The sequence below is a fragment of the Salvelinus namaycush genome, chromosome 27 (genome assembly GCF_016432855.1).
Source record: "Salvelinus namaycush isolate Seneca chromosome 27, SaNama_1.0, whole genome shotgun sequence".
NCBI lineage: Eukaryota > Metazoa > Chordata > Actinopteri > Salmoniformes > Salmonidae > Salvelinus > Salvelinus namaycush.
Window position 1 is genome coordinate 18,200,565 of NC_052333.1, and position 72,089 is coordinate 18,272,653.

General features: G+C 43.7%; 1 protein-coding gene across 1 annotated transcript; it reads left to right on the forward strand.

Moving 5' to 3' along the window:
- Positions 1–4,544: 4,544 nt before the first annotated feature.
- LOC120022127 (neurexophilin-1-like) lies at positions 4,545–44,576 on the forward strand. The gene is made up of 2 exons (XM_038965973.1): positions 4,545–4,598; positions 43,821–44,576. Exons 1-2 carry the CDS (start codon positions 4,545–4,547, stop codon positions 44,574–44,576), a joined length of 810 nt encoding a protein of 269 aa, XP_038821901.1.
- The last annotated feature ends 27,513 nt before the right edge of the window (positions 44,577–72,089 follow it).

Consider the following 72,089-nt stretch of genomic DNA (forward strand, 5'->3'; position numbering starts at 1 on the left):
ACTGAGGGGTAGCTCCGGACTGAGGGGCAGCTCCGGACTGAGGGGCAGCTCCGGACTGAGGGGCAGCTCAGGACTGAGGGGCAGCTCAGGACTGAGGGGTAGCTCCGGACTGAAGGGCAGCTCCGGACTGAAAGGTAGCTCAGGACTGAGGGGTAGCTCAGGACTGAGGGGTAGCTCAGGACTGAAGGGAAGCTCCAGACTGAAGGGCAGCTCCGGACTGAAGGGCAGCTCCGGACTGAAGGGCAGCTCCGGACTGAAGAGCAGCTCCGGACTGAAGGGCAACTCCGTACTGAAGGGCAGCTCCGGACTGAAGAGCAGCTCCAGACTGGCGGACGGCTCTGGCGGCTCCTGACTGGCGGGCGGCTCTGGCGGCTCCTGACTGGCGGGCGGCTCTGGCGGCTCCTGACTGGCGGGCGGCTCAGGCGGCGCTGGACAGATGGGCAACAGCTCAGGCGGCGCTGGACAGACGGGCAGCAGCTCAGGCGGCGCTGGACAGACGGGCAGCAGCTCATGCGGCGCTGGACAGACGGGCAGCTCAGGCGGCGCTGGACAGACGGGCAGCTCAGGCGGCGCTGGACAGACGGGAGACTCAGGCCTGCTGAGGCGCACAGTAGGCCTGGTGCGTGGTGCCGGAACTGGTGGTACCGGGCTGGGGACACGCACCACTGGGCGAGTGCGAGGAGCAGGAACAGGGCATACTGGACCCTGGAGGCGCACAGTAGCCCTGGTGTGTGGTGCCGGAACTGGTGGTACCGGGCTGGGAACACGCACCTCAGGGCGAGTGCGGGGTGCTGGAACTGGAGGCCTGGTACGTGGCACCGCCACCGGAGGGCTGGTGCGTGGGGCTGCCACAGGAGGGCTGGTTCTTGGAGAAGGCACCGGATAGACCGGACCGTGGAGGCGCACTACAGGTCTCGAGCACCGAGCCTGCACAACCCTACCTGGCTGAATACTCCCCGTAGCCATGCCAGTGCGGCGAGGTGGAATAAGCCGCACTGGGCTATGTACACGTACAGGAGACACCATGCGTAGGGCTGGTGCCATGTACCCGGCCCGAGGAGACGCACTGTAGACCAGATGCGTAGAGCCGGTTTAATGGAACCTGGCTCGATGCCCAATCTAGCCCGGCCGATACGAGGTGCTGCTATGTACCGCACCGGGCTATGCACACGTACTGGAGACACCGTGCGCTCTTCCGCATAACACGGTGTCTGCCCGTACGCTCGCTCTCCACGGTAAGCACGGGGAGTTGGCTCAGGTCTCCTACCTGGCTTAGCCACACTCCCCGTGTCCCTCCCCCCAAGACATTTTTGGGGCTGTCTCTCTGACCTCCTTAATCGCCGTGCCAACTCCATTCGCCGGTATCCCTCCTCGCACTGCTCCAGAGAATCCCAGGCGGGCTCCGGCACTCTCCTTGGGTTGATCGACCACCTCTCTATCTCGTCCCATGTTGTATAGTCCAGATTTTCCTCCCAGGTCCAGGAGTCCTGCGATCGCTGCTGCTGCCCATTACCACGCTGCTTGGTCCTTTGGTGGTGGGTGATTCTGTAACGGTAGTCTTCGTTCTCCTCGTCTGAGGAGTAAGAAATGTCGGACCAAGATGCAGCGTGGTGAGTATTCATATTTATTACGAATACTTTCAAGAACGAACAAAACAATAAACTGAACAAAAATAACCGAAGACGCTACAGTCCCGAAATAGTGAACACACGAACAGGAACAATCACCCACAACCCACAATACAAAAACAGGCTACCTAAATATGGTTCCCAATCAGAGACAATGACAAACACCTGCCTCTGATTGAGAACCATATCAGGCCAAACGACAAACCCAACATAGAAACACAAAACATAGATAACCCACCCAACTCACGCCCTGACCATACTAAAACAAAGAAAATACAAAAGAACTATGGTCAGAACGTGACAGTATCAAAAATATGCAAAAGTAGAGAAAATTCAAAATTGGGCAAATACTTTTTCACTGCACTGTATGTGCACATGCATGCACACATAGACAGCCTTGAATTAACTTTGCAACTGTGGTATGCAAGATGAACCTTCCACATACAGTACCAGTCAAAAGTTTGGACACATATATTGTAGAATAATAGTGAAGACATAAAAACTATGAAATAACACATATGGAATCATGTAGTAACCAAAAAACTGTTAAACAAATCAAAATATATTTTAAATGTGAGATTCTTCAATGTAGCCACCCTTTGCCTTGATGACAGCTTTACACACTCTTGACATTCTCTCAACCAGCTTCACCTGGAATACTTTTCCAACAGTCCTGAAGGAGTTCCCACATATGTTGAGCACTTGTTGGCTGCCTTTCCTTCACTCTGCAGTCCAACTCATCCCAAACCATCTCATTTGGGTTGAGGTCGGGTGATTGTGGAGGCTAGGTCATCTGACGCAGCACACCATCACTCTCCTTCTTGGTAAAATAGCCCTTTCACAAGCTAGAGGTGTGTTGGGTCATTGTCCTATTGAAAAAGAAATGATAGTTCACTAAGCGCAAACCAAATGGGATGGCGTATCGCTGCAGAATGCTGTGGTAGCCATGCTGGTTAAGTAGGCCTTGAATTCTAAATACATCACCAACAGTGTCACCAGCAAAGCACCTCCACACCATCACACCACCTCCTTCATGCTTCATAGTAGGGAAGCACACACGCAGAGATCATTCGTTCACCTACTCTACGTCTCACAAAGACGCAGGGTTGGAACCAAAAATCTCAAATTTGGACAGATTTCCACTGGTCTAATGTCCATTGCTCATGTTTCTTTGCCCAAGCAAGTCTCTTCTTATCGGTGTCCTTTAGTAGTGGTTTCTTTGCTGCAATTTGGCCATGAAGGCCTGATTCACGCAGTCTCCTCTGAACAGTTAATGTTGAGACGTGTCTGTTACTTGAACTCTGTGAAGCATTTATTTGGCCTGCAATTTCTGAGGCTGGTAACTTTAATGTACTTATCCTCTGCAGCAGATGTAACTTTGGATCTTCCTTTCCTGTGGAGGTCCTCATGAGAGCCATTTTCATCATAGCACTTGACGGTTTTTGCAACAACACTTGAAGAAACTTTTAACATAATTTTTTTCCGGATTGACTGACCTTCATGTCTTAAAGTAATGATGGACTGTCATTTCTCTTTGCTTATTTGAGCTGTTCTTGCCATAATATGGACTTGCATTCCAGGTGACTAGTACCTCATGAAGCTGGTTGAGAGAATGCCAAGAGTGTGCAAAGCTGGCATCAAGGCAAAGGGTGGCTACATTGAAGAATATAAAATATATGTTGATTTGTTTAACACTTTTTGGGTTAATACATGATTCCATGTGTTATTTCATAAAGTTGATGTCTTCACTATTATTCTACAATATAGAAAAAAGTAGAAATAAAGAAAAACCCTTGAATGAGTAGGTGTGTCCAAACTTTTGACTGGTACTGTAATAAGACCCCATGTTCTAAGAATCCCTCAAGTAGGCTACTTATTTTGCCCTCTTTTTCACCTTTAATGAGTTCAAAGTGTTCTGCTTAACCCTAACCAGGTCTTGAACATCCTCAATAAGGGAACATTTAGAACTTCTGTCAATGTAGGCTAATCATTCTCAGACTAAATTTAATTATATGTTTTAGACTCTTACTAAATATAGGCCCATTTTTTTTAACATTAGCATTAGGTTAGATACAATTCCTTACATAGCCTATTAGAAAACAATGTCATTGTCCAGCCGTGCTGGTTTATATTGCAGTGCTCTGTCCTTAGGCTTAGACAGTGAGGAAGGGACCTGGTGCTATAGCCTAGTGAGTGTGTTTGTCCTGGAGTCATGCTGTATACACACTGTGGCTCTCTGTGAATGTCGGCTCGTTTATCTCTATCAACCACTCTACCGCACGTCAGTAAATGAAAAGCTTTTCTGTCGAGCTTTAGTGGCTGTTTAAAGACTGCACTTTGTGATTCCTTCGTCTCGGACCGATCTAGCCCCGTTTTTTAATATTTCCCTCGCTCCTCTCCTCCCCCCCTTCCTCCTCTCTCTCTCTTTCGTGTTCTGTGTGGACAGAGCGACTGAGTTTCTCCCAACCCAGATGTGTAATAGGCGCGCGTTTTCCAGAGGCTCGGTTATAAAGCGTCCGTTATTTATCCGACTACTTTCAACTGTTCTCCTTTTCGGTAAGGAACTGCTCATCGAGCCTCACGCGCACGGCAGGCAGGAAGACAATCAAATCAAGGACTGATCCTTTATGATTGCTTTGAATCGAATTTTCATCTTTCAGTTAACTATGAGATTGCTTCAACCCTGCTCTCAGGATTAATTCCTATGTAATCGTTATTTGTTTCCCCCTCTCGTCCAATATCTGTCTCCAAGTGTAGGCTAAACTTGTTCTGTGGTCATGGGGTGTATAATTTCATTTTTGCCTAGGCTGTTGAGGGTCTTGACCGTTGTGTAAAAGCGGTTACCGCGTGGATTTATGGTCTTCACAGACAAAGAGCCAGCGAAGGGAAACTAGTGGAAGTTTGAGACCAGGAAGAATGCAGGCGACGTGTTGGTGTGCGGTGTTACTCCTGACGCCAGCGTTTTACTTGGTGAGTGGTGCTTTTGTTTGTGTTTGTCAATACTTTGTCGTTTCATTGTTGTCTCGGTGTTTTGTAGTTTTTCAATTACATATTGTACTACAATTACATGTGTAAAAACGCATTCTTATGAAATGCACCTCACTGACAGAACTGTTGATGCCAACTCTTCACTTCAGGGTCATGTCCTGTGCATAAGCATTGCATAAAAACATTCCGTCGTCCTGTATCAGGGTGTTGGTAGGAAATACAACTTTTTAATTCCACATTATCATGACTGAGACATGGCTGCGCGTGGGTTTTAAAACAGACTATATATCAATTATGCGTTTCTATTTGATCACTGTGGGTTATGGTGTCCAATTAATGGGACTAATTAGTGCAATACATTTTCTAAATGAATGTATGTGGTTATAAGACTGAATTAATAATGATTTAATCTTTGTCTGACCAATTTTTAAAACACATATATCTCAAAGAAATAACACATTTAAAGTGTCAAATTAACACAATTTCCCGAGCTGAAAACGGAAAAGATTGTGGTGCAGTTCCAACAAACCGTCTCATGGTGGCGCCATAAACCACAACCAGCGGCAGGTGCGTCTGAAGGCTACACGTCAAACTTTCAAATTCTCAGTTGCTCCTTTTGATTTTGGCAGTAACCGTTTTTCCTTTCAGTCCGCGACAACAAGAATTATCCCACTCATTGCAGTCATATTAGAAACAACATGGAGGAGAGTTTTTCGTGCGTGATCCGTATAACTGCTGAATCTTGCTGATCTCAAAGGGTGCATAATGTGATAACATTTAAGTTATGCTAGGCCATTGAGTGGAAAGAAAAACACAGGTTTCTCAAGCACCAACGTTTTGTTAAAAAGTAACAGTAAGACTCACACTTTATCTGATATATAAAAGAATGCCACTTAATATTTCAAACAAAGTCACTTTCCAAGTTGGCTATATTGTCATTTAAAACAAAACACACACACGCGCGCGTTCAACTGTCGTGTGAATTCTGCAGAGACCTTGAGGAGAGTAGCCTAGTGTCTTCAACGTATGTAGCCTAACCTTCTGTTCCCTATCACTAACTCAGATAGTTTACCACATCATGCACCTACATGAATCAGCCTTTTATTCTTACTGGGACTGAGCGGCGATTCTCTCATTTCACTCACTCTCTCTCTCTCTACACAACTCAAAATAAGTGTTTATTCCTTCGAGATGAGAGTAAGAGGGTATTGATATCAGGTCTACGGTAGCACGGTGTCAGACTTTACTGTCCGGTGTTAAAAGAGAATGTAAGTAAAAGGTTTGTAATATACAGTTCGCAAGACACACACACACCCGCAAACGTACACAAAATGGATGGTCTTCAGTGTATTTCCTTTGAACTTACCTGCAGCGTAAATATGCAAGTTATAACAGGACGTTTTTCTCCAACACATTTTAGATTTCACGAAATAGACCAATTCAACTGGATTCTCTTATAACTGTCCTATTGACACTTGGTTTGAATTATTTCATCTCCATAATCCTCACGCAAAACGACCGTTAATCAAACTAAAATGAATCCAATCAAGCTAATTCATTTACTTGTTGTTTTCTATCGGCCTGATTGAATAAAATGTAATTGCGTAGCCAATTTAAATTTAAATTCAGAAAAACATGTCATTATTGTTAGTTGTCGGTGGGGTATTGTCTTACCACATTATCCAAAATTAGTCTGAAAACTTCCATGACGCATTAGGCTATGCTTAAGATGTAGGCATATAGATAGGCCTATAAAGTGTTTTACAATAATATATCCTATAAAATGATTAAGAGTGAGGTTTTATTTAATTCCACAGCATTATAATAATTTGAGAGTGCTCAGGACCTATACAATTCACATTTCTAGCATCATTTATTAATCATAATTCAATTAATCTAACTGTAATCTAAAAGTTATTGTTACAAATTGTCACATTTGATTATGTTTTTTTTTAAGGATACCGCTAGACTATCTTGTAGGATGTGAACGCCACAAACATCTCAGATGCAACATATAGAACAATGCATGACCTGTTTACTATAAACGTTAAATCACAGATTTTATAGGCAAAAATTACATTTCCCAGTATAAAGGGCTCTTTTGAAATTTTCTTCCCTTTCTATTTGACCTCCTCTCGCACAGAATTCCACCTGTGAATTTCAATCAAACAAGAGAAGAAGCATAGTCAAGTGGATTTTCTCATTCAGAACAGGGTTCATGGTTCTGATATTCAAGATGGCTGTTTTACGCACCTTAACACAGCCGGGTAGAATGCGTACTAATTGAACACATAATTGCAGTGGGACGGAAAATATGTTTTAAAAGTTTGTTGTGTTCATTCAAACAAGTAAAGATGTAGGCTTGAAGATGAAACCTGAATTCACATATGCCTAATAGTACGAAATGACAAATTTGACGGTCTTCAACCGATTCCCCGCCCTAAAAATGTTTGTTGATTCAGGTATAGGCCTACTTGCTTTTACGTTTGTGGAAATGCTTTGATTTTAATCAATTCAATACAACGGAATATTGTAGGATAGAATTTTTATCTATATTAAAATTGATTCGTTTTTTTACATGATGATATTGGCTGTAGGTTTTGAGACTCTGTAATTTATATCCTACATTTAGCAATTCAATTTGTCTTTTGGCTTCGTAAAAAGGTAGACCTATTTCAGTCGACCGTAAAGAGATTATACTCTTTTGATTGTATTGTCTTATAGTTGCGAATTGGTTACTGTGAGTTGAATTCTACACCTGGATATCTGCTCTCTCCTTGTCTGCGCTCCACTAAACCTAGATTATTATTTTCCAGACAGTCGGGTTTATCCATACCTAAAGGGATTACCGTTGAACTTTGACGGTTTTATTTCATGTTAAAAGCTCTTGTCTCCTCTCTAAGCCTCTTGTCTGAGCGGCGCGCGCCTTGACCTGGATAACACTGCGCTCGCTCTGAAGAACAGTTTATGCAGGTGTTCAGTGGTATAATACAGCGCGCGCCTCTCCGGGAGGGCGGCATTCACAAATGAATACGGTCACTATGGATACAGAATTTAATTAAAATTGTTCTTATTATTTTAATTGTTCTAATCCATAGGATTTAAAAGGATTGTGTTATTTTGTCTGCTTAGTTGGGAGTTGTGTGTGATGTGTGTTTCCGTGTTTGTGTGTCTCTGCTGTGGGTGCCCTATTGGGTTCATGTGTAGGTGTGTCTGCTATGTATTTTTGTGCATCTTACTTCTGATCAAGCCAGTTCCAATACAGATCTGACATACTTTTAAGGCGGTTTTGCTCCCAGCAGAGTGACTGCTTCTGATACTCTGTTGACTGACAGCAAGTGTGAACATCATGTTCTCTGGCCCCATGACTGGTAGCAGGGTGGCTCCTATTGCTGCAACACATAGCTGTCTGTGACTGGCAGATGTGTTTGTGTGTCTGTGTGTCTGTGTGTCTGTGTATCTGTGTGTGTGTGTGTGTGTGTGTGTGTGTGTGTGTGTGTGTGTGTGTGTGTGTGTGTGTGTGTGTGTGTGTGTGTGTGTGTGGGTGGGTGGGTGGGTGGGTGGGTGGGTGGGTGGGTGGGTGGGTGGGTGTGTGTGTGTGTGTGTGTGTGTGTGTGCGCGCATGTTTCCCAGCCAAGTCTCACTTCCTCTAAGGGGTCAATGAGGAGGCTCTATTCCTGAGGGACAGACAGACAGACAAAGTGTGTCCTGAATTGCACCTTATTCCCTAAATAGTGCACTACCTTAGGCCAGGCATATTACTACAACACCATCATTTTTTAACAGGCTGGAGACAGGGCCTGTCATGCCAAGCTGTTGGCGCAGTGGGAGAGATACAGACAGCCTGCATCCTAAATGGCACTCTATTCCCTGTATAGTGCACTACGTTTGGACAGCCTCTCACCATTGTTAGTGGGGCTTACCAGTACCGCAATATTTTTGCCATGGCAAAAATGAAAACACCAAGCAGACCAAACTCTTTGGGAATGCCACACAAAGATCAGTGTATTGGGAAATACTGTTTACATTTCAGCCTCGTTAGACAATAGTACATTACATCAGTGTAGAACAGAAATCAGTCCAATTGTGATGCTGTCCTTTCATTGAACACAAATGGCATTCTATTTTGTCAGCCATTTTCTTTTCCATTTATTGGGACAAATACAGATGTAGGACCTTAATTTGATCACCCTGTTGCAAAACAACTTTCCTGCAATGCAAGAAATGTAAAATTTGAAGTGTATTTGAGGTTTAAAAAGGCATCGGAAGTTTGTAATTTCCGCTTTGAAATTTCAGACTTGATTTTCTCTCATGAAAAAAGTATCAACCCCTATATAATGTCCATTCATTATAATCCACATAGTAATTCACGTTTCCTTTTGCAGCAAGATTATTTTCCTGCTGTAGCAAACTTTGCTCAAATTAAGATCCTACATCTGTATATACCATCATGCCATTTCAAGCATTCTGAGCAGTGGGAGAGGAGAGAGAGGATGCTACGCTGAGATCCTATACCGAGCACACTGTGTATGGAAGAGTATGAGGTTGTCGATTTTGTTGAATTGGTTGCATCCCAAATGGTACCCTATTCCCTAAACTGTAGCACTACCGTTGTCCATAAATCCACATACAGTAGTCCACATACTGTAGGCCGAGAGCAGAGCCGTAAAGGGGCATGTCCGGGAGTTCAGTCTCTTAGCACACAGCACTATAATCCTCTATTAACCTTTAACGAGTCACCAACCCGGATCCGGGATCACCCCCCACTCCCCCCCCACTGAGTAGCATAGCTAGCATAGCGTCACAAGTAAATTGTAGCATCTAAATATCATTAAATCACAAGTCCAAGACACCAGATGAAAGATACAGATCTTGTGAATAAAGCCACCATTTCAGATTTTTAAAATGTTTTACAGGGAAGACACAATATGTAAATCTATTAGCTAACCACGTTAGCATAAGACACAATTTTTTTACTCCAACAGTTTTTTCCTGCGTCAGTAGCTATCACTAATTCGACTAAATAAAAATATATATAGCCACTAACCAAGAAACAACTTCATAAGATGACAGTCTGATAACATATTTATGGTATAGCATAGTTTTTTTTTGAAAAATTTGCATTTTTCAGGTATAAATCACAGTTCTACATTGCAGCTGCAATCTGAAATAGTGCTGACGCAGCCAGAACAATTACAGAGACCAACGTCATATAACTAATTACTTATCTTAAAACATTTCAGAAAAATACACAGCGTACAGATATTGAAAGCCCAACATCTGGTGAATCCAAACAATATTTCAGATTTATTAAATGTTTTATAGCGAAAACAAAATGTAGCGCTAAATTAGCATAGCCACGCCAGCCAGAACCAGCTGGGCGCCCCCGACCAGTTCACATGCACGACAGATATATGAAATAACATCGTAAATTGGGTCTTACTATTGCTGATCTTTCATCAGAATGTTGATCAAGGTGTCCTTAGTCCTGATGAGTCGTTCAATCCATTCATAATGGCAACTTTCCCTCTTCATTTAGCATATGTACTGGTCGACTGGCCAAAGTAAAAAAAAGTCACAGAACGGAACACGGCAAAACTCCCGAAAAAATTCAAATAATCTGATTAAACTATATTGAAAAAACATACATTAAGATGATATGGTCACATGTATCAAACAAACTTCGAGACGGAGATAGTTTTCATCCGTAACGGCAGCAAAACAGTAGACAATCGCACCTCCAAATAGCGCGAATCAGAGAACCGGAAGTTGTCGGTCACGCCAAAGAAATAGGTCTTATTTCACGTCAGTACAAGGTAAACAAAAAATTTCTCCTCTGACGTCCTCTTGACACCCAGAGGAAGACGAATGAAGTGTGTTTCGGGTCATAGGTGGCGTGACCATATATAGGCAGAGCGTTGAAGCGAGCATACACATCTTGCATTCTTCTTCTTGGTCAGGGAAAGTGCTGTCAAATGACTTCTGTTTAACTCAGAGACAAAATTGAAACGGTTTTAGAAACTATAGATTGTTTTCTATCCAATGGTATTAATTATATGCATATAGTAAGAGCAATAATTGAATAAGAGGCAGTTTAATCTGTAGAGGAAATTATGCTAATGCGAAAACAGCACCCCCTATAGTGGCAAGAAGTTTTAAACCCCCAGCCCCTTCACAGCACAGCCAAGTGGTCCCTAGGCAGCTCTGTTTCATGTGAATTAACAGTCAACTTTAACTGAGGAACTCCGGTAACTCTCAACCAGCATTACAATAATGTGAACTGTCTCCATGCCTATTTACCATCTACTGCAATCACATTATCTTTGATTGAAATAACACTTTAAGTGTAATCTGTTATTGCTGTGAATATTTTCTAGAAGTGATTCATATTTCGATATATATATATCTATGATTAATTCATATAATTGTGTCAGCATTATGGTGTATTGTCATTTTTGCGGTATTTTATAGCAGGTCTTTTATGGTTATTTACATAGTTCACTTTATACAACATCTAATTTTGGTAGATTTGTTTATTTAGGTTTGATGAAATGTCAATTCTACTTAAAATGGAATAGAATTCCATTGATCTTGGGTTGAAATGTAGGTTTAAATGTGAAAAAAAAAGTTTTTAGTTTAATTAACTTGGTATCTATCTATATTGATTGAACCTGTTGAGGCCCGGAGGAGCAGGCTCTCTAAACATGCTTCAGATCTGTACTGTTGACCTTTGACCATTCAATCAGAGACTGGAAGTGTCTCAGGAATTAAGCCCCCCACCGCACTTGTGTGTGTTGTCTCAGAAGACCCTGTTGTGCACCTCTGTCATTGACACGTTATTTTATGTCATTTAGCAGGTGCTCTTATCCAGAGCAACTTACAGGAGCAATTAGAGTTAAGTGCATTGCTCAAGGGCTCATTGGCAGATTTCTCACCTAGTCGGCTCAGGGATTCGAACTAGTGACCTTTCGGTTAATGGCCCAATGCTCTTAACCACTAGGCTTCCTGACAATTCAAGGTGACCTGACCCTGATGTGCTCCTCTATTGAACTGCTTTTGTGGTCCACTTATGATGACACACCTGGTGGTCCACTTATGATGACACGCCTGGTGGCCCACTTATGATGTGTCCTGGGGGCAACGCTTCTTTCTCCTTTATCAACACTCAGTCTGTCTCCCTGGACCAATAAAACCCTGCATGGAAGACAATAATATGTGTGTGTGTGTTTGTGTGTGTGTGTGTACTTGACCTTGGTTTGGGGCAGAAAGTCAATGATAATGGTTCATAGTGGTCCTTGGTGGACATTGGTACATTTCTGACAGCATGGATCATTACAGTTTTGTTTATTCAAATTCAACAGGGAGAAGCTGGGAAGCTGACAATTATTCACGCCACAGTTTGCAATCTTTTATGGTGTTTTAATTGGAAAGTATTTAATTGATGACTAGACCCCGAACCTTCCCTACCATCAAAAGAACACAAACAACCCTGACCCCTGACTGCAGGCATTGGGGATCTGACACTGTGTGTGTGTGTGCCTGCATTTGTCCGTGTGTGTATGTGTCTGCGTGCATCCGTGTACGTGTCCGCATGTGTTTTATGTGATTAATCATCCCCATCTTTCCCCACCATGCACTGTTCCAGTTTTTCAATCGCTTTCAGAGGTCAGGGGTCATAGTTGGAGCTGACCACTGAAGGGCACTGACTGTATCTGTGAAATGTAACTAAGGCCTGGCCTGACCTGAGGTTTGATCCTTTGGGGGACTCTTCTCTGTCTGCTCCACTTATAGCTCCACTACTCTGCTATCCTCTCTCTGGGAACTGTGGGAAGTCTATCTGCAGCCCTTTCATAGGAGGACAAGCTTTGTAGCAGACCTACCTGGGTTCAAATACGATTTGAAATCATTTAAAATACCTTCTCTGTGCTTGATTGAGCTTGCCATGCTAAATGGACCAATATAATCATTCCAAAACGGCACACCCCCTTCCATCTGGCACTCCAGGCAGGCTAGAGCAAACGGTCAAAGTGTTTGAAAGATGTTTAATAGTTTTTGAACCCAGGACTGCTTTGTAAAGCTGTAGAGCTGCTTGGGAAACGGTTTCTAAAGGCAGGAAATTACTGAGATGACCCACTGGCAAATAGCTTTACATGGCCAGAGTTACTCTGAGGATGAGTTTGAAGTTGCTTTAGTGCTCTGAAGAGTTTCGTCTATTTTGAAAGCTGACAGGGACATTTGTGTTGTTGGGAGAGGCATTCAAAAATCTTGATCGACAGTGCTATCATTGCCTGTATTGAATTTTCAAGATGGGTTTACTGGAAATAGCCTTTGTCTTTATGGCTATTTTATATGTCAATGTCTTGCCTCCGTCCTCTTTCCCAGTATCCTGCCTTAGGCATGGTTGGTTGTTGTAACATGCCAGCACCAACATATGCATGGCAGGAAAAAAAGGTATTCAGTAGACTGGGATTTGGTCCTGCCTTAGTGAATAGCTGTAGTGAATGGGTGTTGACTAGTGATGGGATTTGTACCTAACGGCTGTGGTGATGGATTGCATGAGTCTGCTGATGGGCTTGATTGACCACTTTAACAGAGCAGCGATCAGACACTCTCGCTTGGCTGGGTCTATGTGGCAGGGATCAGATAGGGGGAGAAGGGGAGGAGGGGGGAAGGGAAGAGGAGGGAGGGGAAGAGGGGGGAAGCAATCCTGCTCGGCTGGGTCTAGAAGGAGTGGAAGGGAGAGGAGGGAAGAGGAAGGGGAGGAGGGGTGCACGTTTCCGTCCATCCAACACGACATGGTGATGGATCTGTCCACAGGGCCGTATCCCGGCGCCCGTTGATGGGAATTACCAGAGACGTCCGTTATCTTTCCATCCCCTTAAGTAACAGTCATTGGCCATGCAGGAGCACTAGCTCCATTCAAGCTCCAGGGGCACGTTTCCATAGCCTGGTTAAACCACACTGAATGTGTCCATGGTGAGAGCAGTGTTCAGGCTGGTTTAATCAGGCTACGTTTAGAAGAGCTGTAAGAACAAATCCATGAGGGATGAACACACGTCCTAGCAACTGTCTGTCTGTCGGCAGAACAGCACAGCAACTTTGGTTAAAGCTTTTCGGTTGCCTCCTCTCCTTCAGATTACTTTCTCACTCTCTTTCTCTGTCTCTCCCTCTTTCTCTGACATTTGTGAATATATTATGGGGACAATTTTCACATCAGAATCGGGAATAGGTAGAATCGTGGAATTAACTCAAAATGTGTCATAATTCCCTCATAGGGACTGAATGTACCATTAGATCTGGTGGGGTATTTTCAATGCTAGCTGTTTCTACATGACACCTTGAATAGAACTACTGCATGTTGAAGATGATTTGACCAAATTTGTCCTGAAAGAGGTGAAGTGAAAATGTATTGAGGATTAAATTGCAGGTTTAAGGTAGAGCAAATGAAAAGCATAAGGAAAGGATGAGAATATTGACGAGAGGAGGAGTATCAGGTATCAAGGTAAGACTCAAGTGCTGTCACGCCCTGGCCATAGAGAGGCTTTTATTCTCTATTTTGGTTAGGCCAGGGTGTGACTAGGGTGGGCATTCTAGTTTCTTTATTTCTATGTTTTCTGTTTCTATGTTTTGGCCGGGTATGGTTCTCAATCAGGGACAGCTGTCTATCGTTGTCTCTGATTGGGAATCATACTTAGGCAGCCTGTTTTTCCACCTTAGTTGTGGGTAGTTGTCTGTGTTAGTGGCCTGTATAGCCCTAGTCAGCTTCACGTTCGTTTTTGGTTGTTTCTTGTTTTTGTTGGTGACTTTCATAATAAAGAGAAATGTACGCTTACCACGCTGCACCTTGGTCCGGTCATTTCCACCCTGACGACGATCGTGACAGAACTACCCACCACAAACGGACCAAGCAGCATGGTAAGGAGGAATGGACATGGGAGGACATCCTGAATGGGAAAGGATCCTGGACGTGGGAGGAGATCCTAGTGGGAAAGGATCGCCTGCCCTGGGAGCAGGTGGAAGCAGCGAGGAAAGCGGAGGCAGCGAGAAAAAGGGCCCAGGATTACACAGGGTCAAGGCTGGCACGAAAGACCGGGAGGCCACTCCCGCCAAAATTTTGGGGGGCCACACGAGGAGATTGGCTGAGTCAGGTTGGAGACCTGAGCCAACTCCTCGTGCTTACCGTAGGGAGCGGGGTACTGGTCAGGCACCGTGTTATGCGGTGGAGCGCACGGTGTCTCCAGTGCGCGTTCACAGCCCGGTGCGCTACATTCCAGCTCCCCGCATCGGCCGGGCTAGAGTGGGCATCCAGCCAGGACGGATGGTGCCGGCTCAGCGCATCTGGCCGCCAGTGCGTCTCTACGACCCAGGATATCCTGCGCCGGCTCTGCGCACTGTGTCTCCGGTGCGTCTGCACAGCCCAGTGCGTCCTGTGCCAGCGCCCCGCCTTTGCCGGGCGACGGTAACCATCCAGCCAGGACAGGTTGTGCAGGCTCTACGCTCGAGACCTCCAGTGCGCCTCCACGGCCCAGTGTATCCGGTGCCTGCTCCAAGAACCAGGCCTCCTGTATGTCTCCCCAGCCTGGTGAGTCCTGTGCCTGCTCCCAGAACCAGGCCTCCTGTATGTCTCCCCAGCCTGGTAAGCCCTGTGGCAGCTCCACGCACCAGGCTGTCCATACGTCTCTGCCCTCCAGTGATGATCCATGGCACGAAGCCTCCAGTGATGATCCATGGCACGAAGCCTCCAGTGATGATCCATGGCACGAAGCCTCCAGTGATGATCCATTGCTCGAAGCCTCCAGTGATGATCCATGGCATGAAGCCTCCAGTGATGATCCACGGCACGAAGCCTCCAGTGATGATCCATGGCACGAAGCCTCCAGTGATGATCCATGGCACGAAGCCTCCAGTGATGATCCATGGCACAAAGCCTCCAATGATGATCCATGGCACGAAGCCTCCAATGATGATCCATGGCACGAAGCCTCCAGTGATGATTCATGGCACGAAGCATCCAGCGACGGTCTCCAGTCCGAAGCATCCAGCGACGGTCTCCAGTCCGGAGCCTCCAGCGACGGCCTGCATTCCGGAGCCTCCAACGACGGCCTCCAGTCCGGAGCCTCCAGCGACGGCCTCCAGCGATGGTTCCCAGTCCGGAGCCTCCAGCGACGGTCCCCAGTCCGGAGCCGCCAGCGAGGGTCCCCAGTCCGGGGCCTGCAGCGAGGGGCCCCAGTCCGGGGCCTGCAGCGAGGGTCCCCAGTCCAGAGGCGCCACCAAAGTGGGGGAAGCCAGCACCGGAGCCGCCACCGAAGTAGATGCCCACCCAGACCCTCCCCTATAGAGTCAGGTTTTGTGGCCGGAGTCCACACCTTTCGGGGGGGTACTGTCACGCCCTGGCCATAGAGAGGCTTTTATTCTCTATTTTGGTTAGGCCAGGGTGTGACTAGGGTGGGCATTCTAGTTTCTTTATTTCTATGTTTTCTGTTTCTATGTTTTGGCCGGGTATGGTTCTCAATCAGGGACAGCTGTCTATCGTTGTCTCTGATTGGGAATCATACTTAGGCAGCCTGTTTTTCCACCTTAGTTGTGGGTAGTTGTCTGTGTTAGTGGCCTGTCAGCTTCACGTTCGTTTTTGGATGTTTCTTGTTTTTGTTGGTGACTTTCATAATAAAGAGAAATGTACGCTGACCACGCTGCACCTTGGTCCGGTCATTTCCACCCTGACGACGATCGTGACAAGTGCAGACTGTGTTAAGTAACACTGTTTATTGTAACAACAGGGGCAGGCAAACGACAGGTCAAGGCAGGCAGGGGTCGATAATCCAGAGTAGGAGCAAAGGTTCAGGATGGCAGGCAGGCTCAGGGACAGGCAGAGTTCAGTAATCCAGAGTAGGAGCAAAGGTACAGGACAGCAGGCAGGCTCAGGGACAGGCAGAGTTCAGTAATCCAGAGGTGGAGCAAAGGTACAGGACAGCAGGCAGGCTCAGGGACAGGCAGAGTTCAGTAATCCAGAGGTGGAGCAAAGGTACAGGACAGCAGGCAGGCTCAGGGTCAGGCAGAGTTCAGTAATCCAGAGGTGGAGCAAAGGTACAGGACAGCAGGCAGGCTCAGGGACAGGCAGAGTGGTCAGGCGGGTGGGTACAGGGTCAGCACAGGCAAGGGTCAAAAATCAGGAGGACAAGAAAAAGAGAGGCTGGGAAAAGACAGGCGCTGACAGGACAAACGCTGGTAAGCTTGACAAACAAGACGAACTGGCACAGACAGACAGAAAACAGTGGGGAAGAAGGGCAACACCTGGAGGGGGTGGAGACAAGCACAAGGACAGGTGAAACAGATCAGGGCGTGACAAGGAGAGAGGAGGACAGCATGTTATTTGATTGTCTTATTGCTTCAATTATTGTACTGTTTGTGAGCATCCATTTTGTTGTTGTTGACAACCATATGTGTGTGTCAGCTTGTGTTGGTTTCAACATTCTGACTGTTTGTGTTTTCGCTGTCACTCCAGGCAACAAGCAACATGTTAATGCAGCAGACTGGAAGCGCATCTGATGGGGGGAGTTGTAGCTTCATGTTTTAGACTAGAGTAATGAGCAATAAAGTCTGTACGTGTTACAACAAATTGAAACAAGAAGATGACTGCTGTTATTAAAGTGCTGGTTCACAAAAATTACAAGATTATATTCTTGTTTTCTGACCTTGTAAACAGTGTATATGACAAGAACAGAATGGAATTCACGGGTTGGATTTGTTTACCTAGCCACTACCATCAAATGCCCAAATTAATAAACAATTTTGTGAACTATCACTTTAACCTGAAATATTCCTTTAAGCTTTGGTTGGGTTTTTATCTGCTGGTAAGACATGTACCCCATTCAGAAAGTGTCTGCTAACCTTGTATTATAACTCAGTGCTGTTATTGATTAGCTTATCAATTATCAGCTGTTCCAAGAATGCTCTTGGGTCAAGAGGTGATTCAATGAGTTTGAGTTGGGACAAATTGATTAGATCGACTCTATGAAACGTTTTATTTTATTTTTTATAATGATTATTTAATTACATTTACTCCATACACGTATGTACTGCTTATCTTAAAATGACTTACCAATCATTATAAACTGGGTAGTTAGAGTCCTGAAAGCTGTATGAAAAAAAAAAAACTTTTTACTGATCTAATTAGATTTGTACCCAGTTTATAAAAGCAATAAGGCACGTCTGGGTTTGTGGTATAGGGCCAATATACCACGGCTAATGGCTGCATCCACTTTAATTAATGGGGCCACTTTAATAAATGGATCACTAGTCACTTTAATAATGCCACTTTAATAATGTTACATATCTTGCATTACTCATCTCATATGTACACTACCGTTTGAAAGGGGTTACTTCGAAATGTCCTTGTTTTTGAAAGAAAATCTAATTTTTTTCCCATTAAAATAATATCAAATTGATCAGAAATACAGTGTAGACATTGTTCATGTTGTAAATGACTATTGTAGCTGGAAACTGCAGATTTTTTATGGAATATCTATATAGGTGTACAGAGGCCGATTATCAGCAACCATCACTCCTGTGTTCCAATGGCACGTTGTGTTAGCTAATCCAAGTGTATCATTTTAAAAGGTTAATTGATCATTAGAAAACCCTTTTGCAATTTTGTTAGCACAGCTGAAAACTGTTGTTCTGATTAAAGAAGCAATAAAACTGTCCTTCTTTAGACTAGTTGAGTATCTGGAGCAACAGTATTTGTGCGTTTGATTACAGGCTCAAAATGGGCAGAAACAAACAACTTTCTTCTGAAACCCGTCAGTCTGTTCTTGTTCTGAGAAATGAAGGCTATTCCATGTGAGAAATTGCCAAGAAACTGAAGATCTGGTACAATGCTGTGTACTACTCCCTTCACAGAACAGCGCAAACTGTCTTTAACCAGAATATAAAGAGGAGTGCAGAGTTGCAAAGAAAAAGCCATATCTCAGACTGGCCAATAAAAGATTAAGATGGGCAAAAGAACACAGACACTGGACAGAGATACTGCTTTTTCTTTGCAACTCTGCCTAGAAGGCCAGCATCCCGGAGTCGCCTCTTCACTGTTGACGTTGAGACTGGTGTTGTCTGCAGAATTCGGTCACATGACAGCTCGAAAGGCCTCATTTGACTGTTGCACTTGAATCAATCTGATTCAAGTGCAAAGGTTAAGTGCTGCCTTTTCCCGTGATCTAAACACACTCTGGTTGAATTTTATCTTTTAGATTTCAATCATTTCCATTTTTAAGGTTAACTACATTACAATGATTTTGAGACACAAAGATAATATATCTTTACATTTTGGGTGGATTTTGGAATTTCTCCCGTGACCCCATTTTCATATCAGGTCGCGACCCCTAGTTTGTGAACCGCTGAGATAGGGATTTAGACTTTTTGACTCAATTCTCCATACAGGCCAATGATTATAACGGTGATTCTGATCTAACCATAAATTAATATATTGTACCACTGGCCTGAGACGATTGAAGTTCAGTATATAGGGTAGCCCTTGATATAGTATGCTCAAGTTAACTAGCTAGCTAACTTAGCTGGGTCTTTATTGCCCTTGTGAGGAAATTAGGCTAGAAAGCATTTTAGCCAGGTAGCCTAGTCTAGGACATCAAAAACTAAAAGCGTGTAACACTGTATGACAGTCATGGAATGTTTTGCCAACATGAATAAGGATAGCATTGGTGTAGGATCTAGTAGGGTATCAACAACATGTTTTTTCTACTTGCGCACACACACACACACACACACTCAGACAGAAATCAGTATCATGGACAGCCACATGATATTTAGTAACGTTGATTGGACTAAATTGTTTTAGTATCTTTAAGTTCGTTTTTTTGTGTATTAAACTAAGCGTATAGCCTTGTTGATTTGATGATGTTTAAATGTTTTAGTGTAAATGGTGCTGGAATAGCAGAAACAGTGCTCATGTTGTCTTTGTGCTGTCTTACGGTAACTCCGTGCTTGTAAATCAGTATTTGTTTCGTAAACTGTCGCAAACATTAACTTGCTTGACCATGTTTTAGGTCATTTAACTGTTTGTTACATGCAATATTTGCTTTGTGGACTTCACCGGACAGAGGTTGCTCTCCGGTTTTGTGATGAAACAAAGGTATGTGTAGTTGAGTTTATTCTGCCACCGTGTGACTATTGTCTTTTTGTTGTCTCTGCCTTATTGTATATCACGGTGGTGTATGAACGAACGGGTTATAGAGCAAACAACGCAATTATCACAACATAGGTTGCAATATGGCTTTTTTCCTGGCTTGCCTTCAACAGTGATTTTACCCACAGGCCGCTACTGATAGTAATACCAGGGACATACTTTTTATGTAATTATTTTCTTCTTTAATTGGAGAATTGAAGAGTGAGCACTCAAGCTGCAGGACCATGAAAGAGAGAACGAGCCACACGCATATTGATTGACCCTAGGAAATGATACAAATCAGGGACCTTATCACTCCAGCACACAGAGACTGACAGCACTACATTACTTCACTGAGCCTTTTCAGTCCAGGAGATTTCAGTACTATTGATTTTCAGAATTACAATTATATCTTCGTCCCCTATCGGCATCCAGCCATCGAGGAGAGGAGGGGAAAAAGAGAATATCTGTGAGGTGTTCTGACACCTGTCACTCATCTGTACCTGAGATAAAACTGATATTTTAGTGTGTCATCAGACCACCTCTCTATTATGGAATAGACATGGAGGAGATGTCTTCTGTTCCTTTTCTTATCCCTCTTTCTCATTTACCCTTTCTCTCTCTCTCCCTCTCTCTCTCTCTCTCTCTCTGTGTGTCTCTGTGTCTGTCTGTTTGTCTCCCTCACTCTTTTTCTCCCTCTCTCTCTCTCGTCTGTCTCTGTCTGTCTGTCTGTCTGTCTGTCTGTCTGTCTGTCTGTCTGTCTGTCTGTCTGTCTGTCTGTCTGTCTGTCTGTCTGTCTGTCTGTCTGTCTGTCTGTCTGTCTGTCTGTCTGTCTGTCTGTCTGTCTGTCTGTCTCTGTTACTCTCTCTCTCACTCTTTCTCTCCCTTATCTCCATCTCTTTCTCACTATCTCTCTCCATCTCTCTATTCTATAAACAGAGAGGCTTGAGACACAGAGAATCACATTCATAACCTCTGTTATCACACTGACCCAGGACCTGTAATGAAAGTCTCTTCTCTCAGAGTTAGATGCAGTGTCTAGGTTATTGTTTGCTGCTGGTCTTTGTGTGTGTAGCTTTTCACATTGACCACAAATGTGTTCTTTATGAGCAGTGGAAAATAATTCCAGTCATATTGTATTGTGCAATCACGCAGAGAAAACTTGCAAAATCATTTAATAAGTTTGGAGAGAGAAAAAAACTCAATACCACTATCAGCTCTATATTCATGATGTCACATCCTCTGACATCATCTGACAAAACCTGCCAAACAAACCTGCAAGATATTGGAAGGAAACATACAGGATATTTGTTTCCCTACATGCATCTGAAATGAAATACTGTTATACTTTGAGAGGGTTAAGTCATGCTGAATGAATCTCCTCTCTCTCTCTCTCTCTCTCTCTCTCTCTCTCTCTCTCTCTCTCGCTCTCTCTCTCTCTCTCTCTCTCTCTCTCTCCCACCTTCCTCCCCCCCTCCACTCTCTCTGTATATGCCGGAGCATTTCTCAAATCAGTGACCTCTGATGGGAGTCCCTCTAACTGGCAGTGAGGTCTCTGACCTCTGATTCATCCTGTCGCTGTGATGGATAGGCTCTATATGTGTGTGTTCTCCTCAGCTCAGCCGGAGCTCAGAGGATCTGTCAGACATGCCATTACATAAAACATTAGCGTCCCTAACAGCTAATGCTTCACAGGAACACACACACACTAGCAGCCCTAAAAACGATTGCTTCACAGGGCCACTGACAGGTACTCAAGATCTCCCTCTCATATCAGTGTGTGTGTAAAAGTGTGTGTGAGGATATGGTATGGTGCAGCTTTGAGTGTTATGTGGAGTGATGGACAGGCAAGCAGAAACCTGCCTGTCAAGCAGAAACCATTTTCCTCTCTGGCATGCTGAGCATATTGGAAAACAGCGTCCCAGAAATTGGGCCACTTTTTGCCTCTAAAACTACTCTCAAAATATACAGAATGGTGAGTTTCTGCCAAAGGAAAATACATACTTTCTCCACATTCCCCCTATAAACCACTTTCTATCTCACCCTTAGACTCAGATAAAAATGCTAAGAACTCTTTGGCTGAAAGTGTCAAGTTAATGGCTCAGGCTATAAAGCTATTCCCAAACTGTTCCAGAATTAATAAAGCTATTCCCAAACTGTTCCAGAATTAATAAAGCTATTCCCAAACTGTTCCAGAATTAAAAAAGCTATTCCCAAACAGTTCCAGAATTAATAAAGCTATTCCCAAACTGTTCCAGAATTAATAAAGCTATTCCCAAACTGTTCCAGAATTAATAAAGCTATTCCCAAACTGTTCCAGAATTAATAAAGCTATTCCCAAACTGTTACAGAATTAATAAAGCTATTCCCAAACTGTTCCAGAATTAATAAAGCTATTCCCAAACTGTTACAGAATTAATAAAGCTATTCCCAAACTGTTACAGAATTAATAAAGCTATTCCCAAACTGTTACAGAATTAATAAAGCTATTCCCAAACTGTTACAGAATTAATAAAGCTATTCCCAAACTGTTACAGAATTAATAAAGCTATTCCCAAACTGCTCCAGAATTTATTTAATGTGTTTGCTGCTTCGTATTTCTAATAGGCAGAATAAATGCATCTGTTAATCTCTGTTTTAAGATAAAACAGGAGGGGGCAAATGGGAGAGAGAACCGTGTGGTTGTTTGTACATGTGCATGTGTCTCTGTGTCGGCCCGTTCGATGGTGAATGGCCAGACATTGATGGGCAGATATTGAGCTCATTTCATTGTGTGATGAGTGTGTGTTCGTGTGTGCGTACATGTGTGTGTGTGTGCATATACTTGCGTGTGTGTGACAGGGCTGAAATGTAACAGCAAAAGAAATCCAGGGAAAGCATCTGTCTCTCTCAACATGCCCTCCCTTCCACTTGACCTCCAGTGAAAGCTTCCGTCTCTCTCAACATGCCCTCCCTTCCACTTGACCTCCAGTGAAAGCGTCCGTCTCTCTCAACATGCCATCCCTTCCACTTGACCTCCAGTGAAAGCGTCCGTCTCTCTCAACATGCCCTCCCTTCCACTTGACCTCCAGTGAAAGCGTCCGTCTCTCTCAACATGCCATCCCTTCCACTTGACCTCCAGTGAAAGCGTCCGTCTCTCTCAACATGCCATCCCTTCCACTTGACCTCCAGTGAAAGCGTCCGTCTCTCTCAACATGCCATCCCTTCCACTTGACCTCCAGTGAAAGCGTCCGTCTCTCTCAACATGCCCTCCCTTCCACTTGACCTCCAGTGAAAGCTTCCGTCTCTCTCAACATGCCCTCCCTTCCACTTGACCTCCAGTGAAAGCGTCCGTCTCTCTCAACATGCCATCCCTTCCACTTGACCTCCAGTGAAAGCGTCCGTCTCTCTCAACATGCCCTCCCTTCCACTTGACCTCCAGTGAAAGCATCTGTCTCTCTCAACATGCCATCCCTTCCACTTGACCTCCAGTGAAAGCATCTGTCTCTCTCAACATGCCATCCCTTCCACTTGACCTCCAGTGAAAGCGTCCGTCTCTCTCAACATGCCATCCCTTCCACTTGACCTCCAGTGAAAGCGTCCGTCTCTCTCAACATGCCATCCCTTCCACTTGACCTCCAGGGAAAGCGTCCGTCTCTCTCAACATGCCATCCCTTCTACTTGACCCCCCCACTGCTCTTGCTACGGTTAACTCAAAACATATCTGCATATATCAGACATAAACTATCACATCTGATTATTATGGAACGTTTCTGATATTTTTTGGTGCCATTCTTATGGCTTACAGTAATGTTCTCTAATGTCTTTAGTCCTAATCTAATGTGTTTAATGAATGCTGTTACATATTCATTGTGTTATACATGAAGCAGGCTAAGACGAGCTCATGATCTTTCCCTTTAGAGTAGTACATATGATAGTCATTCGTCAAATCACCCCCAAAGTCTTCTGATGTCCTAACGCCATTAACAAGTCTGCATGACTGCTTTCCACAACTCGATCCTTGTTAATATTTGTTTTTGTCTGTGTAGAGAAGCGTTAGACCAATGCGAGAGAGAAAAGGCTCCCGTTCTCTGGTAATAGAAGACATGAGTGACTGGTTTACTGGGGGAGGGGGAGTGCTGAAATTGGTTCCATAATCCTCAGTTTAAATAGCTTGCTCTTCTCAGTCCTTAGTAAAAACTCTCAATGGATGGACTAAAAGGGGGAAGAACCACAGTTAATAGAGTCTAGTTACAGGAGGAAATGTGACACAAGCAGAACTAAGGTTTCAACAATCCAATGTGGGTGCACTACAGTATATTCATTAGCTGGGTAGAGTTAAGTATAATTCAAAGTGTATGGATGGACAGCACGCTGCTGTCACAATAGCAGGATAAGCAGAGAGATGGAGATGGAGGAGGAGGGAGAGAAAAAAAAGAAAGAGAGGAAAAAGAGAAATAGAACATAAAAGGAATAGAGGGGAAAGAGAGAGAGGGAGGTCCAATTTTACTCCAAGCAAACTTCATCTGGTGCCAAATATAACTTTTGAGTCCAAAGGAACCTATTTCATATGCTGTAATTTTTCAAAGGGTATTTCTCACATTTTGATTACAAGCCATGCATCCCATCAGCTGTCATTGTCCATGAAAGTGTCTTTATATTGGAGCATCACAGGTACTGCACCTAATACAGTCAATGGTAGATTGGGAGCCAACTCCACTACTCCAAATCTGTTTGCGAGTTATGAAGAGGGAGGTTTATTTTCCAGTTTTCGCAGTGTGAGCTGAAGAATAGGGAAATAGTGAACACAAACTAAATACTGTTCAGTAGGTGTTCATCCATTCAGTTGTGATTCTGCCCATAAAATGGTATTTCCTCGGCTGGATAAAGGCGCAGTGAGCTGACCCTCTCGTACCATTGTAAAGGCTTGATAACAACCGCATAGTAAAACCATTTAACGTTAAATCTAGCATTTCAAATCAATTTTCATGTGTAATGCTGCCACTGCTTTCCCTACACACCCTGTAAATGTAAGTCATTCTGAATGAACTTTTCCCTTCCCCTCTCTCCCTCCCTCCCTCTCTCTCGCTCTCTCTCTCTCTCTCTCCCTCTCTCTCTCCCTCTCCTTCTCTCTCTCTCTATTTCTCTCTCTCTCTATTTCTCTCTCTCTCTCTCTCTCTCACTCTCCTCCCTCTTTCTCCCTCTCTTTCTCTCTCTCTCTCCCTCTTTACCTCTCTCTCTCTCACTCGCTCTGTCTCTTTCTATCTCCCTCCTTCTCTTTCACTCTCTCTTTCTCTCTCACTCTCTCTTTCTCTCTCTTTGGTAGTGTATCACACCCACAGCGCTATAAGCTGCTCGGCTCAGCCTTTCTCAGCCTAGTCAACAGACTAGGAGTATCTGTGGCCATCCAATGCTGGAATAATGTTGCTCACTGCTGAATGTGATTCCACTAAGACTGTTTCACAGTGTTGGGCAAGGTTTTGTGTTCAGAACCATACAGTATATAGAGGAATGTACAGTGTATATGACACTGGGTATTATAGTCTGTAGCTTGTGTATTTCTTGGTGAGCTCTTTCGCTATCCTTTTATCTGAGAACAAAAAGAGAAAATTTAAACAAGCAAGGGCACATCTAATTCTCTGTCGGTAAGACGATAAGTTTTGTAAATGACATGATCAGCATTAAAGGTGGACTGTTCACACAATGTAGACCTGCTGTTAACTTATTACCTCCTAGAAGGTGAGATTAGCCTCGTTCCCCATCTGTGTGTGTTTGTGTGTGTGTGTGTGTGTGTGTGTGTGTGTGTGTGTGTGTGTGTGTGTGTGTGTGTGTGTGTGTGTGTGTGTGTGTGTGTGTGTGTGTGTGTGTGTGTGTGTGTGTGTGTGTGTGTGTGTGTGTGTGTGGATGTCTGTAGCGTTGCTCTGTCTGACTGTCTTGTGTGATTAATGGAGCATGGTGCCAGGCTGAAAGGCAGACTGGGAGGACAAAGACAATTTTAAATGGACTTGACTTCTACAGAAAGACGTGTGTGTATGTGTGTGTGTGCGTCCGTGTGTGTGTGTGTGCCTGCGTAGATGTGTGTGTGCTTGCGCGTGCATGCATGCGATTTTAAATGGACGTGATCTTCTACAGAAGCTCTGTCGTTGGAACTGGACAATAGGTTAGTTCTCCACAGAGACAAAGAAAGCCTGAACAATCTTTTGTTCAAATTTCACTGGCTGTTGTAGAAGACAGCACTGTATCAATTGCTAAATCAGGAACATGTACAGTGGGACAGATTGGTTTTATTTTGTCAACCTGGCTACACACAAGGTTGTAAGGTTGAGATGAAGAACCCTGCTGGGTATCATGGTTGGCCATCTATTAAAAGGTCAAGTCAGACAATGAACACTCAGACAATAGTTTACTGTATTGAAACCCTTTGGTGAAAGGTGTCCTGTCTCCCAGGCATTGCAATACATTACATTCCACAACATGACATTACGTGTACATGATGAAGACCTCAGTGTGCTGGCTGTCTACTTGGCATTCATGCCTGCACCATGATTCTGTTCAAAGCCATCTAATCATAATGATATAATCCTTAGTCTCTTGTGACTTGTGATAGTCTACTACATTATCATTTCTAAAGGCCTTTCTTCCGGGTATGTGTGTGTGTGTGTGTGCATACGTTTGTACGTGTGTGTGTGTGTGTGTGTGTGTGTGTGTGTGTGTGTGTGTGTGTGTGTGTGTGTGTGTGTGTGTGTGTGTGTGTCTGTGTGTGTGTGTGTGTGTGTGTGTGTGTGTGTGTGTGTGTGTGTGTGTGGGTGGAGGGGAGACTTGCCTGCCCCATTGTCTGAGGGGTACATGTCGTCACGGTGACAGCACACCTGAGTGACCGTGGCCCCTTCCTGCTTGGATGCACTTCGCAGTATAGTCGTAATGGGATGGCTGTGTGTGGATGTATATGTTTAAAGTCCATACACTGGAAGGATAGTTGATTCAACTCATTTACCATTGGCATGTTGGCAGGTTTAGGCTTCACAGGTCACATATCCACTGCAGCTTTAATGTAGATTCAGATAAGCGAGCACAGTCACACATTGCTCTCTTTAACATGAGAGAAGACATGAAATGGCATGAAATGAACATGACGTTCAGTCTGATTCTCCCCTCTAGAGGAGACTCTCTGTGTTCAAACATGACACAGGCCTTTGATTTTTACATTAGTACTCTGAGCTGTAAAGGAGAGGAGAGGAGGCTTACCTGTCCACTGTACTGTCTGATGGTCAAATAAACTGCATGGGGAGTTTCACACTCGGCTATGCATGGCTTGGCCAGGAGATACACACACACGTAGACACCCTCACGCACGCACGCACACACACACACGCACGCACGCACGCACGCACGCACGCACGCACGCACGCACACACTCACGCACGCACGCACGCACGCACGCACGCACGCACGCACGCACGCACTCACGCACGCACGCACGCACACACTCACGCACGCACGCACGCACACACTCACGCACGCACGCACGCACACACTCACGCACGCACACACTCACGCATGCACATACTCACGCACACACTCACGCACGCACGCACGCACACACTCACGCACGCACACCCTCACGCACACACACACGCACGCACGCACACACGGACGCACACACTCACGCACGCACGCACGCACACACTCACGCACGCACGCACGCACACACTCATGCACGCACACACGGACGCACACACTCACGCACGCACGCACGCACGCACGCACGCACGCACACCCTCACGCACACACACACGCACGCACACACGGACGCACACACTCACGCACGCACGCACGCACGCACACACTCACGCACGCACGCACACACTCATGCACGCACACACTCACGCATGCACATACTCACGCAGACAAGGGCTAATCTTGGACTAGCCATTGTTAATCTAAGATTGAGCCTTCCTAGATCCTAATCATTAGCGTGATTGTTTGTACGTTTGTGCGTGTCTGTGTGTGTGTGTGTGTATGTGCGTGCGTGCATGCGTACGTGTGTGTAGCCATGACCGTCCTCTCTGCCTGTAAACTACATCCCTTATAGCCAATTCCAGTTGGAGCACTAAGATGCTAGGCTAGGCTAGTGCTTGGCAGGCTTGTCTATTTCATAAAATTAAAATGAACTTCAATCACTTAGTACTGTCAGTCTGTAGTATGTTAAATCAGCATAGCCTGGGCAACATGCCTTGAATAGAAAGTCATTTGGCTGGATTTAATATGAATGGAAGTGACAAGGTTGGCTGTTTCAGGTTCCAACGCTTACATTTCCTTAGAAGGTTTTATTGGGAAGGCTCTCTTTTTGGGACTTCTGAGGAATAGTGAAAGAGTTTCTGGTCAATATTAAAGAATTTTCTCAGATTTTTCTTCTGAATTTTGCTTAATGGTTTTTGTTGTTTTTTAGATTTCCTTTATGGATCAGAATAATATTGGTAAACTTTATAGTGTGTGACAGAAATTCTTTCAACTGTGTGTGGCTATATATCAACCATAAATGAACAATAGGCATTGAAGCATTGGTTTATTTCACATTGAATTATTGACAGATTAATCAAACATCAATCAGATTTGGACGTTGATCTGATGTATTAGCCAGTGGGATATGCCTCATGGGGCTTCTATTGACACCTCTCTTTTCTCTCCTCTCTCTTCCTCTCTCTTTTCTCCCTTTCACTCTGTACTGTGTCACCGCCTGACCGAAAATCAATGGAAGACAGCTACAAACTAAAAACCATTTATAAAATGCAATTACAGACGCCCAATACAGGAGAAGTAAAGGGATCCTGTCTGTGTGTGTGTGTGTGTGTGTGTGTGTGTGTGTGTGTGTGTGTGTGTGTGTGTGTGTGCGTGCGCGTGCATGTGTGTGTGTTCGTGGGATCCTGCAACTCCATATTTTTCCTCTCTTCCAGCTGAGTTATTTGTGTCCTCAACCACTAAATCATATTGATTGGAACTTGTCATGGGTTTGAAATGAGGTCAACTGGGATCATTGGCAACAGAAATGGCAGTTTATTGGATTATGGGTTTAATTTGATTTCCAACAACGACCGGACCATACATGATACTGTAGTAGGCCTCCCCAGAGAGTGTCTCTCTCTCTCTCTCTCTCTCTCTGTCTCTGTCGCTTTCTCTCTCTCTCTCTGTCTCTCTCTCTCTCTCTCTCTCTCTCTCTCTCTCTGTCGCTTTCTCTCTCTCTCTCTCTCTCTCTCTCTCTCTCTCTCTCTCTCTCTCTCTCTCTCTCTCTCTCTCTCTCTGTCTCTGTCGCTTTCTCTCTCTCTCTCTCTCTCTCTCTCTCTCTCTCTCTCTCTCTCTCTCTCTCTGTCTATCTCTCTCTATATATATATATATCTACCTCTTTACCCCTCTCTCTCTCTTTCTCGTCTCTCTACCTGTCTCCTGAAACCCTCTTTCTACCTCACAGGATGAAATCCTAATTCTACCTGCTAAAAAACTCATACAGGTTTCTCCAGTGCTTCTTGTTGCAGACTATTTGCCAATCAGCTCCCTCTCTGCCTGTAAGAAAGGTTTCAGGAATATATGCCGTTTCAGGCTACTAACTAACTAATCACTTTTTTCCATACCATGATGCATGTGTGTGTTTCATCTCACTTTATTGACCCAAAAATGTTCATTTTTTTCTGTCTGCTTCAAGGGGAGGGACACTGTAGAAATAATTCCAAGCTGTTTTGCAATGGCGTTGTGTTCCTGAAAGGTCAGTTGAATGTGTTGCTGTAGTAGAAGGCCCTTCAGGTCCATCCTCTTTGTCCTCCTGGGACTAACATGCTGTGTGGACTATACATTATACTGTCTTTCTACTGGTGTATGTGTGTGTACATTTATGTGTTTATGTCTATTCAATAGCAGACTGTGGCAGACTGTGTTGCTGTTGAGTAGACTGTTTCATTGCAAGACACATTTCTTTGTGAACGGGGAACCTCATGACTTTGTGGTGCTCTTGCTTGTCAGTATGGGAATCTGACCCAATCTGACACATTTACTTTGAATTGTGGGCTAATCTTCCCTCTATCACCCTCAAGGGCTTAATCTGGGTCCAGGAAACTGTCTACAAGGTCCAATGTAACAAGTTTTAACCCAGTTAAATAGAAAATCTGAATGTACTACTGTATGACATGCTAATCTCCATTAGAGGTCTTCACAGATCCGACTATACCCGAATACCCCGAGACCCGATCCGGGACGCGAGCCGGTCCGGATGAAGAATTAAACATTTTTTACGGGTCTGGGTCGGATCTGATATGATAGTCGTGGGTCTCGGGTATGTGTAATTTTAACTGACTTGTCCGGAAGGGCCCGTACAGATCCGAGTGCTGCTGCTGCAGTAGAGAGAGAGACATTGTATTTATGCTGCTCTTGCTTTTCATGGGAGTGGAGAGTGGAGTATGGCGTGTGTAGCTTGTTCATGACCAATCATAAGTCATCAAAGCGGCAATAGGCTACAGTCATAGAGCCTCTGTGTTAGGAGAAAACAAGTTAGGAGATATCTAATCAATGGAAGATGATGGAATAAAAAATGATGGAATAAAAGTTAAAGGAGAAGGATAGGCTACATCAACCAAGAGCCAACAGGTAGGCTGCTACTTAATATTCTGAATGGAGTTGTTGTTGTTTGTAACTGTGTAGGATGAGAAAGCCATGCAGCCTCAATTAGCCTAGCTATTTAGCTAGCTTAACTAGCCTCTCCCGGTTTGATGCAGTCAAGACAGGTACTACATAATCATACTTGATAAAAAATGACCTAGCTATGGCAGCCATTAGTCTACTATAATGCTAGTTGGTTGCTGTCTCTCGGCTCTCCCTCCCTCCTCCCTTCTCCCCGTGTCACTTGCTCACAGTACGCTAGAGCAGTATCTCTCTCCCTCACACTTTATCAGCTCCAGTTAATAAATTTGTTTAAAAAATGACTTTTCTGCTGCTTTCCTCACTCGGATTCTACCGGGTCTGGATCCGACCAGGTCTATATAGAACGCGTCTAGTTATCCTCTGGTCCGTTTGGAACGGGTCTCTATATTAAAAAAATATATTTATGCTTATCAGGTCCGTGTGGGTAAGCCCCAGATCCATTTCGGAACCGGTCCAGATTTTGGACCCATGAAGACCTCTGCTCTCCCTGCCCTATAAGAGGAGGTCATTAGCCGTCATTTAGCGTTATGTTAATCAGATAATTAATTGTGTTAGATATCGTTGCCTAAACCGTCCCTGTGACAGAATCAATTGTTCATTTACATTTACTTAGCTAATGAAATACATTTCAATATGAGTGTGTTTGCATAATTCTGTCGAAACATGATTAAATGACACATTGCTTGTTTTGTCGCTGTGTCGAGGCCTCTCTCAAACTGATCATTATAAATGATGGAACTAATCATTGCAATACCATAACGTCAAATATTATACACCAGATATTTATATTTGTACAGTGAATAATTTAATGTGCTTATAAAACCCTTACTTAATAATGCATATAGTACTTAAGATGCCTTATAGAGGAGAAGTGGGGACTTTAGACGCATTTGGGGAGATGGTGGTGGCAGTGACGGAGGGAGGGAGGGAGGTAAGGATGGAGGGAGGAAGATAGGTATGGAGGTAGGTATGGAGGTATGTATGGAGGTAGGTAGGGAGGGAGGGAGGGAGGTATGGAGGGAGGTATGGAGGTATGGAGGTATGGAGGGAGGGAGGGAGGGAGGGAGGGAGGGAGGGAGGGAGGGAGGGAGGGAGGGAGGGAGGGAGGAAGGAAGATAGGTATGGAGGTAGGTATGGAGGTAGGTATGGAGGTAGGTATGGAGGTATGGAGGTATGGAGGGAGGGAGGGAGGGAGGGAGGGAGGGAGGGAGGGAGGGAGGGAGGGAGGGAGGTATGGAGGGAGGGAGGGAGGTAGGTAGGTATGGAGGTAGGTAGGTATGGATGGAGGGAGGGAGGGAGGGAGGGAGGGAGGGAGGGAGGGAGGGAGGGAGGGAGGGAGGGAGGGAGGGAGGGAGGGAGGGAGGGAGGGAGGGAGGGAGGAAGATAGGTATGGAGGTAGGTATGGAGGTAGGTATGGAGGTAGGTATGGAGGCAGGGAGGGAGGTAGGTATGGAGGGAGGGAGGGAGGTATGGAGGTAGGTATGGAGGTAGGTATGGAGGTAGGTATGGAGGTAGGTATGGAGGGAGGGAGGGAGGGAGGGAGGGAGGGAGGGAGGGAGGGAGGGAGAGGCATTGCTGTTCTACCTACTTTACAAACTGAAAATCTCATTAAGTGTGACACTGAAGATTAGTTGAGAGGGACCAAAGTGGAGAGAAAATTAGCTCACAAAGGGTTGCCAGCTCTGTACTGTCAGTGAGGGGAGGAAGAGGAGGAGACTTTAGCTTTGTTTGCCTTCATTAATTCTGCATTGGAGCGAGCGGCTCTGAGGAGGGAAAACGCTTGCAGTCACTGATCAGAACAGGCTATGCGGATATGACAGGCGAACAGGTGCCCTCTCTTCCCTCCGAGGGAACACTCTCCCCCCTTTAACTCTCCTCCTCAGGTCTTTAATTGGGGTGAATTTGCCATCGGGCCATCTGCGTGATGACAACATAAAGCCAGCTTTGATTTATGAAGCCTCAAGATGTATTAGAATCAGGATTCTAGAACACAAACAAACGCCAGTGTGTGTCTGGGTATTAGAACCAAGATTTAAACACAAACTATTCACAAATTTCTGTCTGGGTATAAATGTTCATAAAAATGCTCTGTAAGTCAGTGGTGCTATAGGATACCACTGTACTTGACCTAACTGATCACTGCTGTGGTACATTGTACACAAGCTATCTGTAAATGTTCTTTCCATCACTCAATCAACATGTAATTATAGACGTAATCTCTGAAAAAGGATAGACTTCAATTATGCCTGAACTATACAGCAGAAGAAGATGAGAGAGTTGAGTTGACAAACAGACGGTCTGTTGTATGAGGAGGATGTCAGGTCATATACAACACTGTAAATGTGTACTCACAGCGTTTTGTTATGGTTATGGTTAGAGAGATCTCATCTGACTGGGACTGAGTTTTATATAGAAAGTACAGGAAAAGCTCAACCAAAGTGTTTATTTGATTGTGCTAATTTTTATTTAACCGTTATTTATCTAGGCAAGTCAGTTAAGAACAAAGTCTTATTTACAATGACGGCCTACCAAAAAGGCAAAAGGCCTCCTGCGGGGCCGAGGGCTGGGTTTATAAATAAAAATAAATAAAATCAAAATAATGGACAAAGCACACATCCCGACAAGAGAGACAGCACAACACTACATAAAGAGAGACCCAAGACAACAACACAGCATGGTAGCAACACATGACAACAACACGGTAGTAACACAATATGGCAGAAGCACAACATGGTAGCAGCACAAAACACAGACAACAGCATACCTACAGCATTGTGGAATATTTATTATTGAAAATATATTTCTTTCATGATAAGAAATGAGCTTCTTGGGTTTCATGCCTGTAATTTGTCACACATTTCACATTTTGGAATAGAGACTGTGTATAAAGGATAAAGTACTTACTAAACTCAGAAAAAAAAGAAACTACCTCTCACTGTCAACTGTGTTTATTTTCAGCAAACTTAACATGTGTAAATATTTGTATGAGCATAACAAGATTCAACAATTGAGACATAAACTGAACAAGTTCCACAGACATGTGACTAACAGAAATTGAATAATGTGTCCCTAAACAAAGGGAGGGTCAAAATCAAAAGTAACAGTCAGTGTCTGGTGTGGCCACCAGCTGCATTAAGTACTGCAGTGCATCTCCTCCTCATGGACTCCACCAGATTTGCCAGTTCTTGCTGTGAGATGTTACCCCACTCTTCCACCAAGGCACCTGCAAGTTCTGGACATTTCTGGAGGGAATGGCCCTAGCCCTCACCCTCCGATCCAACAGGTCCCAGACGTGCTCAATGGGATTGAGATCTGGGCTCTTTGCTGGCCATGCAGAACACTGACATTCCTGTCTTGCAGGAAATCACGCACAGAACGAGCAGTATGGCTTGTGGCATTATCATGCTGGAGGGTCATGTCAGGATGAGACTGCAGGAAGGGTACCACATGAGGGAGGAGGTCTTCCCTGTAACGCACAGCGTTGAGATTGCCTCCAATGACAACAAGCTCAGTCCGATGATGCTGTGACACACCACTCCAGACCATGACGGACCTCCAAATCGATCCCGCTCCGGAGTACAGGCCTCGGTGTAACGCTCATTCCTTCGACGATAAACGCTAATCCGCCCATCACCCCTGGTGAGACAAAACCACGACTCGTCAGTGAAGAGCACTTTTTGCCAGTCCTGTCTGGTCCAGCGACGGTGGATTTGTGCCCATAGGCGACGTTGTTGCTGGTGATGTCTGGTGAGGATCTGCCTTACAACAGGCCTACAAGCCCTCAGTCCAGCCTCTCTCAGCCTATTGCGGAGAGTCTGAGCACTGATGGAGGGATTGTGCGTTTTTGGTGTAACTCGGGCAGTTGTTGTTGCCATCCTGTACCTGTCCCGCAGGTGTGATGTTCGGATGTACCGATCCTGTGCAGGTGTTGTTACACGTGGGCTGCCACTGCGAGGACGATCAGCTGTCCGTCCTGTCTCCCTGTAGCGCTGTCTTAGGCGTCTCACAGTACAGACATTGCAATTTATTGCCCTGGCCACATCTGCAGTCCTCATGCCTCCTTGCAGCATGCCTAAGGAACGTTCACGCAGATGAGCAGTGACCATGGGCATCTTTCTTTTGGTGTTTTTCAGAGTCAGTAGAAATGACTCTATAGTGTCCTAAGTTTTCATAACTGTGACCTTAATTGCCTACCGTCTGTAAGCTGTTAGTGTCTTAAGGACCGTTCCACAGGTGATGTTCATTAATTGTTTATGGTTCATTGAACAAGCATGGGAAACAGTGTTTAAACCCTTTACAACGAAGATCTGTGAAGTTATTTTGATTTTTAAGAATTATCCTGAAAAAAGGGCGTTTATTTTTTTGCTGAGTTTAGTTACATCCCTTTGAAAGAGTCTATAGGGGCTAGATTCTTTCCATATCGCGGAAGATCCGCATTATAGCACGATTAACGGTTAAAGGCTATGTTTCCACGTTTGTGTAGACATTCATGGTAAGCGCTGCCTACAGATGTAGGATCTTAATTTGATCGCCCTGTTGCAGGAGAACTTTCCTGCAATGGAGGAAATGTAAAACTTGAAATGTATTTGAGGTTCAAAAAGGCTTCTGAAGTTTGCAATTTCCACTTTGACAATTTATTCTTGATTTTCCCCTACAAAAATGTCCAATAATTATAATGCAAATACTAATTCACATTTCCTGTTTCTGCAGGATTACTTTCCTGTTGAATCAAAGAGGCTCAAATTAAGATCCTACTTCTGTATGTTGGCTCAATCGAAGATTAGCTTTAAATGTCAATTGTGCTGTAGCGCGGATCTTCCGTGGATCTTCCGCAGATCTTCCGCAGATCTTCCGCGATACGGATTGAATCTAGGCCTCGGACGACGACTATGAGCCGAAAAAGGAATATTTGTGTGAATATTTGTTATAGATACCAATAAAGCACAACAACGACGGAAGGGAACAAACAGGCAGTAAATAAATGGGAAGAGATTTTCGATATACCAATTCCATGGCACATATTTTATGAACTACACTTTATTCAACACTTTTTTCAATTTAAATGATTATATAAATTATTATATAAAATTCTTGCCACCGACAGAATGCTATGTATATAAAGGGCATACAGCAATCTCAGGTCTGTAGATTTAGCTGCGAAGAGACAGAATCAGTAGATCATTTATTCTGGTACTACTCCTATGTAGCTTGTTTCTGGTCACAGGTTCAGGAATGGTTACAAAATCACAACATGCACTTCAAATGAGCCTTACAAATAGCAGTTGGGCGATGTGGAAAACCATAGTCAATAAATAATATAATAATACTCGTAGGAAAGGTTTTCATCTTTAGCTCACAATCTGAGGATACTATACGATTAGAAAGGTAAAACATCACAATGGAAAAATATATGTCACATGGACACCCAACGAGGGTGGTCTTTGGTGATAGGTGGGATGGGCTGAGAGTGGCTGAGGGGTGGGATTAAAGAGCTCATGTTTGGTAATGTATTATTGTTATGTGACTGCTTTATATAAAACTACCATGTATGCAAAATGTATATGCAAAATGTATGTAGCAGAAAAGCAGTAAAAAATATATTTGTCCTTCATGGAGGGGTAAACAATTATTATTATTTTTAAATACAACAGGTAGTAAATTATGTTTAGGGTGTGGTTGGCTGGTTGGAGCTCCATCCCCCTGATCACCTTAAATCACTGGTCTCTGCTCCACTTCCTTCACTATGTTTTTGGTACTGAGCTTTTCTGTTACATTACCTACTTACCGATGCCACAGGGAGCCTATGGTCATTTTACATTTACACGTACATTTACATGCACACACATTCTTTCATCCACACACACACACACACACACACACACACACACACACACACACACACACACACACACACACACACACACACACACACACACACACACACACACACACACACACACACACACACACACACACACACACACACACACACACAGTAAGAAAGATAAGTTGCGTCTAACAGCCTTCTTACAAGACCATTAGGCAGTTCTAGTGCATGGTCTCAATGTGATATTACAGCACTGCATAACAGCTGTCTAGCTCTCTGCAGGGCCGGCTCTATTCGCCAGCACCACTGGTTTCAGCCCAAGGCAAGCATACTGCATAGTCATGTTAGTAATGACTCTGTTTTATGGCCTGATCCTGTACTTATAGTAGGGGAATAGAGGAGAGGATTCCAACTGTATGAGCCAATATACAGTCAGATGTATAGTGTTAGATCAAATAAAGAAAAACGTATTTCTATATATACAGTACCAGTCAAAGGTTCAAACTGTCCTTATTGCATGGGTTCTGACTGAATATATAGCAAAAAGACTAGCTTGAAAGAGGTTGGCAATAGTGATATTGTAAGAAATAACTAGTGTTGTTGTTGTATTGTAAGAAAGAACTACAGCTTCAACACATTTCCATTGCATTCAAGTATGACAAAACAAATTCAACAATGACTATAAAAGTTTATTTGTATTTTTGTTATGTTCATAAGAAATATTGAAATGCATACAAGGCTGCAAAGGATGTAGCTAGCTATCAGTATTGTCTGGTGAATGACCCGTTTCTTGTTAGTTACAGCTGGTCAGCCAATACTAAAGGAGGATTCTATACTCTCTCTGATAATGCTTTACTCAATTGGAGGTTAACTATATGTATTTGCAGGGTCACTCCTCCACTGTCCTCCCCCCTTCTCTCTCCTTATAGAACTGTCAAATTTCCCTTTCTTTCTGTCCTCTTTCTCCATCGTCTTTCATAAGGGCTCTTTTCATTCAACACATTATAGTTTGCCTGCCTTCATTCTCCCTCTAGAATTACATCTCAGGAAAAGCTTTGCAGTTCCTTTACCATGGATATGATTGGACGTTTTCAATAGAAGCTAAGTAGAACGTAGGAAGCTCATCTCTTCTCCAATCTTTAATCTACTGTCTTTTGCAAAAGTAGACTAAATTATATTTTCTGTAGGTGGTTGTTTTTTACCGGTCTAAAATGGGTTGTGTGAAAAATATAAACCACATAATTGTATTGTATGGTTTCATTATGGTATACAGATGTAGGATCTTTTTGATCACTCTTTTGTTGCTGAGAATGTGTAGTGTATTCAGAAATGCTTCTAATGTTTGCATTTCCACTTTAAAATGTCAGACCTGATTTGCCCTAATGAAAAATGTATAAAAAATGTCCATTAATTATAATCTACATAATAATTCACATCTCCTGTTGCTGCAGGGTTATTTTACAGCTGTAGCAAACTGGCTCAAATTAAGATCCTACATCTGTATGTTAAGTATGAGTAATACTGTCACTTTTCTGGCAGACTTATCTTTAGTATGACACCTATATGATATCATGCCATGTTGAAGTGTGAAACTCTTTGCTGTGCTGCAGTGAATTGTCAGCTAATGAACTTTAGGCCTAGTGAAACCTACTAATCAGTATTAAGATGTGGCAATAATAATTATAATTGCTAAATTGGCTTATCGTTTTAATTATTCAATGTTGTTAGTTTACTTTAATTTGATCATATACTTTCATGCTCATCATTAACCTGCTCATCCTAAATGTATGTCATGGAGGGATGTATTTCTTCTGCCATTACGTAGGTGGACCTAACCTCTGTTGCCCTCATCATAAAATAATTTATTTTCAATTGAAGATATTGTTAAGAGGCTCTGGATGTTGATTTTTTTTTGGGGGGGGGACCTCCTGTAAAATAATCTAGGGAAAACTAAGAACAGAGACTGACATGTTGTCACCCATATCTGTGGTGTTTGCGTTAAGTCTTAGACCATGTCTCCATTTGTTTAAACATATCGATATGGTACTTAAACTATAATTAGCCACACAATCAATGTTCTCTTTATTTGAATATATAGCATCACAGCACTGTAATGACGTTTCATAATCCGTAGATGAAAACAGTATTCCATCACTAAAGGACAGTAAATATTGGTTTAACAGCCTAATGAGCTATAGATTACTGTTAATGTTGGCAATGTTAAGGGTCTGTATGTCTTTAGACTGAGTCAGTTGTAACCATTCACAATGCATCAATGTTGTTTTGATGGAGGAGTTTGGACTATGCTGCTTTCTTCTATGTTCGCTAATAGTTGAATCAGAACTTCAACTCCATCACGTCTTCTAGACTTCCTCAGAATCAGCACTCTATTCCCTTTATAGTGTAATACTTTTGACCAGAGCTCTATGTAGTGGGCTTGGCTTGGCAAAACAAGTGCCCACCTGCATATAGGGAATAGGGTGCTATTTCAGAATCACCACTGAATTATGTCTAAGGGGACTTTGTCAGGTCATTGGTGACACCTGTCCACTCATAGCTGAGTTGTGATAGTTATCAGGTAGCTGAGTTGGGATGGTTATCTGGTAGCAAGAGTTCTCTGCCTGCTTGTGTCAAATGGTTTTCTGCTATAGTGTGTGTGTGTGTGTGTGTGTGTGTGTGTGTGTGTGTGTGTGTGTGTGTGTGTGTGTGTGTGTGTGTGTGTGTGTGTGTGTGTGTGTGTGTGTGTGTGTGTGAGAGATATGGAGTTGGCCCCCCCTTTGCTGCTATAACTTCTCTGCGCTACGGATCCCTTTAGCGGGATCATTTTCCTAAACAACCGCTGAATTGCAGGGCGCAAAATATTACAAAAAATATTTATAATCATGCAATCACAAGTGAAATATACCAAAACACAACTTAGCTTGTTGTTAATCCACCTATCGTGTCAGATTTTGAAAATATGCTTTGCAGCGAAAGCAATCCAAGCTTTTGTGAGTGTATCAATCAATGCTACAACAGCTAGCACCAAATTAGCATGGTCATGAAAGTCAGAAAAGCAATAAAATGTATCGCTTACCTTTGATAATCTTCGGATGTTTGCACTCACGAGACTCCCAGTTACACAACAAATGTTATTTTTGTTCGATAAATATTACTTTTATAACTAAAAAACACAATTTGGGTTGCGCGTTATGTTCAGAAAACCAAAGCCTCGTTCCGTTCGACGAAAATTCCAAAAAGTATCCGTAATGTTCGTAGAAACATGTCAAATGTTTTTTATAATCAATCCTCAGGTTGTTTTTAACAAACATAATCGATAATATTTCAACCGGACCGTAACCTATTCAATACGAGAGAGAAAGAAAATGGAGAGCTACCCCTCTCGCGCGCAGGAACTAATCAGAGGACACCTGACTAGTTTTGAAAAATCTCGCTAATTTTTCAAAATAAAAGCCTGAAACTATGTCTAAAGCCTGGGCACAGCCTGAGGAAGCCATTGGAAAATGAATCTGGTTGATACTCCTTTAAATGGAAGAAAGACGGGCCAGGAAACACAGATTTAAAAAAAATAACTTCCGGGTTAGATTTTCTCAGGTTTTCACCTGCAGAATCAGTTTTGTTATACTCACAGACAATATTTTGACAGTTTTGGAAACTTTGGAGTGTTTTCTATCCTAATCTGTAAATTATATGCATATTCTACAATCTGGACCTGAGAAATAGTCAGTTTACCTTGGGAACGTTATTTTTTTTTAAATATATAAAATCTGACCCCTAGCATCAAGAGGATAACAGCCTACACTCTTCTGGTATGTTGGCCGATTAGGCCTGGCTCGCAGTCGGCGTTCCAATTCATCCCAAAGGTGTTCGATGGGGTTGAGGTCAGGGCTCTGTGCAGGCCAGTGAAGTTCTTCCACACTGTTCTCGATAAACCGTTTCTGTATGGACCTCGCTTTGTGCACGGGGGCTTTTTCATGCTGAAACAGGAAAGGGTCTTCCCAAACTGTTGCCACAAAGTTGGATGCACAGAATTGTCTAGAATGTCATTGTGTGCTGTAGCATTAAGATTTTCCTTCACTGGAACTAAGGGCCTTGCCCGAACCATGGAAAAACAGCCCCAGACCTTTTATTCCTCCTCCACCAAACTTTCCAGTTGGCACTATGTAATGGGGCAGGTAGCGTTCTTCTGGCATCCACCAAACCCAGATTCGTCCATCGGACTGCCAGATGGTGAAGCGTGATTCACTACTCCAGATAACACGTTTACAGTGCTCCAGAGTCCAATGGCGGCGAGCTTCACACCACTCCAGCCAACGCTTGGCATTGCGCATGGTGATTTTAGGCTTGTGCGCGGCTGCTCGGCCATGGAAACTCATTTTATGAGGCTCCCGACGAATACTTCTTGTGCTGACGTTGCTTCCACAGGCAGTTTGGAACTTGAGAGTGAGTGCTGCAACCGAGGACAGACAATTTTTAAGCGCTACGCACTTCAGCACTCGGCGGTCCCGTTCTGTGAGCTTGTGTGGCCTACCACTTCACGGCTGAGCCGTTGTTGCTCCTAGACGTTTCCACTTCACAATAACAGCACTTACAGTTGACCGGGACAGGTCTAGCATGGCAGAAATTTGACGAACTGACTTGTTGGAAAGGTGGCATCCTATGACGGTGCCACGTTGAAAATCAATGAGCTCTTCAGTAAGGCCATTCTACTGCCAATGTTTGTCTATGGAGATTGCATGGCCGTGTGCTCGATTTTATACACCTGTCAGCAACGGGTGTGGCTGAAATAGCCGAATCCACTCATTTGAAGGGGTGTCCCCATTTTTTTGTATATATGGCGTAGGTTCTGATGGGAGTGTGTATGTGTGTGGTGTGTGCATTTGTGGGTTAACGTGTGTGCCATCATTTACAATGATGGCACACACGTTAATGATGGCACACACGGCCATCATTATAAAAAATAAAAACATGTATGTTTGTGTCATTCCATAGTTTCAGCGATGAATCACAGTGTCGACTGCTGTTGCGTTGTGTTATGACTTACATCCTGAACACACGGAGCTCGTACAGCTCTCTCTGACCCAAGCATTTCCCTATACCTATAGCCTAGGCCCAGGGGAAGACATCTGTCTGAGCCTGGCCTGTAGTCAGTTGTGAGGCTCAGGCCTCTGCTGGCCAGAGTGCTGCCATGTTTACCAGATGCACCGTCTGTCCCCCCAGGTAAACTAACCATCTGGCAGCACTGAGCCTCAGCAGACACTCTGGGCCAGGGCCCAAAGCATGCTGGAAAATGGAGTCAAACACATTGGCCCAAGGCCCAAAGCATGCTGGATGATGTAGTCAAATAAACTGGCCGTGGGCCTGAAGCTTCATAGATCAACTTGCGCGTGTGTGTGTGTGTGTGTGTGTGTGTGTGTGTGTGTGTGTGTGTGTGTGTGTGTGTGTGTGTGTGTGTGTGTGTGTGTGTGTGTGTGTGTGTGTGTGTGTGTGTGTATTGTACTGTGGCTGTCTATAAAGGACAATGGACAAACAGTAAGTATGGATAAACATACACGGCATGCACATGTTTTAGAGTACCATGAAATCCTGAAAATGTTTGAGCGTAGTGCATTCACAAAATACAGGACTCACTTATTATGATGTTATTTATGAGATATTAACATCAACTATTCTGCATGGAACAACATTCATTGGTTTTATCAATCTACTCTCTATACAGTATACATGTATTTTCTATATGCACTTTATCACCAGTTATAAGTCATTCATGATTACCATGTATAGGTCTTAAATCATGCCCTCCCAACCACCTCCCAATCATGCCCTCAGTGTCCATACAACACACTTCATTACATACATACAGTACACCCTGAGGCATAAGTCACAGTCTCACTGGGCTATTAGCCCTGTTGAGTAGGCTAATCTTCATTCATATTATACCTCAATATTAAACTGGAAACATTACCATAGACTTAGGCCAGATGGAATCTGCAGGGAAGATTTCTGATCAATAACGTTGTATTGTAATCTCCTTATGTAATCAATGAAACTGTGTATGTAGAAGCAATATGTAGTTTAATGTGAAGGAATTAATTTGGTATTTGAAGCCTTCAGGGCTGAAGGATATTCTGCCTACTCAGGTTCAGAGTGGACATAGGTCTACCGATGACCCCAAAACAAAGGAATGCCTGAAATAGAGGTTGTAAAATGTCACCTGTAACTACAGTAAAGTACAGTCACTTGCAACTACAGTAAACTACAGTCACCTGTAACTACAGTAAACTCCGTAATGAGTGGTTGTTTGTAGCATAATGAGGCTCATGTTAAAGGATGTCTTGTTTACCCTTCTGGCCATTGCGTACAGAAAGCTTCCGACAAAAATTATATTTATAATTACATACATCTACTTCTAACTAGGTTAAAATGGCTTTCAATCTGCAGTTCAAAACGCATACAAGGTAATTAAGGGATCTATTCAATCTGTAACAATGAAGCATTACACATTCCGCGGTATACATATTAAGGTAATTTCCAAATGAGCTGACATATGCAGTGTTTAACATGAATGCACTCTGCGTTTTGAATAGAGCCCTCAATGTAATTATCTTTTTTATTTGTTCTCTTCTCTCAGCACCCTATACGAACCATATAGGCATATTCTCCCCCTAAACAATGATATGCTTAAACCTGGCTATAGGGATCACCCCTTAGTGCTGACACGGTCTGAGGAAGTCAATTCATGTCCAAAGGGCCAACTGATTGGTAGCGAAACCTTATTTTCTATGTATCGATCCCAGAGGGCCTCGGCCCACGAAATGCAAAAATCTCTGGGCAAGACGGATCTGCTGTCACGCCTTACAGTAGAAATCAGCCAATCAATGTCACTTCCCTCCGCCGGGGCCTGTATGAACCTAATTCCAGTCATCGTGGCTAAATGGTGAAGACCTGGGGGTTCATCAATCATCAATCCAAGCAGCGCTTTGTGCTTAATAGTCTAGTCTTTACTGAATAGCCACTGCATTTATCTATCTGGGGGACCCAAGTGGAAATCCCTTCTACAGAGAGAGAGACAGAGAGACACAGAGAGAGAGAGAGAGAGAGAGAGAGAGAGAGAGAGAGAGAGAGAGAGAGAGAGAGAGAGAGAGAGAGAGAGAGAGAGAGAGAGAGAGAGAGAGAGAGAGAGAGAAAAAAAAAACAATGTCTACAATACTTTGATCGCTGTGTTGTGTCTCTCACACATTCTGTCTGCTAACACGGGGGCTGTCTGCTAACACGTTTCGAAATTGAAGCTCGCTGAAAGATGGATTACCGGTATCTCTCCTGTCCTCTCCCCACTTCAGAGTCCATTTTGATCTGTCTGTTTTGTAGAAAGCTGCGTGTAGTGCCTGAATGTGAAGTACATTTTTTCTGAATCTGATATTAATATCTGCTGAAGTGTCTCTTTGCTTGTTTGAATGTCTCAAGTACTACCGTGTCGCCTATAACAGTATGACATACCAGTTAGTGAAACGTATCTCCTCTTTTCTCTCTATTTCAGGTGACAAGTGTTCATGCTTCCAAGGCGGACCTCCTCAAGTCGGGCAGCCCCAAGTCGACGTTAAAACACATATGGACAGAAAGCAGCAAGGACCTGTCAATCAGCAGGTTGCTGTCACAGACTCTCCATGGCAAAGAGAACACCACGGCCCTGGACCTGCGCTACGACACCCCGGAGCCCTACTCCGAGCAGGACCTCTGGGACTGGCTGAGGAACTCCACCGACCTCCAGGATTCTAGAGCAAGAGCTAAGCGGCGGCCTATGGTCAAGACGGGCAAGTTCAAGAAGATGTTTGGCTGGGGAGACTTCCACTCCAACATCAAGACAGTCAAGCTCAACCTCCTCATCACCGGGAAGATCGTGGACCACGGCAACGGAACCTTCAGCGTCTACTTCAGACACAACTCCACAGGCCAGGGCAACGTGTCCGTGAGTCTCGTCCCGCCAACCAAGGTTGTGGAGTTCGACGTGGCGGCCCAGCAGTCCGTGATTGACGCCAAGGACTCCAAGTCCTTCAACTGCCGCATCGAGTACGAAAAGGTGGAGAAGGGCGCCAGGAACACGCTGTGTAACTTCGACCCGTCCAAGACATGTTACCAGGAGCAGACTCAGAGCCACGTCTCCTGGCTCTGTTCCAAGCCCTTTAAAGTCATCTGCATCTACATCTCCTTCTACAGCACTGACTACAAGCTGGTGCAGAAAGTCTGTCCGGACTACAACTACCACAGTGACACTCCCTACTTCCCCTCTGGCTGACCACTCCCACAACCCCAATGTGAAGGACCAGTAAGTTACAAAGCGGGGCTTCTTCTTCTTTTTCCCCGCCCAGAGAAATATATGTTAGCTGTACTGTTCTGAAAATAAAAGAATGTGTAAAATGAATTGGTTATCTATTTATGAAATTAAGACAATACAGAAAGTAAAGACTTATGGGGCATTATTATTTTAACTTTCAAGTGTTGTGCAAAACCATTATTATTATAAATATAATAATTATTATATTCATATTATTAGTATACAAATACTATGACTAAACAAATAATATTGATTATAATTTATTTGTTTTATAGATTTCATACCTTTTTCCATCAGTGATTTCATAGATGCATCATGTGTACATATTTGGGGTTGTTAGTTCCATTTGTAACTAAGTAAAATCAAAATTTCAAATAAGTCTTATTAGTTTGTAACAACTTGTTAATGTTATCAATATGTTATATATCATTTTCTTGGTCCAGTTTGATTCTAGGTGCTTTAATTTTCTCCTTTTAGTAAAGTGGAAATATTTCTTACTTTGCTCCTTAGGGCCACCATACTTTCTGTATGAAAGTTCAGTTCTGTGAGCTACCAATTGGATGGCAGCATACATGATCCTATGTTTTGTTTGCACCTGCAATACTCTTCATTCATAGCAGCTCAATTCCGCTCTCTCAGAAATAACAGTCCAGACTCCTATCCTTGAAGGCCTACAAGATCCCCACACATTTCCAAATCCTTTGACCCCACAGTCGAGAGAGCTGAAGAAGAGGAGAGTGTCAGTGTGCAATCCAAGTATCAGGTGGAGGTGGTCTTATCAGCCTGGCGGACTTACCTAGCACTGACAGGCTTCTCCCGCAGGCATGTTTTCTAAAAAATGTAAAATAAACGCATTTCACATGTTCAGGAATGATGCTGTTCAATCTTCAGCTTGTCCCTGTATAAATCCTGGCTCAGATTATTATTAGCAAATCACAGCCTTATTAGGTTTATTGTTAATATTCAGTTGTGATTGATTGGGGGGCTTGCTCATTGTCATTGACTTAATACAAATTGTAATGTAATGAATTCTATATCTTAGAGAGCCTAATTTGTATGAATGGTTTGTATTGTACATAGTTTATCCCGAATTGAGCTGCATCTGTATATGTCCCCATAAAGCTATCTCCTCCTTCCTACTCTCTCTCTCTCTCTCTCTCTCTCTCTCTCTCTCTCTCTCTCTCTCTCTCTCTCTCTCTCTCTCTCTCTCTCTCTCTCTCTCTCTCTCTGTCTCTTTCTCTCTCTCTCTCTCTCTCTCTCTCTCTCTCTCTGTCTCTTTCTCTCTCTCTCTCTCTCTCTCTCTCTCTCGCTCTCGCTCTCGCTCTCTCTCGTGAATCCATGAAAATAGCAACCCTGTACATACGCTGTAGAACTGTCTAAATATATTATAAGTATTCATCAAATGTATGACTTTTATTTCTGGGGGAAGGATGGGATGGAGGTGTACATATGAATAAAAATACTGTATGTTTTATCAGTTGAATGTTCTTACATGTGAGTTCTTTATATGCGCGTCTCACTGATTATTATAATGGTAGGACTTGAAGGTCAATAAATGTTAAGGATCTGAATTGCCAGACATTTAAGCATGTACAGTGCATATTCTCAACATGATTTACATCATGAGTGTTCCAACGCGTTGTACCTAATAGTGTACAGTATACATTTTATATATCAAGAGTATCCCAATAGTGTACATCAGTATTCACACATCTTTCTCCAAAGATACAGATCAATCTGAGCTCCATGCTTTTCTTAGTGCATCATAATGAATCACATTATCTGTTACATTTCAATAAAATATCTATTTTTTTGTTGACCTACCATACCTTATTGTGCATTTAGATCCCTGAACTTCTTAGACTTGGGCCTTGATGTTCCCGATCAAGACAGGAATCAAACTTCTTACAACTTCATCGAAACAAAACTGATCACACCATCCAAATTCACTCCAAGACCAATCAAAAACACATACATTACATATACAGTAAGCTCTTTACTTCCTGAGTTTGATCATCATTACTTCCAAGAATCCCTCTGATCTCATACCAACCATACCCTGTTTCCCTCATAGTCTACAGAGAGAAGTAGTGTTCCAGTCCCCAGAAGAGGCATGGAGGAGATTGAGAGTAAGTGCCGTTTGGAGTCAATAGCAGATAGCAGCGTCTGTTGTGGGACTCCTCAGTGCAGTGGCACCTGCCATGGAAGCCTCGTAGTCGGCAGTTAGGATCAGCACTCGGCTTTACAGCGATTAGAATTCTCTGGGGGAGAAATCCGCTCCTCGCTGCGTTTATCTGGCTCACAATTTATCAGTAATTAAAGTGTGTGCCAGGTTTGTGTGTTCATCGGCTGTCTGTGGGGTGCTTTTACAGCCGGCCTCATTAAGGAGTAGACTTCCTAAAGCAAAGCCCTGAATGCTTCACTTTTAATAAGTCTACTGGGATACCCTCTAATGTGTGATATAGGCATACATTTTGAACGTATACACTCAAACATACTGTATTAGAGATAAATTGCTCCACAAGGAATAGTATGTCTAGAAATGTATGTATACAGCCGATATCTTCATCGGCAAAGTCATGTGGGCTAATTACTCAAAGCAATTTACATACTTATCTCAGTTCAGATTAGTTTCAGATTGGATTTACCCGACCAGATCAATCGAGACAATATTAACGTGGCCATTATATCTATTCAGTGACAGACACAAAACAACACAAAATTTGATGATCAGGGATGGGCTGTTGGTCATACACATACACAAATGTCAGTAGTTCTTGCACAATGAGTTACCAGTAAGTTATACTATTCACTGACCAATGCTGGGCTTATAGTCAGTCTCTGTGTTATCTGGGATTTCATAACGAATCGTAATGTCTTTAATCAATTTGCTTCAATGTGCAACAACAACATGTCTCCCCATGGCCCATGCTGTCTAGTTGGAGTGAAAACAGCATTTCTCCCTCCGGTGAGAGAGAACACTTCCATATCTCTATAACCTCCAGCAGAATCATAATGAAGAGACAGAATAACCAAGTAGACTATTAATTTAATGATGTCTTTCTGTGTGACACTCCTTCAGCCAAAGCTGCTCCCTAACCTCCCTCTTCATTCACAGGCAGGCAGATGTATCATAAGCATTTCATTGAAGCGTTACTCAATACAGGTTAGGTGCTAAACACAACAGGGTGATGAATGTCTTTAATACCTGCAGATCAGATTTAGAGCTTTGGAGATGGGATCGGCTTCCCCCTTGTTAGCAACACAGACAGGCTATTCCCATGAGAAGGCATATCTCTGGAATCAGGAAGTCTGAACAATGAGTTTGGGATCCTGCCCACATTAAGTCACACTCTGCCAATCCTATCCCCATCCCCATTCAGTCCCAGGACGTATCCTAAATGGCACCTTATTCCCTAAATAGTGCACTATTATTGACAAAAACCTTATTGTCCCTGATCAAAAGTAGTGCACTACATAGGGAATAAGGTGCTACTTGGGACACAGACCCAGTCCCATCCAGCCCTGAACATTTTTCCCTAAACAGAAATTCTTCCTTTAATCAAAATCGGAGTGGAAAAAGGACCTTGCGTGCCTCTGGGATATTTTTCCATTAACCATTTTGACACATGACTGACTGTGGGGGATTATTGGATTTTGAAGAACTATTAACAGCTGTACATTTGCATTTTAATACAGTTCTCCTCAACTACTAATGCAATTTTGGTTCTTCAGCTTTGTGGCATCGCCTTGTTCCTGGAGCAATTCGGAGTTACAGCAGAAAGGCCCTCCGGCTTTAATCATTTTAATTGCCATGAAAAATTAGTTTCCATTAATCACTCCTGAATCTTCGCAACTGTGTTCCCTACCTGCCGCCATTACGGCTCACCTCCAAATTGTTGCTCATCATTTCCTGGAAAGTTTGGGATTGGACGATGGTGGTGGCTAAATTGCCACTCTGAATTTTAAATGGCAAACGGTGCACTTCAGGACACTTCCTCCCTCATAGACTTTTGTTCTGCAGGACTTTTTTTTTTTTTCTAGGACTAAAACATCCTCAGGATATTTCCACTCAGAACAGATAAGACAGTAAAGTTTACACTTGACTATATAGTAAGTGTTAATTAGTTGAGCTCATTTATCAGTTCAGGTAAAATTGCCCCAAAGCTAATTTTCCAATTACTAACAAAACACAAAAACTCACTCACATTATGTTAAACCTAAATGTGTATTACTTTGTTTCCGTTTTACTTCCTATTGGTCACCAATGAGTCATTGTCCATTTTGACCTTTGGAAGTACTCACAGATCATCAGTTGGAGTTTTTGCGGATGTCTGTGCCCTGAAGTCTCTATGTTCTCATATACTTGCTATTCAGGCCTCTCATATTCAAGCCTTTGGTTTGAGCACAGTGAAGAACAGGAAGATAACTACTTGACCCCTGTCAGAAGAGAGAGAAACTAACCTTTTGTCTGAAAGCATCATCTGTAGCAACTGCCATTTCCACCCCTGTTATTTCCCCCATACTACAGGGAAGGCAGTAGAAGGCATTACGCATTTCTCATAGGAGCAGCAATTAAAAATACATTTTCCGTGACATTTTCATGCAGAGATTGAAGTGAGATTCAAAGTTCTGGTTCGTAGGTGTAATGTTGAGCACAGAACGTGCATGCAGACAGTGGATGGTTTGTAACGATATGTCGGTTCTTCAAAGTTGTCAGAATTTATTTCAGACATCTGTTTACTTTAAATGTGATTAAAATTCATACTAAGTAGTAGTTTACATATAATCTAAGCAGCAGATTTATAAAATGTCTTTTAAAAAAAAGTAGAACTTCTACAATGACTTTATTTTGATTGTGTGAGAAATAATATAGTCAACTTTTTCTGTCTTGAGGCAATCGTTGTAGCTTGGCTAACTTTCTCTAACTCTTCCCTCCCACCACTACCTCACCTCCCTCCCTTCCTTCCGTCCTTCCTCCCTTAATCCATTAAAACTAAATGACTTAACTCTAAGTGACAGAGAGATAAAGGTTCCCCTCGCACTTAACAATAAACATTTCCCAGGGGGAGCCAGAGTGCTTGACTTCCAGAGTGTGACTCTTTCTTAACCGTTGTTTGTTATTCTTATTAAAAGTTCAAAAACACCATCAAAAATGTGTTAATGAATACTGATTGTGTCTGAAAGAGAGCGCGCAGCCTCAGGGCTTTGGAAGGAAAGTTGTCTGATTAAACCTTATAGTATTTTAATCTTGTTTAGATAAAGTACCTGGGTATGTACACACCCCTTATTCGCCTCATCCACCTCGTCCCCCTATAGACTTCCTCATCTTTCAACATTTTTTGAATGTAATCAGAAATTCGCTTTTAAAAACAAAACCCGACATCTTGAGTCTCGACTAGCCTACAATGCTGCAAACACAGATAGCCCCTGAACCAACTTTGGCCTCTGGGATGAAATAAACATATTTAAAAACTCAGAGATATTTTACATTTGATTTCGGATTTGAACTAAATGGGAATATCTGAGTGAGTTAAGCCTTGAGGTCATTATTCTGCGTCATTGGATCCGGTATAGGCAGATTAAAAAGTGTTAGCTCATTTGTCTCTCCATCTCTCTCTCTCTCTCTCTCTCTCTCTCTCTCTCTCTCTCTCTCTCTCTCTCTCTCTCTCTCTCTCTCTCTCTCTCTCTCTCTCTCTCTCTCTCTCTCTCCATCTCTATGGGTTCTATTTACCAGGGTTAATGGAGGATGGAGGGCCATTTCGTGGGACGTCAATATAGCCAGAGGGTTATGCTACAATGTTAATTATATGGTAGATGATATATATATATATTAGAGAGATATTTATGTATAATTTTTGAATGCCGGCAGATGCCCCTGTCGTGGAAATCCTTACATTTCCCTTACACCCCTGTGGACGTGTTAATGTGTGTACTATTAAAACTGTACAGTTAATATTATATAAAGATGTATGATGTATATTACCCTGATGTATATTGCCATATAATCTACGTATATTAATGTATTCAGTTATACGCCTGGGGCTATAACATCAGTAAAACTAAAACAATATGACATTTGAATTTATTGATGCATGATAATCATGACAACGGTGTAACTGAACCAAGGGCCAGATTCAATCCGATTGCATTTTGTCCACTATGCAAGTTTTAAGGGCAATGTTCCTGCATTAGTGGAAACCACATTTTTATGGTAAAAGCTGCATATGTCGGCTCAATCGGAAATTGCATTTAAATGTCAATCGCGGTATAACGCGGATCTTCCGCCATTCGGATTGAACCTAGGCCCAATGACATGACACAGAGCAATATCCTTGGTCATAAATACACTGAGTATACCAAACATTAGGAACACCTTCCTAAAGTGACCAATAAATGTGATTTGATTTGATAAACACAATCCATGTCTCAATTGTCTCAAGACTTAAAAATATATTTTTAACCTGTCTCCTCCCCTGCATCTACACTGATTGAAGTAGATTTAACAAGTGACATTAATAAGGGATCATAGCTTTCACCTGGATTCACCTGGTCAGTCTATGTCATGGAAAGAGCAGGCATTCTTAATGTTTTGTATTCTCAGTTTATATAGGTTAATTAATCGTTTCAGTCTTAAAATCTGATTGTCATTCATTGAAAACCCATTTGTGATGACATTTTCAGGTATTGTAAATGTAATTGAACAGAGTTCAACACCTGGGCCAACAACAACCTTGAGAGTGACCTGACCTCTGCTTTAGATTGGCTCATTTCAAAGGGTCAGAGGTCACTTCACAGTTGAGAGAATGATCTATACACATTCTTAACCTGTTATGGCATCCATGAAAATAGAATGATATACAGAAGCGTCATTCATCTAACGTTTTTGACGGGGTACTGAAGGCCACATTCTTCATATTTGAATGAATAAAATAAGCTATATCATGTTTATTTTTATTTCTAAATGGATCAAATTGAGTGTGCACCTGCCCCCTCAGTTTCAGTAGGCATAACGCCACTGAAAGTACAAACAGTGAATATGAGCCAAACCGTTCTTATTGCTGATTCCAGCCAAAGGAGAAATGGTGTCTGCCTCTTTACCTCCCCTTCGTCTCTGCTTGACGAGGTTATCAATTAAAAACAATAACAGAGGACGGACGCCTCAAGTGAAGAAAGAGAGACAGAGAAAGAGAGAGAGAGATATATGGAGAGAGAGAGAGAGAGAGAGAGAGAGAGAGAGAGAGAGAGAGAGAGAGAGAGAGAGAGAGAGAGAGAAAGAGAAAGAGTTGGTGACAAGGGTAAAGGAGCTATTTGGATTCTGCAGCCTCACCTATAATGGGATTACTGTAGCCTCTGGTGGTGCTGTTACGGCTGGCGAAGGATCAATCGCAAAAAGGCAAGAGCATATTAAAGGGATTATAGATTAGCAATTAGATGTCTTCTCACTGACTTGGGGTAGAGAGTTCTGACTGGGGGTTGAGAGTTTATATGTCATTTGAATGAGGGTAGAGAGATCTGACTAGGTGTAGAGAGTTCTGACTGGGTGTAGAGAGTTCTGAGTGGGTATAAAGAGTTATGTCTGGGTGAAGAGAGTTCTGACTGGGTGTAGAGGTTTCTGACTGGGTGTAGAGAGTTCTGACTGAGGATATAGAGTCCTGACTGGGGGTATAGAGTCCTGACTGGGTGTAGAGAGTTCAGACTGGGTGTAGAGAGCTCTGACTGGGGGTATCGAGTTCTGACTGGGTGTAGAGAGTTCTGACTGGGTGTAGAGAGTTCTGACTGGGGGTAGAGGGTTCTGACTGGGTGTAGAGAGTTCTGACTGGGGGTAGAGAGTTCTGACTGGGTGTAGAGAGTTCTGACTGGGGGTAGAGAGTTCTGACTGGGTGTAGAGAGTTCTGACTGGGTGTAGAGAGTTCTGACTGGGGGTAGAGAGTTCTGACTGGGTGTAGAGAGTTCTGACTGGGGGTAGAGAGTTCAGACTGAGGGTAGAGAGTTCTGACTGGGTGTAGAGAGTTCTGACTGGGGGTAGAGAGTTCAGACTGAGGGTAGAGAGTTCTGACTGGGTGTAGAGAGTTCAGACTGGGTGTAGAGAGTTCAGACTGGGTGTAGAGAGTTCAGACTGAGGGTAGAGAGTTCTGACTGGGTGTAGAGAGTTCTGCCTGGGGGTAGAGGGTTCTGACTGGGTGTAGAGAGTTCTGCCTGGGGGTAGAGAGTTCTGACTGGGGGTAGAGGGTTCTGACTAGGTGTAGAGAGTTTTGACTGGGTGTAGAGAGTTCTGAGTGGGTATAAAGAGTTCTGTCTGGGTGAAGAGAGTTCTGACTGGGTGTAGAGGTTTCTGACTGGGTGTAGAGGTTTCTGACTGGGTGTAGAGAGTTCTGACTGAGGATATAGAGTCCTGACTGGGGGTATAGAGTCCTGACTGGGTGTAGAGAGTTCAGACTGGGTGTAGAGAGCTCTGACTGGGGGTATCAAGTTCTGACTGGGTGTAGAGAGTTCTGACTGGGTGTAGAGAGTTCTGACTGGGGGTAGAGGGTTCTGACTGGGGGTAGAGAGTTCAGACTGGGGGTAGAGAGTTCTGACTGGGGGTAGAGAGTTCTGACTGGTTGTAGAGAGTTCTGACTGGGTGTAGAGAGTTCTGACTCGGGGTAGAGAGTTCTGACTGGGTGTAGAGAGTTCTGACTGGGTGTAGAGAGTTCTGACTGGGGGTAGAGAGTTCTGACTGGGTGTAGAGAGCTCTGACTGGGTGTAGAGAGTTCTGACTGGGTGTAGAGAGTTCTGACTGGGGGTAGAGAGTTCTGACTGGGTGTAGAGAGTTCTGACTGGGTGTAGAGAGTTCTGACTGGGTGTAGAGAGTTCTGACTGGGTGTAGAGAGTTCTGACTGGGGGTAGAGAGTTCTGACTGGGTGTAGAGAGCTCTGACTGGGTGTAGAGAGTTCTGACAGGGGGTAGAGAGTTCTGACTAGGTGTAGAGAGTTCTGACTGGGTGTAGAGAGCTCTGACTGGGTGTAGAGAGTTCTGACTGTGGGTAGAGGGTTCTGACTGTGGGTAGAGGGTTCTGACTGGGGGTAGAGGGTTCTGACTGTGGGTAGAGGGTTCTGACTGGCGGTAGAGGGTTCTGACTGGCGGTAGAGGGTTCTGACTGGGGGTAGACAGATGCCTTTTGACTCATATCAGTGTATAGCCATGGCACGCAACTCTACCTAGCTCTGTTCTTCCTGCCTAAAATATGTTTTTATTCAGTTCAATAGATTGATCAAATCATTACGACTTACTTAAAATGTTATTTGTCACATGCTTCGTAAACAACAGCTGTAGACTAACAGTGAAATGCTTTATTACTTTTCCAACAATGCAGAGTGAAAATTACACAATAAAAAATTAAATTGTGAGACAAGAAATAAATACACTGTGAATAACAAATAACAACAGAGAGTAAGAATAACATTTCTATATACAGGAACACCAGTACCGAGTCGATTTGCAGGGATACGAGGTAGTTGAGGTAGCTATGTACATATAGGCAGGGGTAAAGTGACTAGGCAACAGGATAGATCATAGGCAGTAGCAGCAGCGTGTGTGTGTGTGTGTGTGTGTGTGTGTGTGTGTGTGTGTGTGTGTGTGTGTGTGTGTGTGTGTGTGTGTGTGTGTGTGTGTGTGTGTGTGTGTGTGTGTGTGTGTGTGTGTGTGTGTGTGGCGTTAGTATGCATGCGTGTGTGCGTGTTATGTGTATGTGGGCATGTGTAGTGTGTGTGTGTGTGTGTACGTGTGTGTTGTGGTGTCAGTGTATGTATGTGTGAGTGTGGGTGTGCATAGAATCAGTGCAAGAGAGTTAGTGCCAAAAAGGGTCAATGCAGGTAGTCCGGGTAGCCATTTGATTAGCTATTTAGCAGTCTTGTTTAACAGTCTTATGGCTTGGGGGTAGAAGCTGTTCAAGGTCCTATTGGTTCCAGACTTGGTGCACTGTTACCGCTTGCCATGCGGTAAACACTGAGGACAGTCTATGGCTTGGGTGGCTGGAGTCTTCGACAATTTTTGGGGCCTTCCTCTGACACCGCCTGGTATAGAGGTCCTGGATGGCAGGGAGCTTGGCCACAGTGATGTACTGGGCTATACTCAACACCCTCTGTTGCTTTTAGAGGACACGACGAGAGAGAAACATGGGCAACTACAAGGAGCTTGCAGAGGTAATTGCACGTTACACTGCTTTACTTGCTGAACACATCAAACTCTTGACTGTCTTTTCTGAGATGTCGAAAACAATTCCAAATGATTTGATAGCTTCCATCGCATCACCCATTAACAGTTAGATTAAAGAGAGAGGTTGACGCAGCGCATTTCTTTGCGTGCGCTCAGGTAGGCTTTCCACTATCCTTTGGTTTTTATTAGCAAAGATGATAACACATAATCACTCCGGACAGACACAAGCAAAAACTCATGACTTAAATGTTGCAGCAGCCTAGGCTACACCTGTCACGACTTCCGCCGAAGTCGGATCCTCTCCTTGTTCCGGCGGCGTTCGGCGATCGACGCCGCTCCATTTTTCATATATCCATTTGTGTTGTCTTGTTTCCATACACACCTGGTTTTCATTTCCCCAATCAATCCACTTGTATTTAACCCTCTGTTTCCCAGCATGTTTTATGTGTAATTGTTTCATGTTATTGTGGTATTTTATTTTGTGCTTTACTTTTGTTATGTTCTGTGTTTTGAGCGCATTTGATTTATATAGTGCTCTCGTTTTGGAACTAGAATGAAGGTGCTCCTGTTTACATCACGCTACTCTCCTGCACCTGACTTCGCCTCTTATACACTCGTTGACAACACCTAAACATTAGAAATCTGACATGCTGTATGGGATGAAAACGACAATTTTTCAGTCTGATCAACTGTAGGCTTCTAATAAGAGCAGCTGCATAACGTTACAGCCTATGGCGCACTACCACCTCTCTCTTTAATCTGTCCATCTGGTCACGGTAAGCTAATTGGTAATGTTATGTATTTATAGTCCATTTGTGTGTCAGAAGAAAATGTGATTGTGATCAAATTTAGTTTATATTCAAAATTGGGCTGGATAGGCTGCCTATACGTTTTTAATCCAAAATGATTAACTTAAAGGAATCAATCAACATAATAGTGATGACAGATCTGAGTTGCATAGGCCTGCATGATGCAAACATGCATAAAGCAAGCTCAGTCCTGTGAGTTCTATTGTCTATCAGTTGTCGTCTGGGTCGAGGAAATCCCCCTCGTAATCTAGTCTAAATATAATTCATATGAACAGGTATAAGGATGCTGCAGTTTGACCCCCCCCCCCCCCCCCCCCCCAGGGCTTAACAAATCATGTTTAAAATCATGTGACCATTAGGAAAAACTGGTCCCATCATAGCCCATATAAAACCATTTTACAACTGATTAATCACTGTCATACCTTTTGATAGGGTCCAGAGTTTTCCTAGTTATGTTAACATATAAGGAAAAACTCCAGTCCCCAGGGGGTAAAAATTGCTCCACCGCTCTGGGACCTACGGTGGCACCAGTCTGCTTGCAGTTGTCAATTATCATCAAGTATGTGGATGATCAGGGCTTTATTCAGGAACGCTTCTTGGGCTACTTTGAAGTGTCAAGTGGGCGAGATGCGCAGTCTGTGTTTGACTTTATGAATTTTGAGATGTCTGAGTTTAACTTCATAGAGAAACTTGTTGTCCAAACCTACGATGGCACAGCTGTATATGTATTTCCATTTTATTTGTAAGTCCCCTCCTGTTCCCTGATTAATTACGAGCTGATGACTATTCCACTCCACTACCATTGTAAACTTTCTCCTGACATGAACTGAAGCCACGTCTACTGTGCCCGCTCATCCACTGGCACATTGACTGTTTCCCCAATGTGAGTACCCCTATCATTTTTCTCTCATTATTGTATGTAGAGTCAATCACATACACAAATACAATCACATTACTACACATCAGTGATTTTACTCCTTGCTTGGACTAACTCATTCTTAGCTCTTTTGTCTAAATGTGTAGTGTGTTGTGTTATTGTTTTTTGTCTTTCCAGTCAAATCCTGTCCTGCACTGAAGTCAAGCCTCTGAACACCTCAACTCATGCCTCATACCCTCATTCAATCACTGCTGTGATCCCTTTCCAATACTGTGTAAGTAGCCCACTCATTCCCATTTCCCATAATATTGTACTATAAATGTCTTTATTAAATGCTTTAGGTGTCACGTGTGCTCCCTCTCAACCTATAGGTCACCAGGCTGCTCGTTATGGCGCACACCTGTCACCATCGTTATGCGCATCAGTGCATTATGACACTCACCTGGACTCCATCACCTCCTTGATTACTCTGTCCTATATATGTCTCTCCATTTGGTTCCTTCCCCAGGCGTCATTGTTTCTGTTTCTGTTTCATGTCTGTGCGTTGTTCGTGTTTCTTATTTTGTATTATTGTTGTGTTTATTTATTAAAACACTCACTCCCTGAACTTTCTTCCCGATTCTCAGCACACATCATTACATTAGGTTAAAAAAAAATTGTCTTTGATGATTTTTGAAACACACTTTGTTATCTCCGTGCGTTCCGCGCCCATACCGTGGGTCTCCCGTCCTCATCAATTCGTCAAGTCACCAGACTCCACTGGTGTGGGTGTTTGTGGACCATGTTAATTCCTTAGTGATGTGGACACCGGGGAACTTGAAGCTCTCGACCCGCTCCGTTACAGCCACATCGATGTGGATGGGGGCATGCTCGCCACTGTTTCCTGTAGTCCACGATCAGCTACTTTGTCTTGCTGACGTCAAGGGAGAGGTTGCTGACCTGGCACCACACTGCCAGGTCTCTAACCTCCTCCCTATAGGCTGCCTCATCGTCATCGGTGATCAGTCCTACCACCGTTGCATCGTCAGCAAACTTGATGATAGGAGTTGTGGGTTAAAAGGGAGTACTGGAGGGGACTAAGTACACACCCCTGAGGGGCCCCCATGTTAATGATCAGAGTGGCGGATGTGTTGTTGCCTAGTCTCACCACCTGGGTGTGGCCCATCAGGAAGTCCAGGATCCTGTTGCCGAGGGACGTTTTCAGTCCCAGGGTCCTGAACTTGGTAATGAGTTTGGAGGAGATTATGGTGTTGAATGCTGAGCTGTAGTCAATGAACAGCATTCTTACATAGGTATTCCTTTTGTCTAGGTGGGTGAGGGTACTGTGAAGTGCAATAGAGATGCGTGATCTGTTGGGGCGGTATGCACATTTGAGTGGGACCATGATGTCTGGGATGATGGTGTTGGTGTGAGCCATGACCAGCTTTTCAAAGCATTTCATGGCTATATATATGAGTGCTATGGGCGATAGTAATTTAGGCAGGTTACCTTGGCATTTTTGGGCTCGGGACTATGGTGGTATGCTTGAAGTAAGTTGGTATTACAGATCGTGTCAGGGATAGGTTGAAAATGTCAGCGAAGACACTTGCCAGCTGGTCAGCGCGTGCCCAGTGTACTCGTCCTGATATTCCATCTGGCCCCGCAGCCATGCAAATGTTAAGGTCCTACTCACATTGGCTATGGAGAGCAAGTTCATACAGTCGTCCGGAACAGCTGGTGCTCTCATGCATGGTTCACCATTGCTTGCCTTGAAGTGAGCATAGAAGGCATTTAGCTCGTCTGGTAGGCTCGTGAGACTGGGCAGCTCGTGGCTAGGTTTCCCTTTGAAATCTGTAATAGTTTGCAAGCCCTGTCATATCCGTCGAGGGTCAGAGCTGGTGTAGCAGGATTCGATCTTAGGATGGTCTTCAACGGATCTCATCCAGCTCATCCAGACCTCATTGTCTTGGCTCCTTGAGGAACATAAGGCCTCTGTTGTAAAGTTTTCCATCGCCGCTGGTTTCTTTGTCCTCTGGCCATGGATATTCTTGAGTTCTATGTTGAGTTCTTGAGACAGCTGCACCAGGTCAAGGTCGTCAGGTCAGGTCAGGTCAAATCATTAGCAACCTCTTTAATCACCATTTTATAATGATGTGGATATTATACAATTAGATTATCATGGTTTTCAGTCGGGATTAAATACATTTTTCTCATGTTTAGACTTTCTTCATAGGTGAATTTTTTCCAAACAAACTCCCTAACCAGAGAGAGAGGAGGATCAAAGAGAGGCAGGAACTGGACTGTGTCCAATGTATATTGATTTGCGGGTCTACCTTGTCCTCTGTTCGTGGTATTGGTGTAAACGCATTGCAAGAGAATGTCTACAAACAAATGGTCTTCTTCATTGATTGTGACAGCTATATTGCGCTTGATGGACAGGAACTAATTTCTCCATCATACACACGCAAATAAAAACAAAACAATGGGACCACGTAAGTGGCTGATTAGGACCACCAGGTGTGTGAGCAGACCCTATAAATGCTAATGTTTTGGGGCTTTGTATAGAGGATGGTTATGAAAGTCTGTGGGTTGTGGGTTTCAAGGGAGTGGAGGGTTTTGTTCTGTATTTTTACATGTTTTTTTTCTGTTTTCACTACGTTTTATATATTTTTTGTGATATTAAAAAGGGTGTGTTGGGGTTTTTGTTTTTTATGTCTGAACAATTGAAAATACCCCTTGAATTGATCAGCTTAAATAATGTATTACTATGAATAATAATCTATATTACTATTATTGACACGTTCTACGTTGTGTAATGGATATATGAACTCACAGTTCCATTGACTGAATATTTGTTCATGGTAATGGATTTCTGTAAGGAAAAATTCATCTGTTCAAGTCGTGTTTTGAGTGGGTTGTTTGTTGTTTTGTAAATTATAACTTCTTGTTATTCAGGAATTCAAAAGGCCCTTATGTAAAGCGAACCAAATCACAATTGGACATACAATTGATTTACAGTGTCTCTTGACACAAGCCTGGAAATAATCTTGATGAATAAATATAGACTACAATGGAGGACAATCTTTCCATACAGAGAGAAGGTGCAATAACATGAGAAGACAAGCAGACAGAGAAGAAACTATACCAGCATCAGTCTCAGCATGGGAGACAATCAGGTGCGAGGCTTTAAGCGAATCTGGCCGCGACACACACACACACAAACAATTTAGTTTCACCAATTTGTGTCAAATCATGCAAATCTCTCCATTAGTCCTATGAAAATGATGGACATTATTCACAGCGTTTTGAGAATGCGGTATATATCGAGAGCTTGGGACTGTAACGCTCTATCTGGATTTTTATCCAAATTGAGTTATTGCCTTGTTCTGGTCAATGTTTTCTACCTGTATAGTACACTAAATACCACAACTATTTTTGTTGAGTTCAAAAGAATTCAATATTAAAATTGCTGACACCATTCAAACCAATGTGGATTTGGAACTCTAAAGCCAATTATCTCAGAATCATCTTTTTGAGGATAGAACCTTCTAATCCCAAGCTGCTCTCGATATGTTAAATGACTTCCCGCAGGGGGAGGGGATCTCCTTCTATGATTAAATCACGCTGTTCTATTGGACAGCCTGTCCTCAGGATCATTACCATGGCCATTACTCTCCCATAGATCACACCTCTAGGTGCTTAGACACAGAGCACAGAAGCAGACAGACCCCTGACTGCGCACTCTGAGAGAGAGAGAGAGAGAGAGAGAGAGAGAGAGTAGGAACAGCAGTCGAAACAAGGAGGTGCACAGCAGTTTTACATGGGTAACTAGGTGTTCACATGCACATGATAGTCTTCAGGTCTAAGATATACCCTAATACTACTATTAATCATGTTTTTAATGAATCGATCAATGATTTGAAATCCAAAAACCACTCTTTTCACTCAAACATCTCTTTTCACCAAAATCGATCAATGGCTTGGCATCAGATGTGCCATTTCAGCACTGTACTGAGCTTCCTCTGTGTGGCCATCTCTGTTAATGCGAACTTGACAAACTCTTAGCCTGCATAATCAGTGCTGTCACAGCGAGCGGATGACGAGGGGACCGTGAAGAACTTCCTCGGGAGTCATCGTTGTCATGTGCAAAGCCTGGTACTTAGCCCTGTCACCTGCAATTTACATCAACGAGGAACGAGAAGCAGTCGGGCTGACACTGATTTATATGACAAACTGTCATCCTCTGCGCTCTCTATCTCTCTCTCGCTCTCTCTTTCTCTCTCGCTCTCTCTCCCTCTCTGTCTTTTGGGCAGCCCCTCTCTTTCTCTATCTCTCTCTCTCTCGCTCTCTCTTTCTCTCTCGCTCTCTCTCTCTCTCTCTCTCTCTCTCTCTCTCTCTCTCTCTCCCTCTCTGTCTTTTGGGCAGCCCCTCTCTTTCTCTATCTCTCTCTCTCTCGCTCTCTCTTTCTCTCTCGCTCTCTCTCTCTCTCTCTCTCTCTCTCCCTCTCTGTCTTTCGGGCAGCCCCTCTATTTCTCTCTCTCTCTCTCACTCTCACTCTCACTGTGCCTCCCTCTGTTGTTCAGAAAGGGAAGTCCACATTGAGGAAGGATGACACATTTCAGTGAATGCTAACTATAAGAAGATGGAGTTTTTAAAATACTTTTTTTGTTTACAATCCTCTTCTGGAATATCGTCCTGCAGATAATATATCACAAGTGTCTTACTACCACCACAGTTCTCTTTATGATCAACCACTATTCCAATGATATATATGACTGTACAAAACATTAGGAACTCCCATCCTGTGGACAGCCTCAATTCGTCTGGGCTTGGACTCTACAAGGTGTCGAAAGCATTCCACAGGGATGTTGGCCCATGTCGATTCCAATGCTTCCCGCAGTTGTGTCAACTTGGCTAGATGTCCTTTGGGTGGTAGACCATTCTTGTAACCTTTTGAGCGTGAAAAACCCAGCAGCGTTGCAGTTCTTGACACACTCAAACCGGTGCGCCTGGAACCCACTACCATACCCCGTTCAAAGGCACTTAAATATTTTGTCTAGCGCATTCACCCTCTGAATGGCACACATACACAATCCATGTCTCAATTGTCTCAAGGTTTAAAAATACTTCTTTAACCTGTCTCCTCCCATTCATCTACACTGATTAAAGTGGATTGAACATGTGACATCAATTAGGGATCATAGCTTTCACCTGGATTCACCTGGTCAGTCTATGTCATGGAAAGAGCAGGTGTTCCTAATCTTTTGTCCAATCAGTGTAGGTCTGTGGTTCTTGAACATCCACATTATCACCCAGGTCTAATTTAATTTCCTCTGATTTGGAATGAATATTAATTCCATCTAAAATAGATTTCTTATGAGCTGAACTGTCTGGGGATTCAGCTTCATAAAGGGCGTTATAAAAGTTATAATAGAATGCAAAGGTATGATTTACTTCCACAGGGGTCCAAAGATATTACCCACTTTCAGACTTTGAATTGCATTAATTGCTCTGTCTGAATTTAACTTCTTGATGTGGCAGGATAGTAATTTGTCACGCTCAGGCTCGTCACAGTGGTCATAGAAGGACTGCAGGAGTACCGCTGAGCTGTTTGCAGTCATTGAGTTCATTACTTTGAGTTCCTCACTTGTTTCAGGGGGGGGGGGGGGGTCTATGAAAGTCTCTTTGCTCAATTCCCTAATTTTATTGTGCAGTCTAGTTTTTAGGTGAGCTGAAATCAGGGACTTGCTTCTCCAAGGATGAAATCTTGTTTTGTTGGGTCTTCTATACGTTGATACATTCCTTGTTCTTCATAATTTGTCAATTTCTTTTTAAATTGGATTATTACTTGAGATTGTGACAGAGATGGATTTGTCATAATCACCAAGATGGCAAAATGAAATTAAGTTGAAATGAATGATAGTTCTGAAGAGAATTTTCCAGATGTGTTAACCAGTGTCAGGCTTACACTGTGACACCATTATGATTCCTCCTGATATATAAATGTATACACATTCATACACTCCAGAAACACTTGTCTCTCCAGACTTTGATTGAAGGTGTGTTGATCAAGATACATTGTTTTGTCCAATGTTTTGATTGTCTTTAAACCCTAAAAATATAAATATTTGAATATGGAAAGTTATTTTAACTGTGGTGAAAGTGGAAATCACAGCACGGCCAAGGAACACTTTGTTTCACACATGATCTCATTGCAGTCATTATGAACAAGTGGTTATGCAATTCTTGCATTATTAGCAACTGGAAATGTATAACACAATGATTTTACTTCGGGGGTGACTTGATTGCATTAGGGCATCTGGTTTGTGGACATTAGAATCCAATGAGAACCCAAAGTGAGAACATTAGTCTATTAAAATGTTACTACATTCGGCGGGCCCTTAATGATTTTAGCTGGTGCTTCATTTTTTAGAGACTAACGACGCATCGTGTTCCTACCTATTTGTGCTCAAAGGAGGACGCTTCTTCTGCGTAATGAAAGCAGTTTAATGTGGCTTTTGGTTTTTCTGCGACCAACTGCTCACTCGGCGGGGGAGGAGACCACCGTGCTGGCATAATATCAGAGCGCGGCCAGGTACGGCTGTTGCTATAGCAATTGTAATTACAAAGGGTTCATTAACTCTCTACAGTTTTACCAGTTATAGTGGGATTTCACATTAGGAAGACATTTACATATTCAGGAAATTAATGCTATTGTCAGGAAACCAATGTCATTAAAATGAGAGCAAACAACCCCCCGACCAAGCAGGTTATGCTGATATTGGTATATCTGTTGTGTGGCATGGTGCAATAATAAAGTACCAAGGGACCGCTCCATACAAATGGTAAGTCATTGTTTGAAATAAGCACTTTAGACCAACCCTAAGGCAGTGGCTGTGCGGCTCACTGTCTTTACTGGACTTGATACCAGCAGGAGGATTTTAGAAGCACATTATCATTCAGATTCATATTCAGAGTGTTTAATAGTCACATGTACAGGGTTGCAGGTGTGATTACAGGGTACAGTGAAAATCTTAGGCTACGAGCTCCAACATGCAGGACTAGTGAAATAAAATAATTAAAATGGTAATGAAAAACAACAATATAAAAAGATATAGCACTATATACATAATACCAACTGTGGCAGTGATGAATAAATAAATGTCCATTGGGGTGGAAGCAGAGTAAAGACTGAGGGGGTGGGGGAGAATAACCATAGTAGCATAACCATTGAGGGTGGTGTTGGGATCAAGTAAAATAAAATAAAAATTCATGAGGACTGCAAAGTTTCATTATACATTACTTTATGTTAAAACTAGTATTGACTGTTAAAAAGGTAAGAAGAACACATTGATAATCTGAAGGATTTTGAAAGGCGGTAGACGGCTGTGATTAGAAGAGCTAAATTCTTTCTACGATCACTTCGAGGCAAGCAACACTGAACCATGCATGAGAGCACCAGCAATTCCGGACGACTGGATGGTCTCGCTCTCTGTAGCCGATGTGAGTAAACAGGTTAACATTCACAAGGCCAGGAGGCAAGACGGATTAACAGGACGCGTTGTGACGGCCAGTGCTTCTCCTTCCAATAGGGCGCTTCCCCTTTAATTCCCAATTAAATAGTCAGCATCAGCTGTGCAAAAGTGGGGTTGTGATGGAGACGCGAATGAGGATGTGTTCAACCCTCAGTTACGAAGCTTCTCTCTTCCGTTTGTTTTGTTGCATTTAAAAGTGTGCTATGTAGCCTAATAGCAAGTTTACCCAGAATTGGATCCACTCATTGCTTCCGTTGAAGGACACATCTCCGTTGTTCTTCGTGGCCTTTCTCTGCTGGAGGTCTGTTGGCAGATTGTATTATCTGACTGACTACAACCTTTTTGTATACGGTATTTCATTTGTTTTGGTGTGACGAATACCGTGATGATTTATGTAGTTAGTTGTAGTAGAGGACTTATTAAGATTTGATACGCTTTATGGTTGTGTGGTAAAATAATTGTTATTTTGATTGTATGATTGATACTGGGTTTACGCTACACTTGTATGAACGGACAAACATTGCTTGACTAAGGTCACTTGAGTTCCCTGAACTCCTTTACCGGGCTGGACTCTTTTAGGCCCGAGGTACAGGACTTTTCTGGAGGAACCAGAACTCATTATGTTATATTATTATGTGTGTGTATGTGATCATTTATGTTGGTAATACAACCAATGCAAAATAATACCGTTGTTTTGGAGTTATTTACAATGTTTTAAGGGTTTATGAAAAGTGTATGTCCATCCTGACTTTTACATGAGTCCATTGTATTGGTGTAGACTTGACGGACTAGATGGGACTCATTACCTCCCAAACCAAAAGGAGAAACCAATATTTTCTCTGGTAGGCACAACCTACCTGGCACCCCTATAAACAATAATCTCAAGTCAAAACCGTTACAGCGTACTCAGAGCATGCGCTGACCAGCTGGCAGTGTCTTGACTAACATTTTCAACCTCTCCCTGACACAGTCTGTAACACCTACATGTTTTAAGCAGACCACCATAGTGCCTGTGCTCAAGAATGCCAAGGTAACCTGTCTAAATTACTATCGCCCAATGGCACTCAAATCTGTAGCAATGAAATGCTTTGAAAGGCTTGTCATGGCTCACGTCAACACCATTATCCCAGACACCCTGGACCCACTCCAATTCGCATACCGCCCCAACAGATCAACAGATGACGAAATCTCTATTGCACTCCACACTACCCTCTCCTACCTGGACAAGAGGAACGCCTACATGAGAATGCTGTTCATTGACTACAGCTCAGCATTCAACACCATAGTGCCCTCCAAGCTTATCACTAAGCTCAGGAACCTGGGACACCTCCCTCAGCAACTGGATCCTGGACTTCATGATGGGCTGCCCCCCAGGTGATGAGGGTAGGCAACAATACATCAGCCATGCTGACGCTCAACACGGGGGCCCTTCAGGGGTGTGTGCTTAGTCCCCTCCTGTACTCCATGTTCACACATGACTGCGTGGCCATGCACAACTCCAACACTATCGTTTGCTGAAGACACAACAGTGGTTGGTCTGATCACCGATGACCATGAGATAGCCTATAGGGAGGAGGTCAGTGACCTGGCAGTGTGTTGCCAAGACAACACCCTCTCCCTCAATGTCAGCAGGACAAAGTAGCTGATCGTGGACTACAGGAAATGGAGGGCCGAGCATGCCCCCATCCACATCAACAGGGCTGTCTTGGAGCGGGTTGAGAGCTTCAAATTCCTTTGTCAACATCACCAAGGAATTACCACGCACACACAAACAGTTGTGAAGTATCCACACACAAACAGTCGTGAAGTATCCACGACAACGCCTCTTCCCATTCAGGATGCTGAAAAGATTTGGCATGTGCCCTTAGATCCTCAAAAATGTCTACAGCTACACCATTGAGAGGATCTTGATTGCATCACCGTTTGGTATGGCAACATACACTGATGCAACTGTTTATTATCTATCCTGTTTCCTAGTCACTTTATCCCTACCTATATGTACATATATACCTCAATGACCTCGTACCGCTGCACATCAACTTCTTACTGGTACCCAGTGTATACAATATAGCCAAGTTATCGTTATTATATATTTTCAATTTTTTTCTCTCTGCATTGTTGGGAAGGGCCCGGAAGTAAGCATTTGACTGTTTACAAAGCATGTGACACATTTTTTTGTTGGTGATTTGATACTATTAGGAGTCATGTATTGGTCCAAAACTAACACCCTTGATAAAGATGAGCAAAAAAGACCGCATAAAATAAATAGTACAAATACTGAGCTATAATGTATGCTCAAGAAATAAAAATATATTATTATACCAATACAATTGCTCAGAGAAAGATTTTTTTTAACAAGTTTTTTTCTTTATCTAAAAAAGATAGGGGTCATGATTGCCACCCCTGTTTTCAATACTCCAGTACCCTCTTGCAAGGATAACAACACTGAGCATTTTTCTAAAATCTTTTGAGATTTTTTACCCCTGTTTTAAATATATTATTTGTTAAACAAAATATATTTATCTGAGAAATTGCATTAGTAAAAATAATGACATTTTTAAGCATACAATATAGCTCAGTAGGTTTTGCACATCTTTATCAATGGGGCCAATCATTTTGGACCTGACTATCTTTAACTGAGTAGTGCATTGAAACACAGCAATCTCCACTTCTCCCAAAGCGGTCTGCTTTCATCTGTTTTGCCTAAAAAGCTATTGAATTGAAACTAATAGATTACATGAATTATCTGCGTGAAATCTTTCAGCTGGCAGATTTACAGCAATGACAAAATTAATGTATGGATTTTTCTCTCTGATATTAATGAATCTTTAAAGCACAATATTGGGCAGCATTTATTTTCTTTTATTTCACCTTTATTTAACCAGGTAAGCTAGTTGAGAACAAGTTCTCATTTACAACTGTGACCTGGCCAAGATAAAGCAAAGCAGTTCGACACATACAACAACACAGAGTTACACATGGAGTAAAACAAACATACAGTCAATAATACAGGAGAAAAATAAGTCTATATACAATGTGAGCAAGTGAGGTGAGATAAGGGAGGTAAAGGCAAAAAAAAGGCCATGGTGACGAAGTAAATACAATATAGCAAGTAAAACACTGGAATGGTTGATTTGCAGTGGAAGAATGTGCAAAGTAGAGATAGAAATAATGGGGTGCAAAGGAGCAAAATAAATAAATAAATAAATACAGTAGGGAAATAGGTAGTTGTTTGGGCTAAATTATAGATGGGCTATTGTCACACCCTGGCCTTAGTTATCTTTGTGTTCATTATTATTTTAGTCAGGTCAGGGTGTGACATGGTGAAGTATGTGTTTTTGTATTGTCTAGGGGGTTGTATGGTTTAGAGGGTTAAGGAGTATAGATGGTTTAGTGTGGTGTGTAGTTGTCTAGGAAAGTCTATGGTTGCCTGAATGGGTTCCCAATTAGAGACAGCTGGTTACTGTTGTCTCTGATTGGGAGCCATATTTAAGGCAGCCATAGGCTTTAGCTGTTGTGGGTCATTGTATATGTCTAGTCTATGTCGAACGTAAGTAGTTTGTGTGTGCACTTGCGTTTGTAGTTTCACGGTCGTTTGTGGTTTTGTTAGTTTGAATAAGTGTTTCGTGTTCCGTCTTCGTATAAATAAAAAGAAGATGTATTCATATCATGCTGCGCCTTGGTCCTCTCACTCATATCAAGACGATCGTGACAGAATGACCCACCAAACCCGGATCAAGCAGCATGACAAGCGGCAACAGGATCAAGGATTCATGGACATGGGAGGAGATATTAGATGGAAAGGGACCTTGGGCACAACCGGGAGAATATCGCCTCCCTCGTGAAGAGCTGGAGGCAGCGAAAGCCGAGAGGAGGCGATATGAGGAGGCAGCACGGAGGCAAGGCTGGAAGCCCGCGAGTACTACCCAAAAATTTATTGGGGGGGGGCTAAGAGGTAGTGGGCCGAGGGCAGGTAGGAGACCTGCGCCCACTTCCCAGGCTAACCGTGGAGAGCGGGAGTACGGGCGGACACCGTGTTATGCAATAGAGCGCACGGTGTCTCCTGTACGTGTTCATAGCCCGGTGCGGGTTATTCCACCTCCCCGCACTGGTAGGGCTAGATTGGGCATTGAGCCGGATGTCATGAAGCCGGCCCTACATATCTGGCCACCAGTACGTCTCCTCAGGCCGGCTTACATGGCACCAGCCTTACGCATGGTGTCCCCGGTTCGCCTACATAGCCCGGTGCGGGTTATTCCACCTCCTCGCACTGGTCGGGCGACGGGGAGCATTCAACCAGGTAAGGTTGGGCAGGCTCGGTGTTCAAGGGAACCAGTACGCCTGCACGGTCCGGTATTTCCGGCGCCACCTCCCCGCCCCAGTCCAGTACCACCAGTGCCTCCTCCACGCACTAGCCCTATGGTGCGTGTCTCCAGCCCTTTACCACCAGTGCCTAAACTACGCACCAAGCCTCCTGTGTGTCCCCAGAGTCCTGTGCGTCCTGTTGCTGCTCCCCGCACTAGCCCTGAGATGCGTGTCCCCAGTCCGGTACCACCAGTTCCGGCACCACGCACTAGGCCTAATGTGCGCTCCCAGGGTCCAGTATGCCCTGTTCCTTCTCCCCGCACTAGCCTGAAGGTGCGTGTCCTTAGCCCGGTGACTCCAGTTCCGGCACCACGCACCAGGCCTACAGTGCGCCTCATCCGGCCAGAGCCATCCGTCTGCCCAGTGCCATCTGAGCCATCCGTCTGCCCAGCGCCATCTGAGCCATCCGTCTCCCCAGCGCCATCTGAGCCATCCGTCTCCCCAGCGCCATCTGAGCCATCCGTCTCCCCAGCGCCGTCTGAGCCATCCGTCTGTCCCGAGCCATTAGAGCCGCCCGTCTGTCCCGAGCCGTCAGAGCCGTTAGTCAGTCAGGAGCCGCTAGAGCCATTCGTCAGTCAGGATCTGCCAGAGCCGCCAACCAGACAGGATCTGCCAGAGCCGCCAACCAGACAGGATCTACCAGAGCCGCCAACCAGACAGGATCTGCCAGAGCCGCCAACCAGACAGGATCTGCCAGAGCCGCCAACCAGACAGGATCTGCCAGAGCCGCCAGCCAGCCATGAGCAGCCAGATCCGTCAGCCAGCCATGAGCAGCCAGATCCGTCAGCCAGCCATGAGCAGCCAGATCCGTCAGCCAGCCATGAGCAGCCAGATCCGTCAGCCAGCCATGAGCAGCCAGATCCGTCAGCCAGCCATGAGCAGCCAGATCCGTCAGCCAGCCATGAGCAGCCAGATCCGTCAGCCAGTCATGAGCCGTCCAGCCAGGATCCGCCAGAGCCGTCCAGCCAGGATCCGCCAGAGCCGTCCAGCCAGGATCCGCCAGAGCCGTCCAGCCAGGATCCGCCAGAGCCGTCCAGCCAGGATCCGCCAGAGCCAGCCAGCCAGGATCCGCCAGCCAGCCAGGATCCGCCAGAGCCAGCCAGCCAGGATCCGCCATTCAGTACGGTGCTGCCCTTCAGTCCGGTGCTGTCCCTCAGTCCGGAGCTGCCGTACCTCAGTCCGGAGCTGCCCCTTATCCTGGTGCTGCCCCTTATCCTGGTGCTGCCCCTTATCCTGGTGCTGCCCCTTAGTACGGTGCTGCCCCTTAGTCCGGTGCTGCCACTTAGTCCGGTGCTGCCCCTTATTCCAGTGGGGTTAAGTAAGCGGGTAGTGACTATGGTGGGGTGGGGACCACGACCAGTGCCAGAGCCGCCACCGTGGACAGACGCCCACCCAGACCCTCCCCTAGACTTTATGCTGGTGCGCCCGGAGTTCGCACCTTAAGGGGGGGGTTATGTCACACCCTGGCCTTAGTTATCTTTGTGTTCATTATTATTTTAGTCAGGTCAGGGTGTGACATGGTGAAGTATGTGTTTTTGTATTGTCTAGGGGGTTGTATGGTTTAGAGGGTTAAGGAGTATAGATGGTTTAGTGTGGTGTGTAGTTGTCTAGGAAAGTCTATGGTTGCCTGAATGGGTTCCCAATTAGAGACAGCTGGTTACTGTTGTCTCTGATTGGGAGCCATATTTAAGGCAGCCATAGGCTTTAGCTGTTGTGGGTCATTGTATATGTCTAGTCTATGTCGAACGTAAGTAGTTTGTGTGTGCACTTGCGTTTGTAGTTTCACGGTCGTTTGTGGTTTTGTTAGTTTGAATAAGTGTTTCGTGTTCCGTCTTCGTATAAATTTAAAGAAGATGTATTCATATCATGCTGCGCCTTGGTCCTCTCACTCATATCAAGACGATCGTGACAGCTATGTACAGGTGCAGTAATCTATGAGCTGCTCTGACAGCTGGTGCTTAAAGCTAGTGAGGGAGATAAGTGTTTCCAGTTTCAGAGATTTTTGTAGTTCGTTCCAGTCATTGGCAGCAGAGAACTGGAAGGAGAGGCGGCCAAAGGAAGAATTGGTTTTGGGGGTGACCAGAGAGATATACCTGCTGGAGCGCGTGCTACAGGTGGGTGCTGGTGCAGTGCTGGTGACCAGCGAGCTGAGATAAGGGGGGACTTTACCTAGAAGGGTCTTGTAGATGACCTGGAGCCAGTGGGTTTGGCGACGAGTATGAATCGAGGGCCAGCCAACGAGAGTGTACAGGTCGCAGTGGTGGGTAGTATATGGGGCTTTGGTGACAAAACGGATGGCACTGTGATAGACTGCATCCAATTTATTGAGTAGGGTATTGGAGGCTATTTTGTAAATGACATCACCGAAGTCGAGGATTGTTCTAGATTCTAGATTTAACTTTGGATTGGAGATGTTTGATGTGAGTCTGGAAGGAGAGTTTGCAGTCTAACCAGACACCTAGGTATTTGTAGTTGTCCACATATTCTAAGTCAGAGCCGTCCAGAGTAGTGATGTTGAACAGGCGGGCAGGTGCAGACAGCAATCAGTTGTTTAGCATGCATTTAGTTTTACTTGTATTTAAGAGCAATTGGAGGCCACGGAAGGAGAGTTGTATGGCATTGAAGCTTGCCTGGAGGGTTGTTAACACAGTGTCCAAAGAAGGGCCAGAAGTATACAGAATGGTGTCGTCTGCGTAGAGGTGGATCAGAGAATCACCAGCAGCAAGAGCGACATCATTGATGTATACAGAGAAGAGAGTCGGTCCAAGAATTGAACCCTGTGGCACCCCCAAGCATGAGCTTATCTCTTTTGGAGAAGAGAGTGTGGTGTATGTGCAGTTGTGTAAAGTACTTAAATGAAAAATACTTTAAGGTACTAATAAAGTTTTACTTTTACTCCACTACATTCCTAAAGAAAATAATGCAGTTTTTACTGCATACATTTTCCCTGACACACAAAAGTACTTGTTACATTTCGAATGCTTAGCAGGACACACTTATCAATAGAACATCCAGGGTCATCCCTACTGCCTCTGATCTGGCGGACTCACTAGACACAAATGTTTAGTTTGTAAATGATGTTTGAGTGTTGGAGTGTGCTCTGGCTATTCGTAAATAAAAAATACATTTTTAAAAATCGTGACGTCTGGTTTTCTTAATATAAGGAATGTGAAATGATTTATAATTTTACTGTTGATACTTGAGTATATTGTAGCAATCACAGTTACTTTTGATACTTAAGTATATTTCAAATCAAATACTTTTAGCCTTTTACCCAAGTAGTGTTTTACTGGGTGACTTTCACTTTTACTTGAGTCATTTTTTATTAAGTATCACACTTGGGTACTTTTTCCACCACTGTGTATGTGTGCTAGTAAAGTAGTGGCACAGGTAAGCAGGAATTGTTAAGCTAATATGAGGATGTTCTCAAAAGTTAATAAATGACATCCCTACCATTGATTAGTGTGCTTTATCATGCCGTGCATCTCCTTTTTCGGAACAAACAAATGGAGCAGGCGGAGAGGCGGAGAGAGGCGAGGAAAGCAAAGCAGCATGTGGAGGCCTCTAAGACGCAGCTAACAGCAGGCGGCCACTCAAAAACCCAGAGCAACTGGAGTTGATAGATATTAGCACAAAAAAACTAAATTACTGCATCTCACACCATTTGGCTGCACTTGGGAATATAGACATTACAATTTGTCGGTGATCGAGA

Coding starts and splice junctions, on each gene's coding strand:
- LOC120022127 (XM_038965973.1), top strand. CDS start 4,545: ATGCAGGCGACGTGTTGGTGTGCGGTGTTACTCCTGACGCCAGCGTTT. Junction 4,599..43,820: donor TGACGCCAGCGTTTTACTTG/GTGAGTGGTGCT, acceptor TCTCTATTTCAG/GTGACAAGTGTTCATGCTTC.